This window comes from Bufo gargarizans, chromosome 4 (assembly GCF_014858855.1).
Source record: "Bufo gargarizans isolate SCDJY-AF-19 chromosome 4, ASM1485885v1, whole genome shotgun sequence".
Taxonomy (NCBI): domain Eukaryota; kingdom Metazoa; phylum Chordata; class Amphibia; order Anura; family Bufonidae; genus Bufo; species Bufo gargarizans.
The window spans coordinates 338,691,868-338,763,956 of record NC_058083.1 but is presented as its reverse complement, the minus strand read 5'-3'; the positions used below and the strand labels follow the sequence as shown (position 1 = coordinate 338,763,956).

Here is a 72,089-nt window from a genome sequence, read left to right as displayed (position 1 = left end):
GATAGGAAATTTGAGTTTTCATGAGCTGTATGCCAAAATCATCAATATTAAAACAATAAAAGGCTTGAACTACTTCAGTTGGTGTGTAATGAATATAAAATATATGAAAGTCTAATGTTTATCAGTACATTACAGAAAATAATGAACTTTATCACAATATGCTAATTTTTTGAGAAGGACCTGTATATATATATATATATATATATATATATAAAATAAACATATAAATAAACATAAGACATATTTGGTATCGTTGCATTCATAACAACCTGCTCTATAAAGATAACTCATGAGCTATCCTGTCAGGTGAACGCTGTAAAAAAGCAAAAAATATAAATGGTGCAAGAAAAGCCATTGTTTTGTTACCTTGCCTCATAAAAAGCGTAATATTGAGCGATCAAAAATCATATGTACCCTAATATAGTACCAAAAAAACTGTCACCTTATCCCGTAGTTTCCAAAATGGGGTTACTTTTTGGGAGTTTCTATTGTAGGGGTGCATCAAGTGGGCTGTTCCCGATGATTTTAATGCCAGTGTAAAACAAGTAATGGGCTCTGACTGGGAAAGGCAGTAAAGCTAGAGTGAAACTAACCTAAGTCTGTAAATCTTTGTACTTTAAAATAAGAAATATTTTCTGTAAGAAAGTTATGTGGCATGGTTAGGTAATCATCTTACCTTCCCTGTGCCTCACTGCCTCACTGCAAATTGACAGAGGGGGTCAAGTCGGCTCCCTGCTGAGGAGAGCTTTATAAATCATATTTGATTGCTTAAAGCTAACAACAGCTGGAATATCCTTCACTCCTAGGCCCCCTAAAGAGAATCCTTTGACAGCAGGTATTTACAGCACAAATCTGTAGCAGTTTTACTATGTAGTTAAGACTTTATTTGAAACAAAAAATTGAATCTGTGAAAGAAAATTGTCAACGATTTAGTTTAACAATTAAATATTACATTCCCCTTTTAGTTTTAGATCAGACAGTTTTTCGGTTTGGGTCATTTAAATGACACTCCTGTGTTTGGCACTGCTGTAGCATACTTGTTATGGCACTTCTTGGCGCTCTTTTGATTCCCTCTCAGAATATCCATGTAAATGTGCATGCTGAATGTAGTTCCTGGATGTGCGGTATTATGAATGGAGCCTTAATGGTATAAAAAGTATTGTAGCAGAACAATAAACCATTGCAGCATAACTCTATATCAATATACATTGAAGGACTAGTTCTTAAATGAAGAGGCATGTATTTTTTCCTACAGAACTGGCCTTAAAGTAGTTGTCCGTTTTGTTTAAAAAATGGCTACATAAACTTATCTTCAAAAGTTAGTAGAGTTTTAATTCTATTATATAGGCTCTATTTTAATGCTGGCACATTCCCAACTATGCACCACTATGTAATGTACTGTTAGGGCTCATGCACACGACCTTGCTGTTTTTTTGCGGTCCACAAATTGCGGATCCGCAAAAAAACGGATGCCATCCATGTGCCTTCCGCAATTTGCGGAACGGAACAGGAGGCCCATTATAGAAATGCCTATTCTTGTCCGCAAAACGGACAAGAATAGAACATGCCTCATAATTTTTGTGGGGCCACGGAACGGAGCACACAGAGTGCTGTCCGCATCTTTTGCGGACCCATTGAAATGAATGGTTCCGTATACGGACCGTATATGGAATCCAAATACGGCCCGTGTACAGAACGCAAAAAACATTTGTGTGCATGAGCCCTTAGAAGCACACACAGTGGGGAGCAAGACATTTAGGTAACTCTGGGTTGAGGGTCAGGAATGCAGCATGTTTCCTGAAACTGCAGATCCTGCCAACTGAATACTCCTGTTGGAGATAAACATCTGAGACATTCAGGACTAAATATTACATGAAAAGGTTCAGGCTCTATTACACCAGCCGACTCTGCAGACGTTTGTCGGGAAGGAAGCTTTCGGCTGCTCTTTAGGGGAGGAAACCTTCCTTCGCAGCATGGGGGGAGTGATTGCTATGCCATTGCCCGTCCCTATGCTGTCTAGTTATCTGCCGCCAGGAAATCGTGAACCTTCAGCAACTTTGGGCGGCAGTATTAGACCAGTGCAATACAGGCTTTCAGAAGTTATATACCAGCATTGTGAAGCACAACCCATTTCATTCCATGAAACAGGTGCCAGGACTTTTGGAAATTCATTGAGTATGGCCATTCCCTTTTAAAAGTCAATACTCACAACCATATGTTCTTGCAAAAGGCATAAAAAATATTTTTTTCTTAGTTTATGCATAAAGATTTTAAATCCATATTTCCTAAATTCTTTGTCCACCTTTGTCTATCTTTGGAATAACCTTTTGCATAGATTTGTGAAGTGCAGGGGCGCCACCATATAATTTTGTCCAGGGCAGCAAATGAAGTGGCTGCCAGCAATACAATTGTATCAGTTGAATTGCAGAGGCTGGACACAGAAGTCAATGGCTTTCTGCCCTGCCATTCAATCTCACATGCCACAGGCCAATAGGCCTGAGGTTTGTGAGACAGTAGAATGGCGCAGGCGGTTGCATAGAAATGACATCATCGCTACCACCTGTGCCGGGTCTCAGGCAATCTGTTGTCTTTATTACGACTGCCTGAGCTGAGCAACCGGCAACTCAGGCTGCAGGAGGGAAGACCCCTGTGGCTTGCATCGCCGACTGAAGCGGGGAGTACACAATACTAATGGGGACACTACAGGGGGCCATTACAACTACTGGAACACTATAGGGGGCATTATACTTATTTGGGCAATATATATATAGTAGGTATAATACAACTTTAATCTAGAATAATCCCCATTTCTCAATTCTATTGTTTGCATGTAAAATGTTGTGCAGCCATTTTTTTATCCACCATGTTTGCTTGATGGATATGCACCTGTGATCATGAATGTGCTAGTCTAAATTTTCTTGTAGTACTGTGGCAATATATTTTGCTGGGAGCACTACAGGGAGGATTCTACCTACTGAGGGCCCTATATGGGGCATTATACTTACTGAGGGCACTACATGGGGAATTGAAACTACTGAGGGTAGTAGAAGGGGCATTATTACTACTGGGGCACTATAGAGGGAATTATAACTACTGGGGCACTATAGAGGGGGCCTTTATACTTACTTACTATAAGAGCCATTATACCTACTGGGGGTACTAGAGGGGGGCCTTATAACTACCAGGGCCACTATAGGGGGCATTATAATTACAGGGGGTTCCACAAGGGAGCCTTATGGAGGAGCTTTATCAATACTGGGAGCACTATGGGACATTATTACTACTGGACATTTTTTGGGGGCATAATTATTATTGGGCACAATATGAAGGGCACTACTAATACCCGGGCATTCTTAGGGAGCATTATCACTGCAGAGGACACTATTACTAATGTGGGCACTCTGGGAGAGAATTATTATATTGCTGGGACCTTTGAGAGCACTTTGGGGAATATCTGTATAGCACTGTTATTTGTTAAAGTATAGTGACACACAACAATAGGCCAAGTGTGCAATAATTTACTTCGCCAATTCCTCCCAAAATTCACGTTCCTTGGTTTAGCTGTTGGGGCGCGGCGCCGTTTTGCACCGTGTTCGGGTCATGCGTTCCACTGTTCACGTGTCTCGCATTACACTGCACCACATGACGGAAGTGGGCGGCCCTGGATTACTGGCGTGCTGACCTTTAAAATGCGCTTGCAGGTAGATACTCCTTACTGATAGCGCTGGTTTTTTTTTACTCATATTTTGGGCCTCACACAGACCAACAATTATTCTACACCTGCTTCACCCACTGGTGTGCTGCTGTACAGGTCCCATTGTGATTTTTTGGGTTGCCTTGGTCCCATTGGCCTGGCTTCCCCGTGGAGCTATTCTTTGTATTTGAAAGCTCCAGCCACTGCCACTTTTTTGTTTACATTTACCACCTTTAGGCTCCATTCACACGTCCGCAATGTGTTATATGGATACACAGAGCCGCAGAGCCGCAAAACACGGAAAGCGACAATGTGCATTCCACATTTTGCGGACCGCACATTGCCGGCACTAATAGAATATGCCTGTTCTTGTCCGCAATTGCGGACAAGAATAGGACATGTTCTATTTTTTTGCGGAACGGAAGTGCGGACCCGCAATTCCGTGTCCGGGCAGCACATCGTGCTGCCCCATAGGATTAATGGGTCTGCAATTCTGTTCCGCAAAATGCAGAACGTAATTGCGGACGTGTGAATGGAGCCTTAATGCAATCTTCTCTTGTTTGCCACCCTAATTGTACATCTCCCCTGATGAGTTCATGTGGAACGAAACGTGACACGTCGGGAGTTCATCTTTAGTAGGGTGTATTAGGGACACCGCCCGGTATCAGGGAAAGGTATCTGGACGGGGTCATCCCTTGCGGGGCAAGTACTTCGTATAGATAGGTGGGGGAACACTAGTCGCTGCCCCTCATGCAGGGTGAACTAGGGACTTTGACTCCTGACTCCTATCAACTCTCAAGTTGCATGTTTGGCACTTCCTCTGAATGGTACTCAAATCTACTTGATCCTCCAATCTACATCAATTTGGGGAACCTACTGCCTGGAAGCCCATTTGACTGGGAGAGTTTATCAACATCCACAGCAATTGATGGGTGAGAGTGTTGCTTATTTTATGGTGTTATATACTGGTATCATTCAGTGGTTGTTTGTTTTGGCCCGAGCAGGGCTTTTGTATTGTTATTGTTTGATTTTGAGGGTACTTATCCGTGGCTAGCGCTTGTATTTTAAGCATATCTATTAAATGTTAAGTTTTTTCTCCCTTTGTCACTTTGCTGGGGGATCAGTTTTTTTTTGCGTTAAAGTATAGTATTTGTAGGCATTGGTGAACATAGCGGGCACAGTATTGGAAGTAGCAGCAGGATTAGGCCACATGCACACGACCGTTGTGCGGCTGTTCCGTGCAGCGGGCCGGACCTATTCAACTTGAATGGGTCCGTGGTCTGTCCGCACCGCCAAAAAATATGACATGTCATATTCTTTTGCAGTGCGGAACAACGGAAAGAAACACCACGGAAGCACTCCGTAGTGCTTCCGGTGTTCCGTGACTCTGTTCCGCATCTCCGGAATTGTGGACCCATTCAAGTAAATGGGTCTGCATCCGTGATGCATAGTGCAATATTGGCCGTGTGCATGAGGCCTTATACTGTTGGGGCACCAGGAGGAGAAAGATGATATAAAATTGAGGAACCTAAGATGTCTGTGTAGCAAACTGTGCAAAGATGAGACTTGGCTGAAAGTAAAGTAATCATGTGTTGTCTGGGCCGAATGGAGAAGATAAAGAAAGAGAAAGTCTACATGTATTCTCCTGCATGTGTAAAAGTGCTAAATGTAATGTTCATCTAATATGCCTTTTCGAAAATTTAACACATATGCATTGGGGCTTGGACCCCAAATCTTTTGAGGACCTAGCAACTCTCCTGGTGCTGTGTGATATCCTAATAAATTATTTATAGCCATTTCAATTTATACATAGAGAAAATGTTTTATTCTCCTGTATCGACGGGTTAACTGAAGTCTGAGTAATGTCAATCCAATAACAAAAATATCTGGCCATATGACATCAGTCTTGTCAACAAGGACCTAGTTTACTAGAATTTTACTGATATGCTATTAGAAAGTCCTGTGCATCATATAATATTGTATGTTACAATAGACTATTAAGCATTTCAACTGTTCTCCCTACAGAAAGAAGTTAAAGTTTGTTGAATGAACACCAACCTAGCTTTTCTGCTTGCGATGCTCAAGCTGAAGACTAATCCACTTTCTTCTTGCCAATGCAGTAAAACTACACCGCTTTCAAGTCATACTGTGGCCCGGATTTTCTACTCCGATTGTAAATACGGCACAGAGATAGACACTATACCAGTCATAGGTTGGCTTACTGTGAGACAAATATTACACCAGAATTGTGGTACAATTTTGGAATCTCTTTACTGTAAAACCCTGCCCCTTCCCACTAAGCACCACCATTTTGTGCGCAAGTTAGGAAAAATGTAGAAACTCTAGTTGTGCCAAATTGCACCAACAGCAGCAGATAATAGATGAAGCAAAATCTCAGGGACCTAAGCTACTTTTAGAAATGTCCAGCAAGGTCTTGCTTCCCTCTTTCCATTAAAACAAACAAGTATAAAATGTATGGACATTGGAGATAGCTGTTGGTCAAACCATAGTTCATCCAGAAGCTACCTGATTTGTATAGCCAGCAGAAATATGGTATGTTATGTATGCTGTAAGATAATTTATCAGATTCATAATAGGTATGTTAACCAGTTCCCGACCGCACATTCAGGGTTGCCAACCAGAATTTTTCTTTTTTCTGTACAACGTATCCCAAAAAAAAAAAAAAAAAAAAAAACAGTCACCTCAACTCTCAAAAAGTATTGTATCAATTGATCAAAAAGTCATATGTACCCCAAAATGGTACAAGTGAAAATGTCAGCTCATCCCACAAAAACAAGTCTTCACACAAAAGCATCGATAAAAAAATAAAAAATATGGCTCTAAGAAAATAGCAACACAACAGCATGATTTTTTTTTTCTAAAATGCTCTTAATGTGTAAAACTGAAAAAAGTTAAATAAAAAATAGACAAATTTGGTATCACCCAGTCCATAATGATCGGCTCTATAAAAATATCACATGATATACCCCATCTGGTGAACGCTATAAAATTAAAAACAGTCAAAAAAATGTCAAAACAGCTATTTTTAGTCACCTCACCTCCCAAAAACCAAATCAAACAATCAAAAAGTCATATTTACCCACAATGGTACCAGTAATGACGTCACCTCATCATGCAAAAAATTAGCTCTCACCCAAGACCATCTCCAGAAAAATTAAAAAAAATGGGTCTACAAAATTAGTGACACAAAAGCATGATTTTTTACTGTGTAAAACTGAAAAAATAAATTAAAAAAATAGACATATTTGGTATTGCCGCATCCGTAACAACCAGCTCTATAAAATATCACATGGTTTACCTTATTAGGTCAATGCCATAAAAAACAGCTATTTTTTAGTCACCTCACAAAAAACATAATATCAATATCATAAAGTCATATGCACCCCCAAATAGTACCGATAAAAAATACAGTCTGTCCTGCAAAAGGAAAGCCCTCAAACATCTATGTTGGCAGAAAACTAAAAATGTTATGGATATTAGTATATGGTGATTCAAAATATAACAGATTTTCTTTATAAAAAGTGATTTTATTATGCAAAAGTAGAAAACATGAAAAAAACTATTTAAATTTGGTATCGCCATAATCGTATCAACCTGAAGAATAAAGTTATCATATCACACTTAGTGGACCTCATAAAAAATAAAAATACTACATTTTTGCCTACTTTACCTCCCCAAAAATTAGAAAAAAAGCGATCAGAAAGCCAAATGTACCCCAGAATTGTGGCAATAAAAATACAGCTTGTTTTGCAAAAAATAAGGCCACACACAGCTCAGTCAACAAAAAAATGAAAAAGTTATGGCTCTTAAAACAATTTCAGCAAATTTCATGTTAGAAAATCCAGGTGCCGCTTCTGGCGTATCCTCAAACAGTAGTTTACTACCACAAATGGGGTGTTACTGTATTCGGGAGAAAATGAGTAGCAAATTGTAAGGGTGATATTGTCCTGTTCTCCCTTGTGAAAAAGATAGTTTTGGCCTAAAGCAACATTTTCTTGTAGAAAAAAAGGATAATTTTTCATTTTCTCAGCTAAGTGTTATAAATTCTATTGAAACTCCTGTGGGGTCAAAGTGCTCACTAAACCTCTTAAAAATGTCTAGGGTGGTGTAGTTTCCAAAATGTGGTCTCATGGCGCTCAAAGACCATTCCAGCAAAATCTGCCCTACAAAAACCATATGGCGCTCCTTGCCTTCTGAGCACTGCCGTGTGTCTATACAGTAGTTTACAACCACATACGGAGTATTTCTGTAAACTGCAGATTCAGGGTAATAAATATTGAGGTTTATTTTTTTCTGTTAAACATTTTAGCATGCTACAAATCCAATGTTAACCAACCGCTTGGGGATCCGAAACTTGGAAGCTTGGTGCAATAAAGATCTCCATAAGCCATCAATTCACCTAGCGCTGATACAAGAGGAGGAGGGGGTAAGTGTATAAAACAAAAGCCCTTACTCTCAGGACTGATGAGCTGCACTCCAAGTAAGTGATTGATATTGTAAACAATACTAACGATATTTATCAACAAAGTTAGCAATACATTCTCATCATTATTACGCAGTGACTGCAACAGGATATCTACTCAATGTGTTAATAACAATGAATTTATCTTCTGCTCAATAAATCAAGCAAGGCACGTGTGTCTAGTTTGTCAACTGGTTCATCCTTATCTATTTCAACCAGTCAGTGACTATATAATGAGTGTACCAGGACATTTAAATTCAATGTGCTGGTAATGATGAACTTACATCTTGCTCTACAAATCAGGTGAGACACGTGTGCTGGACTTAGTCAATTGATTTAGCGCTATTTATTTCGAACAGTCAGCACTTTTATGGAATAATGTGGAATGTTTTTATAAGTGTCAGCAAATATCCCAGAGTATTTGATCTGCAGTATTTATCTATATTTTCTATAGCCATAGTGACCATCCATATGATATGCAACTTTTACCATGAATTTATATTAAATATCACTGGATATTGAGGGCAGGGCCGCCATCAGGGGGGTACAGCCAATACCCCAGTACAGCCAATACCCCAGGCCCCCCCCCAGGACCCTGGGGGGGGCCTGGCCAGTTCCAATTAAAAAAAATAATAATAATTTCCCCCCCCCCCTCCCATTTGTCAGTGACTTGAGTTGAACTTTATTGCATCGCTAGAGGGGGGCAATTGATTATTCCTTTAGTGATGTCTGGTTCATGAACGAATCATTCATTTGAATCGATTCAGTTGACTGAACCAGAGGAGTCGATTCCTCTGACTGAGCTGATCCGAGTGAAACAGCTCAATCTGACCTAGCACACAATAGCAGAGACGCTGGCAGCAGGGAGGGGAGGGGCTCGGGAGGAGTGTAATCTGATCCTAGAGTGGAAGCTGCTTCTGCCAGACCCTCCCCTCCCTGCCCACCAACCAATCAGAGCTGAGTCAGTGAGTCACAGCACACAATAGCAGAGCCGCTGGCAGCAGGGAGGAGGAGGGACTCGGGAGGAGTGTAATCTGATCCTAGAGTGGAAGCTGCTTCTGCCAGCCCCTCCCCTCCCCGCCCACCAACCAATCAGAGCTGAGGCAATGCAAGCACTAGCAGCTCTGAGTCTGAGTCACTGACACAAGTACGGGGAGTCTAAGAAAGAATTGAATGAGTCACAGGTTAAAAGAATCTAAAGATACGACTTAGAGACTCATTCGATTCTTTGAGTTAAAAGAACCGTGAGTCACTAGAACACTGAGGCTGTCGGCTGATGCTTTTGCAGCAGTGATAAGATTAAGGGACAGGAGCAGAGAGATAAGAGAAGTGATAGATGACTGTGAAGACCACGCAATCTGTTGCTCAGAAGCCATGAGATTGTAAGGCTACTTTCACACTAGCGGCAGGACGGATCCGACAGGCTGTTCACCCTGTCGGATCCGTCCTGCCGTTATTTCACCGGACCGCCGCTCCGTCTCCATTGACTATAATGGGGACGGGGGCAGAGCTCCGGCGCAGCACGGCAGTGCATGGCGAAAGGCCGCCGGACTAAAAAGTACTGCATGTCCAACTTTTTAGTCCGGCGGCCTCTCACCGCGAACTGCCATACTGCGCCGGAGCTCCACCCCCGTCCCCATTATAGTCAAAGGGGACGGAGCGGCAGCAGGACGGATCCGACAGGGTGACAATCTCTCTTCAGGTTTATTAGAAAATCGTGCACAAATTGCACACTAGTTATTTTCCTGAGTGATATCTGTGTGGACTGTGGGGACTATTTTATTATCAGCTTATTACATACAGTTTTCCCTGTGCATTCACTTCACTTGGTTGTACTGCTGTCAGACTGCTGTCACTGTGGGTAACAATGCATTGCATGCACAACAGACAACAATGCACACCATACAGCTCCTGAGTCCTCCTGTCCGCTTCCCTTCATTCCTGACTCACTCAGTCAGAGCTCAGACAATGTACCAAGAGCCGACTCAGCGAGTCAGCAAGTGAATCGAAGCATCCGCGCATGCGCACCACCTAAGCTCTTCAGTCAGTAGACTCAGCAAATGAACCGAAGATCCGATTCATGAATCAGTTCATTTGAATGAGCTGATTCAAATGAACCGATTGATCTTCCTATCTCTATCCCTTGCACAACCCCCCGCTCCGCTGATTCCCGTATTATACCTGGTATACCGGCTCCGGCTGCATTCCCCTTTAAAAGGCTCTGAGCCGCTGCGCAGAGGAATGTAGCTGCGCAGCGGCAGGTGACGTCAGACGCTGTCGCTGTCCGCTGCCTGCTGCCGCCTCATGCCGTGACGCCGCCTTCAGATTAGCGCGCCGCAGCTTGCCTGCCTGCTGCAAGCAGCGTTCTGGTGTCCGCGTCCATAGCAGAATGGAGGCGGAACAGAGCCAAACGGATGCATTCTGAACGGATCCTTATCCATTCTGAATGCATTGGGGCAAAATTGGTCTGTTTGGGGCCGCTTGTGAGATCCCTGAAACAGATCTCACAGGTGGACCCAGAAATGGCAGTGTGAGAGTAGCCTATGCCGCATACTGAGCTGAGCTATTTCAAAGGCTCCAAATTATTTATTTTCATATTGATCCTTATGTTGTCTACTTGGCTAGGCAGCTCTATGTTGTGTGGTCTTTGCTCGGGGGTAAAATGCAAAGCTGTTTTCTGGAATATTCCACAGGGCCAGGATCCTCCATCATTGTTATTAACCCCTCCCTTGCCAGCCCACTCAGCCCTATTTAGCTTTGTGTTCTGCTTTGAAAAAAATGTTTAGGCCATGAAGGGGTCAATTAAGTGTTGGAGGGGGTGGGGGGCGTTATCGTGCATATTGTGTTTGGGATCCATTTAACAAGTTTGACCAGTTGGGTTTGAGAGTGGTTGAGTGTCATCCACAGATCCCCCATAAAAGTGTCATCCACAGATCCCCCATAAAAGTGTCATCCACAGATCCCCCATAACAGTGTGTCATCCACAGATCCCCCATAACAGTGTTCGTCATCCACAGATCCCTCATAACAGTGTTCGTCATCCACAGATCCCCCATAACAGTGTTCATCATCCACAGATCCCCCATAACAGTGTGTCATCCACAGATCCCCATAACAGTGTTAGTCATCCACAGATCCCCCATAACAGTGTGTCATCCACAGATTCCCCCATAACAGTGTGTCATCCACAGATCCCCCATAACAGTAAGTCATCCACAGATTCCCCCCATAACAGTAAGTCATCCACAGATTCCCCCCATAACAGTAAGTCATCCACAGATTCCCCCCATAACAGTAAGTCCTCCACAGATCCCCCCATAACACTGTAACAGTAAACCTTGTGCTTTTAAGGTGTTTTTTCTTAAATGTGCCAGGGGAAGATTGCTAGGGCAGATTAGAACAGGTAGTGTAGTTAGTGTTAGTGTAGGATCCTGCTTAAAAGAGTCTACCTTGTCGTGGTAGCAGGCTTCATATTATTTGGTAAAAAAATAATTCCTTACTGAAATCGCTGATTATAATTTTTTACTGTCTTTGTAGTTGTAAAAAAATAATGAAATTGGGTGTAGGTCCTTGGGGGTGGAGGGGAGGTGGAGTCAGGATGGATTCTAAAGGGGCGGGGTAGGAGGGGGGGCCCAGGCCTTGAGCTGTGTAAGGGGCCCCAAAATTTCTGATGGCAGCCCTGATTGAGGGTCAGTATTGCTACAGCTTTATTCGACATGCTAAATGTATCTATCTCTTGTGAGAATTGAAGACTGACACACATATTTATATACAGACGTGGACAAAATTGTTGGTACCCTTTGGTCAATGAAAGAAAAAGTCACAATGGTCACAGAAATAACTTTAATCTGACAAAAGTAATAATAAATTAAAATTCTATAAATGTTAACCAATGAAAGTCAGACATTGTTTTTCAACCATGCTTCAACAGAATTATGTAAAAAAATAAACTCATGAAACAGGCATGGACAAAAATGATGGTACCCCTAGAAAACACAGAACATAATGTGACCAAAGGGACATGTTAATTCAAGGTGTGTCCACTAATTAGCATCACAGGTGTCTACAACCTTGTAATCAGCCATTGGGCCTATATATATGGCTCCAGGTAATCACTGTGTTGTTTGGTGATATGGTGTGTACCACACTCGACATGGACCAGAGGAAGCAAAGGAAAGAGCTGTCTCAAGAGATCAGAAAGAAAATTATAGACAAGCATGTTAAAGGTAAAGGCTATAAGACCATCTCCAAGCAACTAGATGTTCCTGTGAGTACAGTTGCACATATTATTCATAAGTTTAAGATCCATGGGACTGTAGCCAACCTCCCTGGACGTGGCCGCAGGAGGAAAATTGATGACAAATCTAAGAGACGGATAATCCGAATGGTAACAAAAGAGCCTAGAAAGACTTCTAAAGAGATTCAAGGTGAACTTCATGCTCAAGGAACATCAGTGTCAGATCGCACCATCCGTCGTTGTTTGAGCCAAAGTGGACTACATGGGAGACGACCAAGGAGGACACCATTGTTGAAAACGAATCATAAAAAAGCAAGACTGGAATATGCCAAACTACATGTTGACAAGCCACAAAGCTTCTGGGAGAATGTCCTGTGGACAGATGAGACAAAAATCGAAGTTTTTGCCAAGGCACATCAGCTGTATGTTCACAGACGAAAAAATGAAGCATATCAAGAAAAGAACACTGTCCCTACTGTGAAACATGGAGGAGGCTCTGTTATGTTCTGGGGCTGCTTTGCTGCGTCTGGCACAGGGTGTCTTGAATCTGTGCAGGGTACAATGAAATCTCAAGACTATCAAGGAATTCTAGAGAGAAATGTACTAGCCAGTGTCAGAAAGCTTGGTCTCAGTCGCAGGTCATGGGTCTTGCAACAGGACAATGACCCAAAACACACCGCTAAAAACACCCAAGAATGGCTAAGAGGAAAAAATTGGACTATTCTAAAGTGGCCTTCTATGAGCCCTGACCTCAATCCTATTGAGCATCTTTGGAAGGAGCTGAAACATGCAGTCTGGAAAAGGCACCCTTCAAACCGGACACAACTGGAGCAGTTTGCTCATGAGGAGTGGGCCAAAATACCTGCTGAGAGGTGCAGATGTCTCATTGACAGTTACAGGAAGCGTTTGATTGCAGTGATTGCCTCAAAAGGTTGCGCAACAAAATATTAAGTTAGGGGTACCATCATTTTTGTCCATGCCTGTTTCATGAGTTTATTTTTTTACATAATTCTGTTGAAGCATGGTTGAAAAACAATGTCTGACTTTCATTGGTTAACATTTATAGAATTTTAATTTATTATTACTTTTGTCAGATTAAAGTTATTTCTGTGACCATTGTGACTTTTTCTTTCATTGACCAAAGGGTACCAACAATTTTGTCCACGTCTGTATATATTTACTTTTTTATTTTTTTATTTTTTTAATAGATTTCTCTCCTGCAATCATGTATTGGAATTAGCATATATTCATCTATGTATTTACAGCATCATGTATTTTTCTGTTTCTATACTTTTATTAACTAGATCATCCTATATGCAAAACTAGAAACAGGAGTGCACACCTTGTTTTTCCTTTATTTTTATTCGCTATTTCTACTGGGATTGGGTGACCCAGTTAGGTGGTGAATCCATTGTATTCGGGTGTGAGCCCCTTTTTCATCTTTTCTAAATTTAGAAAATAGTGAATGTTTCTACATTTTTGGTAAGTTTTAGATTTTTTTAAAAATAAAAGTAAAACATATCAATGCAAATTTACCACTAACATGAAGTACAATGTGTCACTAGAAAATAATTTTGGAATGGCTTAGATAAGTAAAAGCCTTCCAAAGTTATTACCACATAAAGGGACACACAGATTCACAAAATTAGGCTTGGTCAGGAAGGGGGGCAAATGGCCTAGTCTGGAAGTGGTTAATACTCATGTAGCGTATAGATTTTCCAGTTATAAAATAATTTTTAAGGTTTGTGGGTAGAGTTGCGAGGATAACAGTGTGATCTAATATGTCTCAAATTTCTATTCATCATTCAGGAATGTTGGCAAGTATGTTACTGTGCTGACAGATGGATGGCTTATATGCTTATTAACACTCTAGAAATCTAATTTCTCATCACCTTTATGACTGCACGTTGCAAGTGACTATTGGTGCTTCATTCATTACTTTTAACACTTTTAGACTTGTTAGGCTTGTTTTTCTGTTATAGGCTCGGTGCAAATGCATGAAGAATAGTGCCAATTGAAGAGTGCCAGTGGTTTTGACCCTGCTTCACAACCCTTCCCCTCTGCCCTGACCAGTTTCCTGGTCCTCTGCTCTGAGCAGTATTGTGATTGGAGGGACCACTTGCTGGGCACTCACGGGAGCACCACCCAGCAAAATGTAACTTCTGTTTCTCAATCTGGCTGATCAGGGACGGTATCAGCATCCCAGTATATGTGGGCAAGTGCCGCGGCCCATTGCTTCTGGGAGGGCTCACTGCATCTCCTCATCCCACGGGCATCACCAGATCAAAACATTCGGGTCTTGAGCCCCAGATGTTTTGACCAGGGCCCTGAATGTTATAGCCGCTTGCCAGGGCCGCCATCAGGGTCATATTGGCATTACTGCCATCAGGGGGTGACTGGCTGGGATGAGGGCTATGTTCATATCTAGGTTCACTGGTAATGGGGCACAAAACTGTGATTGTACTTCATGCGTCAGAGCGCTCATCAAAGTAGCATCACATGGGGTCAGTCCAGCATCTATCACGCTCCAGCTCTGCCCTACTTGTACTCTCTAATAACCAATGAAGTGGGTGGGCGGAGTCTGACTAACCCATGCCATTAGTGAATACTAATGCTGGGGGCTGCTAGATATCGGAATCAGTCGAATGAGCTGTGGTGAGCGATGTGAGGGGGGCCCGGCCTGAAGTACAATGACAGTTCTAGCCCCATTACCAGTGAGTGCAGATGGGGGGGAATCACTGTCGGCACTATAAGGAAATTACTAGGGGAAGTGAGGGGGTGAACATTACTAGTCTTTGGGGATGTACCAATGGAGGGCCTAACTAATGTGGTCCTCTGGTCCCGCTTCATTGATGACATCTTTGTCATCTTAAGTGGGACAGAATCGGAGTTTGACAGATTTGTCACATAATTGAATATTAATTCTGTGAATCTGAGGTTTACATCAGCAATAGCAAGAGAATGTTTACCTTTTCTTGATCTCTTGATCCAAAAAACACCCAGGGACACCTAGAAACCATATATCGTAAACCTACCTCTACAAATTCCCTGTTGAGATGGGAGAGTAATGATCCAGTACCTCTGAAACGTGGGATACCTACTGGACAATATTTGAGTCTGAGACGGAACTGCTCTGAATGGTCAGAATTTATCCATCAAGGAAATTACCTCAGAGCAAGATTCCGTGAGCAGGGATATCCTGATAGGGTCCTTCTCACCTCTTACCAAAGGACATTGCAGCAGGAGCACACTACCCTATTACATCCCACCAACATATCTGGCCAGACCACGCAGGGTCTGATCAGAATGATAGGGACGTTTGATGCAGCATCAGTACAAGTTAGAAAAATCATTCATTCCCAATTACTTACTTATGTACCCATACTTAAATGATGTGGTCAGCCCCCAACCAACGATTACATACAGAAGTGGGAGGAGCCTGAGGGACCATCTTGTACACAGTCACTTCACACCCTTGGAGAAGCTTAAAACATGTCTCAATAATCTAATAAAGGGATGTTTCTAGTGTGGAAACTGTAGTTTCTGTGATCATATGCAACCAGGCAAATCTTTCACAGGGAGAGGAACAGAGCATGCCTACTTTATACGTGACTTAATTAATTGTCACACTAAAGGAGTCATATATCTGATCACCTGTGAGTGTGACTATAATATGTATTTAGGTAAGACACGCAGGGAACTCCCCCACCGCATGGATGAGCACCTTAAAGGGGTTCTCTGGGAATTAAGAAAATAAAAACACTTAAATATTACTTTAGTATAAATATATTCCCAAATACATTTCTGTAGCTGTAATGGTTCATTTTGTCTAGGGAGCAATCATTAGGAGAAATAAAATGGCTGCGGTCCTATTAGTCCACACAAAACCTGTCCTAATCACACAGCAGGACAAGTTACTTTACAACACTGAGATAAAGAGCTGCCTCATCCTTTTCTCTGCTCTGCTTGTCAGGGATTATGGTCCTGAATACAGATTATAAGAACTTTAACTGAATCTCTGTGGGAATGAAGTTCATGAGGAGACATGAAGTACAGAGAGGGCGGACAGAACAGGCAATGTGGGACTGTGCTAATGGAGACTGCATACAAGTGCTGCTGCTCATTATATACATCCCCACCTCTTTTCTGTACTTCATGTCTCCTAATGAACTCCATTCCTACAGAGATTCATCTGAAGATCATAATAAACTGTATTCAGGATCATAATCCCTGACAACTAAGAGAGAAAGATGGTGCAGCTCTTTAACTTGTCCTCCTGTGTAATTAGGACAGGTTTTGTGTGGACTAGTAGGATGGCGGACATTTTATTTATCCTAATGATTGCTCCCCAGACAAAACGAGCCATTATAACTAATGAAAGGTATTTGGGAATATATTTATAATGAAGTAATATTTAAGTATTTTCATTTTCTTAATTCCCAGAGAACCCGTTTAATCATGTGCAAAACAATATAGAGACCCCAGGGCTCTCTCACCTTACAGCCCTGTGCATGGAACGAGCCAAGCCGATCGCTCTTGTAGAATATAAGAAGAAAAGATGGTTCCAGCACTTGTAATAACTCAGTTGCCTTTATTTATTTCTTGTAGCAAGAAATAAATTCTGTTTCTGGCTAATCCTTTAAGGGATCTCCACAAGATTTTTGAGGCAATAGAGGAATTTGGGAAATATTCAGGTTTTAAGGACAACACAGGAAAATGTGAATTATTATATGTTAGAACAGGAAATAAGGGGAGACAGTCTTTATTACAGAACTGTCCAATCTTGATAGCCAAAAATTCCATCACTTACCTTGGTATCAAAATAGGAAGGTCTCCTCATTCTTTGTACACCCTTAATTAAGTCCCTCTGATAACTGGGATTATGCAAGAGCTGCTTAGGTGGCGGAAGCTGGCGCTTTCTTTGTTAGGTAGATGTCATCTGATAAAGATGATTAGTTTCCCTAAACTGCTTTATCCAATCCAGACTATACCTGTGTTAATCCGACACAAGTATATACAATCATTAAACGAGGCATTCTCGGGATTTGTATGGGCAGGTAGAAAACCGAGAATAGCTATGAAAACGCTGTGGTCTCCATCGGATAAAGGTGGGGTTAAATTTCCAGATCTGAGGAGATATAATCTAGCAAGCCTCTTTCGACATTGTAGAGATTGGTTACATCAGACCTCTCATTATTCAAATACTTTATTGGAAAAGGAACTGGCCGCAGGGCGGGACTTGGGAGCTATACGCAGCAGTTTAGGCTCACTCACAGAGCAATATTTGTGTTTAATCTACCTGCCTCAGATGTGGCTCCCGAAAGAAGAACAGCATGTCCAAAATGTAACCAATCAAGGGCAGATTTGGATCATTGTATATGGTCCTGCATAATGATACAAACCTACTGGAGTTGGATATTAGCTTGGATCAAACAGACTTGGCAGATAGAACTACCATGTGAGACACTCGTGGTTTTGTTTCATAGTTTTCCTGAAGGGAAAAAGATACCGAGACTGATAGATGGGGATTTATTAGTAGCTTTGAGATGCCTATTAAACAAATGGCTAAACGCCACATACACCATCTGACAGGGAGTTCCAGGGTCAAATTCGATACTTTTTATTAATGGACCAATTGGAAGCAGAAAAAAATAAAAACCATATTTTAACTATCTTCTTAAACATATGGCAGACCTTTATTGGCAAACATTTGACGAACGTAGAAAGACAAAATCTCATGCGTAATTTTCAACACACAGAATGGTACCTGACAAAGGATATCAAAGGACAGTTGGGACATCTTAAGGTTCTATAGATACTTTATCACATTGTATTCGACTGAGACTTAGTAGTAGAGAGGAGGCTCATCCAGACGGGTGGGGTTGAGTTGAAATAAGGTTTGGAAATAACTTTAGTGGGGTAAGAATGGTAAATTATTATACAATATTTTGTGTTGCCAATTGGCTATATGGATGCCATGTTAACACTGTAATACTTTTAATAGTGTTCATTCCTGATAAGAATGTACTGTGATACACATTTTGTTTTATACCAAAATAAATAAAATGTTTAATAAAAAAATAAAAAACCTATTCCAACTTGCTCACTTCACTGGCGGTTGCCATCTTCAAACGATTGCAGTTTAAAAATTATAAATCCTACAGCGAAGAGCTTTATATTGTGAGAATCACAAGACCCAGACCTACATTTTGCATATTATGTCTATGAAATATTAAAAATGAAGGCACAGTCACAGTTAAAAAATTGCCCTTAAAATTTGAGGTGGCTAGAGTGGAGTTTCATTGAATGTCAATGGGCGGCGTGAGTTGCAAACAAATGGTCATATTGTGAAAACTATCAGGATGGTTTAGCCGTGGACATCTTTAGTGGCAGCAGAGATCCTGGACTGCATCATTCAGTTGGACATATCTACAGAGAGCTATTGGGCTGACGGCTATCGTGCCATTTATCCATTTGATCATCTACATCTTTATATTTTTTATATCCCCTGATGAATCCGGTAATATATGTATCGGAGGAAACGCGTTGGGATTATATAACAACTTTATTTTGGCTGTACTGACACTGGGAGATACATATATATTTTTTCAGGGACAGGATAACAGGGACAGCCGTCGATAAGTGGGGTCGCTCCCTCTGGGGGTGATTCTCCCGCATATAGGCGGGAGACCTCTCCGCTTTTAGGCAGGGCCTCACCAGTCGGATAGGGATTTAATCTTCCCAGCTATCCACCTGTCCTGTATAAGAAGAGCCGGTGACTACAATACCCCTTTATCAGTTTTTGTGGACCTTCCCACTATCTTGCTGCGGTACGATTCATCTCCGTAAACAGAACAATCACCAAACCGTGAGTGGGACTATTTGGTCTAAATTCGTGCTCTTTATTTTGTACTTTTACCCTGTGCCTCATTGTGCATAAGTCCACTGTATCTGATATATGCAGCTATCGAAATTTTTCTGTGGGACCTATTTTAATTAATAATGACTAAAAGTTAAGTTTTAAGTAGGATAACTATTCAGTGATATGGCAGCAGAGATAGCTGAACGTTTTGATATAAGATTTTTGTAGGTGGGCTTGAAAATAAGTGGTGGCAGTTTTGAAATGTCCTGATTTTTTCAGCTCATGCTTTAACTTTTGCCAGCTCCCACTCTAGTTTTAAACATTCCGCCATTCATTCCTATGGGACCAATTTCGCCACAAAATGCTGATATTTCATGAACCATTTGGCAAAACGTTCCACAAAGTAATAGCACACCAATCGGGAACAAGCCACACTTTTCGGTATATTACTGTCTATGTAGTGTAAAAACTGTGGGAGGAGTTAGGGTGGTAAATTTGGCTATAAAAATAAGAATATACAGTGGATATAAAAAGTCTACACACCCCTGTTAAAATGTCAGGTTTCTGTGCTGTAAAAAAATGAGACAAAGATAAATCATTTCAGAACTTTCCCCACCTGTAATGTGACCTATGAACTGTACCACTCAATTGAAAAACAAACTGAAATCTTTGAGGTGGAGGAGAAATAATAATAATTATGTGGTTGCATAAGTGTGCACACTTATAACTGGGGATGTAGTTGTGTTCAGAATTAAGCAATCACATTCAAAATCATGTTAAATAGGAGTCAATATACATCTGCCATCATTTAAAGTGCCTCTGATTACCCCAAATAAAGTTCAGATGCTCAGATGCTCTAGTTGGTCTTTCCTGAAATTTTCTTAGTTGCATCCCACAGCATAAGCCATGGTCCACAGAGAGCTTCCAAAGCATTAGAGGGATCTCATTGTTAAACGGTATCAGTCAGGAGAAGGGTACAAAAGAAATTCCAAGGCATTATATATACCATGGAACACAGTGAAGACAGTCATCATCAAGTGGAGATTACCAAGAACTGGACGTCCCTCTAAAATTGATGAAAAGAAAACTGGTCTGGGAGGCCTACAAGAGGCCTCAAGAGTCCTACAGCAACAATAAAGGAGCTGCAGGAATATCTGGCAAGTACTGGCTGTGTGGTACATGTGACAACAATTTCCCGTATTCTTGATATGTCTGGGCTATGGGGTAGAGTGGCAAGACGAAAGCCTTTTCTTACGAAGAAAAACATCCAAGCCAGGCTACATTTTTCAAAAACACATCTGAAGTATCCCAAAAGCATGTGAGAAAATGTGTTATGGTCTGATGAAACCAAGGTTGAACTTTTTGGCTATAATTCCAGAAAGATATGTTTGGTGCAAAAACAACACTGCACATCACCAAAAGAACACCATACCCACAGTGAAGCATGGTGGTGGCAGCATTATGCTTTGGGGCTGTTTTTCTTCAGCTGGAACTGGGGCCTTAGTTAGGCTAGAGGGAATTATGAACAGTTCCAAATACCAGTCAATATTGGAACAAAACCTTCAGGCTTCTGCTAGAAAGCTGAACATGAAGAGGAACTTCATCTTTCAGTATGACAACGACCCAAAGCATACATCCGAATAAACAAAGGAATGGCTACAGCAGAAGAAGATTAACGTTTTGGAATAGCCCAGCCAGAGCCCGGAACTTCATCTTTCAGTATGACAACGACCCAAAGCATACATCCGAATAAACAAAGGAATGGCTTCACCAGAAGAAGATTAACGTTTTGGAATGGCCCAGCCAGAACCCAGACCTGAATCCGATTGAAAATCCGTGGAGTGATCTGAAGAGGGCTGTGCACAGGAGATGCCCTCGCAATCTGACAGATTTGGAGTGATTTTGCAAAAAAGAGTGGGAAATCTTGCCAAGTCAAAATGTGCCATGCTGAAAGACTCATACCCAAAGACTGAGTGCTGTAATAAAATCAAAAGGTGCTTCAACAAAGTATTAGTTTAAGGGTGTGCACACTTATGCAACCATATTATTTTATTTTTATATATTTTTTTCCCCTCTACCTAAAAGATTTCAGTTTGTTTTTCAATCAAGTGGTACAGTTTATAGGTCACATTAAAGGTGGAAAAAGTTCTGAAATGATTTATCTTTGTCTCATTTTTTTACATCACAGAACCTGACACCAGGGGTGTGTAGACTTTTTATATCCACTGTATATGCGAGATAACAGTAAGTGGTCTTGCCATGCAAGAACACTTAATCATAAAAGCATCTCAGGGCATCTGAGTTGCAAAAAAGAATTAAGCCACTCCCCTAATCTTTCTGTTAGTGAACCTATACCAGAGACTATAGGACACAGGAGTGGTGGATTTTTACCTTTGAGTACTTTTGGTAAAGCATGGATGATGGGTGCAACTGGAGTTTCCACATTCCAAAAAACAAACTGTTTATGTGTAATGAATCCCATATTTCTGCCCTTGAAGAGTACTCGGATGAAATCCTTTTGATATTTATTCAAAGGGTTATTATCCAATTTTTGATATGTGGAAACATCCGATAATATACCCATCATCTGTTGATAATAAATATCTTTATCCATTAACACAACCAAGCCCCCTTTGTCTGCCATTTTAATTACTAATTACTGAGGGCAGCTAATTCCTTTGAAGATAATTTCTGTTTATATGTTAGATTATCATGAATATCTGCCTGTGAATAACCACTTTGTAATAAGCTCTTTCTCTATGGTTTCCTTAAATACATCCATACTATGAGTTCAGGATTCTAAAGGATAAAAATGAGGATTCAGTGCTTTATATGACTCACTTGAGCTGTCGTATGGTACTGAGTCCTCATTTTCCTGCTGCAAACTCTCCAGACACACCGGGCAAAGTTGTTCCTTAAAGGAGAATCCCGTATAATTATTCTCAGTCAACCTGCGTGTCTGTGAGTATTCAGCGGGCTTGCCCGCTTAAAAAAAATGCCTGTTCACAGTTAAGTTCCTAACAAATTTATTTATATCACAAATAGTAGAAAAAAATGTCAAAATTCGCCATAGGTGCATAATTCAGTCCCAAAGCTAACACGTCCTCTTGTTCTTCTGTTAGGAAGTGTTTAGACAAATTTAACACATCCTGTATTTTATGTCCATCTAAATCCACACTCACTTTTTCTGTAGGCATGTGGCCATGGGATGCTTTTTTTTTATGTTTACGTCCTGCACGTTTTCTTCGTTTTTTGGAGTACTGGTAAGTCCAGACCTATTTTTAGTTTATTTTTTTTCGTAGTAAGAAATACTCTGGTGTGAACTGGTACGCTGTGTGCTCTTGGAAGAATCCTCTTGAATGAAATCCTGTTAATCGCCTGTTGTTTCAGCTGCCCTTTGTTCTGATGAATTGACGCTGACTCAGTGTGATTTATTCAGTTTCTTGGTTTTCAGAATAGATCAGGGGTATATATGTTCCAGACCCCAGTGGACTGACATGTGAATGAGGTGCATGATGGAAAGACAACTGCCATCAGGTTCAAATGAATTGAACGCGTGTTTAGTTTGCCCAGACTGGGACAAGCGTATTTTGCAGAGGGAAAATTGGTGGATTTTTAAATTAAACACACCAAGTACCCATGGCCTGAATAAACAATAAAACTTTGGTTGCTTTCTGTCATTCATTATCTCTTGGCTATGTTCAGCGCCTCTTTTATATTTATTTTTACTTTTGATTTATATCTGCAGCCATTAAATTAGCCAGAAATGTACATTATATATAACCAAAACTATAGTGGCCAATATGGGGGAACCGCCCAAGCCCCAAACACTGTAGCGTGTTTCTCATTGGGCGAGCAGTCCCATCACATATGGACCACAGAGATACAGTGGCAAGTATAGGGGAGCTGCTCAAACCCCAAACACTGTAGCATGTTTCTCATTGGGGGAGCAGTCCCACCGCATGTGGACTGCAGCAAACGACCATCCCGAGCAAATAATGCATACAAAGGAGGACGCCAGCGCGGTCCACATGCACCACAGAAGCATCCTACACAGACTGGAGCATTGTGCGGATGAAAATACAATTATATAAATCACTGAAAAAAATGCACCAAACAGATATGTCACTGACTATACTAGCTGGTCATACAAGCAGATATTAAAAGCTGAGACTTTTGCCAATATATTCCTGTCAGGAAGATATCGGAGTCCATCATGCACCACGTCACGGTCACTCAGCATGGCAAGGGGTCCTACCACTGCGCTAACTCTGGTGCACTAACTATGGTGTGAACACGGTCTGAAGGTGATGAAATCCAGCTCACAGCCAAGCTTCCACACAACCGCATAGCAGGACAACTAATGCAATGTGAACAAAGCAAGACTGTGCGCCACTTGCCATGCTGAGTGACCGTGACGTGGTGCATGATGGGCTCCGATATCTTCCTGACAGGAATATATTGGCAAAAGTCTCAGTTTTTAATATCTGCTTGTATGACCAGCTAGTATAGTTAGTGACATATCTGTTTGGTGCATTTTTTTCAGTGATTTATAGAAATGTACATTATATTCCCAGCATATGTGTTTGAAAATAGACACTTACAGATTTTATATATACCTTGATAGGGGATATGGTTGCGATTATATAGCAAGCTCTATGTTGAGTCACACACTGTTATTAGGCTCCTTCCCCTGTACCTGACATGATGACGTTTTATGTTGCTATGGTAGCGACTCTGTTTATTGTGCTCCTCAACCACGGCCCTTTCTAACCTCCCCTCCTCTCTCTGCGCATGCTCCGTTGTGGCATTGGCGTAATGACCACGCTAGTCGCTAAATGCCAGCTGCCATATGCAGGGTTTAGAAGCCGAGACACTGTGAATGAGGCAGCATCCCTATTGCTGTTAGGCTGGTGGGTATTGCCATATGCTCCCCACCACCATATTTAGGAGAGCCATGTCTATCAGACCCTCCCTGCTGAATTGCAACTTTTGATGGGTTTTCCACTAGTACAAGATGGGGGTTCCATACAGATATAGGGACACCCCCGCTTATGCGCCTATGATGAATTAATCACAAAAACATATGATGCATTATTGCCCCTTGTCCCCTGATGATTCTGGGGCATTAAATATTTGATGAAACACGTTAGAACCTTTTTTTCCCCTTCTTGGGAGCTTAGTTGCTCCTGGAGGTAGGACTGTACAGGGCCTCCTTAATAGGGACAGGTTTGGGACAAGGCCGCTCTTGTCAGGGCGATGACTCCGTATTAGGAGGTCATTAGGGTACACTAGTCTTGACAGGGCATATCAGAGTCAGTTTTTTACTGCTTTGGCCCCTGCATCCTGCTAGGTGAGAACAACATCGAGCAACGTCCAACTTTCCTCGAATGACTTCTACCTTAAAGAGGACCTTTCGCAGATTATGACACTGTGAACTAAGAATACAGACATGGAGAGGGGCGGCGCCCGGGGATCTCACTGCACTTACTATTATCCCTAGGCGCCTCTCCGTTCTCCCGCTATTCCCTCCGGTATCTCCGGCCACTAAGTTATAGTAGGCAGAGATTTCAGTCACTAAGTTATGGTAGGCGGAGTCTGCCCTTGTTCTGCTCTAGTGCTGGCCAATCGCAGCGCAGAGCTCACAGCCTGGGAGGTTATTTTCTCCCAGGCTGTGAGCTCCGCAATGCGATTGGCCAGCGCTACAGAAGAACAAGGGCAGACTCCGCCTACCATAACTTTGTGACCGGAGATACCGGAGGGCATAGCAGGAGAACGCCGCGGCGCCCAGGGATAATAGTAAGTGCAGTTCACAGTGTCATAATCGGTGAAAGGTCCTCTTTAAGCAGACTCTTTTCACCGGTAAGATCTACCCATATTTTTACCGGCATCTGAAACTGGGGTTATCATATTTTGTTTGATTTATTTTTTGTTTGGGGTTTTGATTTAGATGTGTGCACACTATCATCATTACTGTGTGGTGTCACTTTATTTTTTTTATTTTTTTCCATATAGCATTAAAAGTTTTATAATAGCTACAACTCCCTCATTATTTATAGATGAAAATTACTAGGGGCAGTTGGGGGATATTACTATGGGCACTATAGGGACATTACTGGAGCAGTGGGGGGACATTACTATGGGCACTATAGGGACATTCCTGTGGGCACTATAGGGACTATTTAATCTAAGGTTCACATCTGCGTTTTGTTGTTCTGTTCTAATATAGGAGCAGAACAACGAAAATACTGGAATTCCCACAATGGGACCCACATGAACCTGGAGCCAGCCCTGCTGCTAATAATGCTGTCATAAAGAGAGATTATCCCCCTTGCCTCAAAACCTGTCTAGCTGTTTTTCACGGTGAAAACTGCTGACAGACACCCTTTAAGAAAGACGCATGAGCCAGCACTTTTGTCCCAGTAGAAAATGCATTGTGCACAGGCTCGGACTGCCCCATAGGGGTATATGTGAATCCCCCGGTGGGCCCCTGAGCAAGGTGGGCCTCTAGTCTCCCACCAACTGCACAAGTGGCACATAATACAGTAGACTTACTGCACTGCATACATATATTCAATGTACAGCACCTCAACCAGCCTATGTTCATATAAAAACTTGATAGATTATTGAAGAAACTCCCCAGTTTATTATTATAGACACGATCAGATATTTGAGATGACTTCTAGGTATAGAGGAAAGCTAGCCAGTATCCTCTTTTACCCAGGACCTACCTTCTCAAAGTTGCTGCAGGGACCCTCATATTCAATCATCTGGTAGCATCTTGCTGCTGTGTGAGCAGGTAATATTTCAATGTATCTGTACGGTGGGCCCCCAAAATAAATTTTACTGGTGGGCCTTAGGCAGCCCAGTCCAACACTGCTTGTGCAAGTGCTTGTGCAGTGTGTGTGAGTGAGAGAGGAGAGGGGCTGTGACCGTTTGCTGGGTCTGTGAGACTGGGTAACAGCCCGCCATTCATTTTTTATTCTTATATGCAAATTTATAAAAAATGACAAATCAGATTGACTGCAAAAATACATATCACACGTCTCTTCACCAAGAGCTTTGAAATGCCATTTCACAATCTGTACGTCAAAGGGTTCGGGCTGTAGAATTCTGCCATTTGTTTCCATGTATTTATATATTTTTTTAAACATTAATTTATAAAAAAATGTCAAATCCCATTGACTTCAAAAGTTCATAACACAACTCTTATCCCGGAGAGCTTTGAAACACAGTTTGAACATAAACTGTATGTCAAGCAGTTCAGGCAGAATAATCGCAGAATTCAGACTTTTTTATATTTTTAAACATAAATGTATTAAAAACTAGAATCTAAACACTAGAACCTCTCACACAGTTTGAAAGGAGTCTGTACGTTAAGCAGTTTGGGTTGTATTAATCGTCTATTCATTTCTAAGGGGGAGTTTGGGTTGTATTAATCTGCTATTCATTTCTAAGGGGGATTTTTAATTTTTAAATGTAGATTTAATAAAAATGACAAATCTATTCGACTTTAAAAATTGTCTTGACTTATTGTTTCATGCTGTAAGTCCTCCCCCTCCTCTCTGACAGCTCAAGGCAGTTTCGCAAGAAGAGGACTGTGGAGGATGCATTGCATACACTGTAAGTAATGCTATGTATACACCACTCTTTTGACTGATTGTTTGCCAGACTGGGGCCCCCAAACAAATTTGTGGGCCCAAAAGTATCCGCTATGGCTGCTATGCCCCCCCCCTCCAGAGCAGATCCCGCACAGTCTTCGTAGCAAACAAGTATTATCAGATCAAAGATCAATCAGGATAATAGAACATAGGAACAAATGTCCATATACAGGCAACAGGACATTCATGCAATAATTTCTCCAGAGAGCATAATACACACCGGACCTATCTAAACTCCCTGGAATCTTGAAAATGTAGCTTTGGCACTCCCGATCAGCTTTCCATTCTAACCTGTGAGAAGCAGCCTATCCCTTAATAAGGATAATATCACTGTAGTTAGGAACACTATGGGAATTAGATAAAACTATATGCAAAAAATAGAGGAAAGGAAACCTACTAACTATATAAAAATCAAAGTGACCAGAATGTACCCACAATTCCTGAGGCGGATCGAGGTAGCACAACAAGGACCACGATCAGCGGTACCACTCCAGTGTGGAGACGGTCACTAAGAAATCCACTTCAGGTGCACTATGGTTGATTGCATAACCATGCCAGCGGCTATGGTGATCTATGCACAACCAAAATTGTGCACCGTGTATCCCTTAGCCATCTCCTGACCGCCTAAGCGACGCTAAGCTGAGAATATGATCTGCAGCCTGCCAGCAGCGATCATTCGCTGGCAGGCTGTAGATGAGATTTTTAACCCCAAAAAGGTATATTAGACACTGTTTTGTTAACAGTGTCTAATATACCTGCTACCTGGTCCTCTGGTGGTCCCTTTTGCTTGGATCGACCACCAGAGGACACAGGCAGCTCTGTAAGTAGCACCAATCAGCACACTACACTACACTACACCCCCCTGTCACTTATTAACCCCTGATCACCCCCTGTCATTGATCACCCCCCTGTAAGGCTCCATTCAGACGTCTGTATGTGTTTTGCGGATCCGCAAAACACGTACACCGGCAATGTGCTTTCCGCATTTTGCGGATCCGCACATTGCCAGAACTATATAGAAAATGCCTTTTCTTGTCCGCAATTGCGGACAAGAATAGGACATGTTCTATAGGCTCTACAAAAAACGCAGTGTTCGCCCAATCAGGCATGATCTTGTGCGCACACTTGCTTGCAGTCCGCCCCACTGCAGTGACAGAATTTTTTTTTTCTGATCACTGCAAAAACACTGTAAAATTGCTGCAGCGCTATAAACATCACTTTTGAGGGGCATGGCGAGTTCATAGAATTTTTTTTTTTTTCTTGCACAAGTTAGTGGAAATTTTTTTTTTTTTTTTTTTTTTGTTTTTTCTTACAAAGTCTCATATTCCACTAACGTGTAACAAAAAATAAAATCTTACATGAACTCACCATACCCCTCACGGAATCCAAATGCGTAAAAATGCCCTGTGAAATCCTAAAGGTACTCATTGGAATTTGGGCCCCTTTGCGCATCTTGGCTGTAAAAACGTGTCACACATGTGGTATCGCCGTACTCAGGAGAAGTAGAGCAATGTGTTTTGGGGTGTATTTTTACATATACCCATGCTGGGTGAGAAAAGAATATCTCTGTAAATTGACAACTTTGTATAATTTTTTTTTTAAAGTTGTCATTTACAGAGATAGTTCTCACACACAGTATGGGTATATGTAAAAATACACCACAAAACACATTGCCCTACTTCTCCTGAGTACGGCGATACCACATGTGTGACACTTTTTTGCAGCCTAGGTGCGCAAAGGGGCTCAAATTCCAATCAGTACCTTTACGATTTCACAGGGTATTTTTTACGCATTTGGATTCCAAACTACTTCTCACGCTTTAGGACCCCTAAAATGCCAGGGCAGTATAAATACCCCACATGTGACCCCATTTTAGAAAGAAGACACCCCAAGGTATTCCGTGAGGGGCATGGCGAGTTCATGTAAAATTAGTTAGTGGAATATGAGACTTTGTAAGAAAAAAAAAGAAAAAAAATCAATTTCCGCTAACTTGTGACAAAAAATAAAAACTTCCATGAACTCACTATGCCCATCAGCGATTACCTTAGGGTGTCTACTTTCCGAAATGGGGTCATTTGTGGGGTGTTTCTACTGTCTGGGCATTGTAGAACCTCAGGAAACATGACTGGTGCTCAGAAAGTCAAAGTGCGTAAATGAATTTTTTTGCACCATAGTTTTAAAACGCTAAAACCAAACAAATAAATATACACTTATTGCATTTTTTTATCAAAGACATTTAGAACAATACATTTAGAGAAAAATAAATTGAGAAATGTAGTTTTATTTGAAAAATTTTACAACAGAAAGTGAAAAATTTCATTTTTTTGCAAAAATTTTGGTCATTTTCGATCAATATAAAAAAAGTAAAAATGTCAGCAGCAATGAAATACCACCAAATGAAAGCTCTATTAGTGAGAAGAAAAGGAGGTAAAATTAATTTGGGTGGTAAGTTGTATGACCGAGCAATAAACCGTGAAAAGTAGTGTAGTGCAGAATTGTAAAAAGTGGTCTGGTCATTAAGGGGGTTTAAGCTAGGGGGGCTATGGTGGTTAATAAGGACTCGTCCACATTTCCGTTTTTCACGGACAGCACACCCATTGATTTGAATAAGTCTGTTCACATTTTAGTATTTTTTACTGATTGTGGGTACTGACTGCATCCATGATGCGGACCAATCATGCCCATTGAAGTCTATGGGTCCGTGAAAATCACTGACACACATCTGTGTTGTGTCCGTGTTGCGTCTGTTTTTTACTGACGACTAATAAGAGATTCTTTGGAAATTAATTTTCAGCTGAGCAACGTCAGTGAAATACGGATGACACACGGATGGTAAAAACAGACACATGGACCAACCACGGATCCTTCACGGACAGCTTCACTGATGAAACACGTACGCTATTTTTCACGGATGTGTCACTGACACGGAAATGTGGACAGGGCCTAATACATTAGATGGTAACCCTGGAAAATCCAACCATAATCCCCAAATGTTATTGAATTTTCACAGACCATGTCACTTTTTATATATTCCTTTTTCTTGACTGATGATTCCATTTAACCAGGCAATTAATTCACGTGGGGGAGGCAGGGTTAATCTAATGTAGTAATTAATGTAATTCATTTTGGCGCATGAAACTGCATACAGGAGATTCCCAATACTATCATTGTGATTGCCTGCTCCTTCTCTATAAGGTCCAGAACACAGAGTTTCAATTGAAGCTTGTAACCCTTATTCACCAGGCCAAAATCTCATTCCAATATGGGTCTGACGACACACATTCCCCAATCATGTTCATAAGATGTGCATCATGCATTCCAAACCGTGGGAAAGCTGTATCAGACTGAACACCTAATTTATGTAACATACGGTACTAGGCGGCAAATTTATTAAGATCATTTATTTTAGACGCCGGTCTTAATAAAGGTCCATAGCTGGCGAGCTGTCTTACATTTAGACCTTTTTCTACAAAAAAATCAAGGAAAAGAGATACAAAACATCCTGCACGATATGATAGTAAATATCCGGATGTGCATGGCTACATTTATAAAGTCACAGAAAATAATGCACTGTAGCAATGTATGCAAACACAAAATTTGGACTAAGCCCTCACTCTCATGATAAAATCTGAGACTCTTAGCCAATTTATTTTGATCAAAACACATCTGTGCCCACCTACCAGTGCCAAGGTGGTCTCAGGTTAAGGCAGGTCCTACACTAAACCTAACTATGCAATTGTGCATCTATGTTCAGGAGAGCAGATGCTGCACATATAGTGTGCTGCTCCTAGTTATCTGTGTGCATCAGCAACCAATGAGAGGAGGAGCACACACAGCTATAAGTACCACCTTAATCAAGGTCGCCTATTAGATAGGTGGGGCAAAAGTGCACATGAATGCTACGCCTAAAACAGGCATAGAAAAAGGTAAATCAGACAGACCTGCTGGCCCGACCTTCCCTGCCTATGCTATGCCCACTTATCTACACCAGGCATGAGGGGGAGAAGTTGCAGATAGCGCCACAACTAACCATTGCGCCACAATCCGCGCCTGAAATACGCCTAATTTAGGCGTATTTCAGATTACAAAATGCCCCCCTGGGTGTTTTATATCTTCTATATAAATGAATAGTTGCAACATTTTTTGCACCTCCAATAGGAATAATTTTGGAGTGAGCTCCAAAAAACTATTTCATTGCTCATCCATCAATGCATCTCCATCTTCTTCCCACCATCATCCAGCACATATGGGATAGTTTTTGAAGTGTGCTGACAGCAGATGTTTGTAAGTGATAGATGTTAGGCCCTCAGTAGTCCCTGAACTAGTAATTGTATTGACAACAAGGTTTATGTGACAATATGTAGTTTTTATTGACTCCATCTTGGAGTGTGTAAGGGGATTTCCAAGACTTAACTACTGATGACCAATCCTCAGGATAGGTCATCAGTATCTGAACGGTATGGGTCTGACACTGGAGACGGAATGCAGGAGGCAAACTGATGCATTCTGAGCGGATCCTTTGCCATTCAGAATGCATTAGGGCAAAACTGATCCGTTTTAGACCGCTTGTGAGAGCCCTGAATGTATCTGACAAACGGAAAGCCAAAACGCCAGTGTGAAAGTGGCCTTACAGATGCATAGTTTTAACCTCCTTGGTCTGTGTGTAAAATCTGATCAGGGCTGTCTTTAATATTGATTGGACCCTGGGAAAGAATTTACTTGGGCCCCCTGGATACCGCCTTCCCACACCCTAGCATGCAATCACACCCTCCACCACAACACACAGACACAAAAAAAATATCTAAACACCTCGTAGAAAAGTAAACTTTAATAATGATGAGTGGCCACTAGAGGTGTTTTTTGGCAGTAATGTAAATACTGCCTTTTTTTCTGAAAAGGCAGTGTTTACATTAAAAAGCTTGCAGAGACATGCTATAGACACCAGAACTACTACATTTAGCTGTTGTGGTTCTGGTTCGTAGTGTCCCTTAATATAGAGGGGGGGGGGAGCACAACTTTTGACACAAAAATATAGTATTTTTTATTTTATTTTTACAATGTGCAGATAGTACTGTACTACTAACCCCTCCATAAAACCCTACATACAGGGTAATACAGCACCACATACCTCTTACATCCAGTGATGTCTCTTTTGATGTAGATGTTCTCTTTCCTCATCTTCTCCTTTCAGACCTTCGGACCAGACCACCATTTTTCAGCCATTTCTCATCTCTGCAGTTTGACAAACAAAATCTTAGTTTACTACTTTTCCATCATCCTCCCGTCTTATGGAGAAATCATCCTACCACCCCCAATACTGTGCCACTGTGCTCCCAAATACTATACTGCAGAAACAGATAAACCCCCTGATAATAGTAGTACCATGCAGATAGTGCCCTTCAATAATTATTGGCACACAGTGCCCTAAAATAACTGCACCCAGCAAATAGTGCCAAGACACTAATAGTGTAAACATTACGTCCCCCAAAAATAATTGTGGTAAGCTGATACACTGCCAAGGTGCCCCCACAGTAATAGTGTTCCCAAAAGTCCTACCAATAGGAATAATTCTCTGCTAGAACACACATGGTAGTAATAGTGCTCCTACAGTGCCCCCAACATGTCTCCACTGTGCCCCAGAAATAATAATGCTCCCATAGTGCCCATACTAGTAATTATGTTCCCCATAGACCTCTAGTAGTAATAAAGCCCATCATAATGCCCCCAGTAGTAATAATTCTCCTTATAATGTTCCAGTGCAACAGAATACCCCCTTTTAATGCCCCCAGTTGAGCTAATGTCCCCATAGTGCGCCAGTATAAATTGCCCCATATATAGTGCCCCAGTAGATGCCCTCAGTGTCCCCCATAATTTGCAAGTATAAAATACCCCTTCTTAGTGTCCCCATAGATGAGCTTATAGTATTCCTCTCTCCCCTTCCCAATAGTACCCACCATAACGTGCCCCAGTATAAAATACCACTATACAGAGCTCCCCATATAAAATACCCCTTCTTTGTGGCCGCAGTAGAAGTCCTCATAGTGTTCCTCTCCCCTCCTTCCCCCATATAAAATACCCCTTCTTTGTGGCCTCAGTAGATGCCCCCATAGTGCCCCCAATAATGTGCCAGTAAGAAGTGCCCCCATAGTGCAACCCAATAATGTGCCAGTAGGAAGTACCCCCATAGATGCCCCAACAATGGCCCCCCAATAATGTGCCAGTAACAATTGCCCCCACATATGCCCCCAATCATGTGCCAGTAACAAGTGCCCCCATAGATGCCCCCTATTCATTTGCCAGTAACAAGTGCCCCATAGATGCCCCCAATTATGTGCCAGTAACAAGTACCCCCATAGATACCCACCAATAATGTGCCAGTAACAATTGCCCCCACAGATGCCCTCAATCATGTGCCAGTAACAAGAGCCCCCATAGATGCCCCCTATTCATTTGCCAGTAACTAGTGCCCCATAGATGCCCCCAATTATGTGCCAGTAACAAGTACCCCCATAGATACCCACCAATAATGTGCCAATAACATGTGCCCCCATAGATGCCCCCAATCATGTGCCAGTAACAAGTGCCCCATAGATGCCCCCCAATCGTGTGCCAGTAACAAGTGCCCCTATAGATGCCCCCTAATAATGTGCCAGTAAGAAGTGCCCCCATAGATGCCCCCAATCATGTGCCAGTAATAGGTACCCCCATAGATGCCCCTCAATTATGTGCCAGTAACAATCGCCCCCATAGATGCCTCCTAATCATGTGCCAGTAACAAATGCCCCCATAGATGCCTGCCAATCGTGTGCCAGTAAGAAGTGTCCCATAGATGCCCCAATCATGTGCCAGTAATAAATGTAGTGTCCCACTAGGTAAAGGTGGGCACTGCACAGGTTAATGTGCTGCATTGCATTAAATGTCATGTGCTTGTTTTCCCTGTATTATCTGGGTGTCAGGCCTGTCAGGGTGTAGTTTAGCCTCCCAGACGTTAGAGGGAGCTGGAGAGCCCTAGTTATATATAGGAAGGCTCAGACAGGGAAGAGGTAGTTCATTCCAGGGGACTAGAGGAGTCACTTTGTCCACCTGAAGCTCCTGAGGCTAGGATTAGCTCTGAAGATACCCCAGTTGCAGGATCCAACCTCCTGGGAGAAACCCACAGTTATCCATCTTACAAGAGAAGGCGATCCAGGGTAAGCTAAGTAACCCTGATGGGCAGAGGAAATTAGAAAGTGCAGCAAGAATCTAATACCTGAGGAAGACAGTAACCAAGGATTTAAGCCACCCTTTAGGCATCCGGGCCTTGGGATATAAAGCCAGAGCAGGAGTTCTAGAAAGGACAGTGTACATTGATTCTGAGGAAAGGTACAACCTGCTGCTGAGTGCTTGTGAATTTACCCTCTGCGTATCTTGCATGACTATTACCTGCCAATTTGTGAATAAGCCTACTTGTGGAACTGTGATTGAAGGACTGTACTACTACCTGCTGTACAAAGTTGGATTGTTCAGTAAAGTTACGTTTGGTTCACCATATACTTGTGTACCTCCATCATTACAACTACCAACCCGCGTGCCACCGTCCAAAGGCACTGGCGTCACGAATACAACAGGGACCTTGCCCCAGGCACTCAAAATACCCGTAACATCCAGGGCACCTCATCCACCATCAGGCCTGGTCCCTATATACAGAGTGTGCCCCAGAGGAACCGTGTCTACCTCTCCTTCACTGCCACGCGCCTGCCCAGGGTTCTCCAATATAGTGAGTAACCCTCGATTGCACATAACCGTGACCTCACTTCGTCATACCCTGTAGGTCTGGCGTGCTGCATAAATACCCCCCATAGATGCCCCTCAATCATGTGCCAGTAACAAGTGCCCCATAGATGCCCCCCAATCATGTGCCAGTAACAAGTGCCCCCATAGATGCCCCCCAATCATGTGCCAGTAACATGTGCCCTCATAGATGTCCCCCAATCATGTGTCAGTAACAGGTGCCCCCATAGATGCCCCCCAATCATGTGCCAGTAACAGGTGCCCCTATAGATGCCCCCCAATCATGTGCCAGTAGTAGTATCATACAAAAAAAATAAACAGGGCTGTTTCCCACGAGCAGATGCCGTGCGTGACATCCGCTCCGTGAATGACAGCCAAGACCCGCTGCGGACAGCAGAAGCACGGAGCAGTAACATGACTGATAATGCTCCGTACCCCTCTGTGATCTCTTTACTACGAAATCACAGTGAGATAAAGTTCTCACTGTGATTTTGTAGTAAAGAGATCACAGAGAGGCACGGAGCATTATCAGTCATGTTAATGCTCCGTGCCTCTGCAGTCCAGTGCAGGACTTGGCTGTCATTCACGGAGAGGATGTCACGCACGGCATCCGCTCGTGTGAAACAGCCCTTATACTTAACTCCATCAGGCTAGCAGCGATGCGATGCAGGCCTCTTCCGGCCTGTGTCGCGCACTGTACGGCTCAGTGCCTGCAGTCTATCAGAGGAATGGGGAAGGGAGACGCCTCTCCCTCACCTGCCCCGCCGCAGCACTTCCATCTGTATCGCTGTCCTGAGGACTGCGATACAGATGACTATGGAGATGAGCACTTCCACAATGGAAGCGCTCATCTCCCTGTGCCCTGCCGGCGCCCCCTATATCACCAGTGGCCAGCAGGGCTCAAGAGGCAGCTGCCTTGGGCCTCACTAGGAGAAACTGGGCTCCTTTTGCCCTGCGTTAAAGACGGCCCTGAATCTGGTCCAAGGTTATTCACATTGTCATGTTTCGTTACAGTACTGCTGTCCTCCTTGGCCCAAATATGAGCTATATATCCCCTATGCTATTTAACAAATTCTGGAAAATCTCCTTGTATGTTGCAATAATATTTGGATGTCCCGGACTGCTTTTTTCAGTACAATATACATGTGAGAGTACCTGCAATTGTGTAGGCGATGCAGTAGACCAATCTTGATGAAGAGGACTGAGGATAATGTCAGATTTGTAGGATGTCTAGGACTTTGAGATGACATCCTGGGTTACATGGAACTGATTGAATATAACTATTGAGCTACAGTACAGCTGCAGTCCAAATGAATACATAGAGTCAGGCCTATCGCTTTTCTTTTGTGGATTAACCACTTGGGGACAGGAACTGCATGAATGTACAGTTCTGAGCTTTGTGTAGGGTCAGCATAAAGAGGAGGAGAGGAAAAATAGTAGAAGATCTAATAGTTAAAAGGGTTTTCCAGGATTTTTTATTTTGATGACCTATCCTCAGGATAGGTCATCAGTATCTGATCAGTGGGGGGTCCAATACCTGGGACCCCCCTCCTATCAGCTATTTGAGAAGGCACCACTGCTCCTGTGAGCCTTGCTGCCTTCTTGCAGTTTACCAAGCACAGTGCTTTACGTTGTATGACTGTGCTTGGTATTACATTCTGCCCCATTCATGTGAATACGGCTGAGCTGCTTCTAGGCCACATGACACATGAACATGTCGTCACTGGCCTAGGGAAAGCTGGAGAAGGCTGCAGGGTTACTGCAAGCGTGGCTGATCAGCGGGGATCCCGGGTGTCAGGCCCCCACAGATCAGATACTGATGTCCTATCCAGAGAACAGTTCATCAGTATGAAAATCTCAGAAAACCTCTTTAACTTTATCAATATTTTGAGAGTTAACTATTAAATGTTTTATCTTAGTGAGAGGATGAAGTACAAAGAGGAGGTGGGGATGTGGATAATGAGCAGCAGCACTTGTATGCAGTCTCCATTACCACAGACTGTCATGTCCATCCTCTCTGTACTTCATGTCTCCTCATGAACTCCATTCCAGTGATGGCCAGTTCGCAGTGTTCGCTGAAACACATGCAGTCACCGGGAGCAGGCAGTTCTGAGAACAGCCCGATGAAGGCTGTACCTCTGCATCGCCGGACTTGGAAATAAAGATGGCAGATCGCATGTGTTCGTCGGCGAACACTGCAAACTGGCCATCCCTGCTCCATTTCTACAGAGATTCAGCTGAAGATCTTATCTGTATTCAGGATCATAATCTCTGACAAGTAGAGCAGAGACGATGATTAGGACAGGCTTTGTGTGCACTAATAGGGCGGCGACGCTTTTACTTCTCCTATTGATTGCTTCCAAGACAAGATGAACCATTATAGCCAATGAAAAGTATTTGGGAAAATATTTATACTAAAGTAATATTTAAGTATTTTCATTTTCTTAATTCACAGAGAACCCCTTTTAAGGATGAACGTGATCTTACGTGCCCTATAAAGAGGCCAGAGTAACGTAGTCTCTTCGAAAAGCGTACTCCTGAGAGTTGGACCTCCGCCAATCTTATATTGATGACCTATCCTGAGGATAGGACATCAATATATAAGTTCTGGAAAACATCTTTAACCCCTTAAATGCTGTGGTCAAGAGCAACTGCAGCATCTAGATGGTTAAACAAAGGGAGGGAACTACTTCTGTAACCTCACCAGCACGTTGTGATACAATCGTTGGATAACGATGAGTTGCAATGACAGCTGGGAGCCTAACAAAGGTCCCGGGTCTGCGTTGGCTACATGCCTATTAAGCCATGCCAATGATATTATGAATCACATATGTATATTGTATAAGCCTATTTTATACATGCTGTTATAAATCACAGCAATGCCAAAAGATGATATCATAAATATATTTAAACACTAACCATAATCAGTGAAATGCAAGGGAAGGGGATGCCGTTTGCCTTATCTGTCTAGGGCACCAAAATACCTTGTCCTGGCCCTGAACCCTACTATTTATTTATGCAAAGTTTGTTAAATTAACAGTAACGATCAAGTGTTGTGTGTCACCTAATATGACCTGCAACCGTCAAGTTTAAAGTACCACTCTATGGGGGAGATTTATCAGCATTAGGCCGTGTCCGTTGTGCCGTTTTCCGTGATTTTCTGCGGACCCATTGACTTTCACCGTTGTTCATCCGCGGCTGCGATCCGTGTTTCCTGTACGTAAAAAAAAATGACCTGTCCTATTTTTTTGACGGACAACGCGGATGCACACAAGATTGACATCCGCGTCCGTGATCCGTGGCCGTAGGCTACTTTCATACAGACGGATCCGAAGATCCGTCTGCATAAAAGCTTTTTCAGAGATGAGTTTTCACTTCGTGAAAACTCAGTTCTGACAGTATATTCTAACACAGAGGCGTTCCCATAGTGATGGGGACGCTTCAAGTTAGAATATACTACGAAGTGTGGACATGATGTGCCGCACCTGAGGGGTTAATTGTGCGTATCATAGCCCCCTGTAAGAGATCAGGGGCTGCCAGGCAGCAGGGGGCAGACCCCCTCCCTCCGCGGTTTGAATTTCATTGGTGGCCAGCCCCCCCCCGGCCCCAACTCCCTCCCTCTATTGTATTATTTTCATTGGTGGCCAGTGTGCTCCTGTAAATTACCAACATTTTTGGTAATTTACTGTATAAATCCCAGAATTTTTTTTTAGGTCCAGAAAGAAGACATGTCCTGGAAAAAGAGGACATATGGTCACCTTACTAGAACCAGCCCTGTACCTCACATGCATACAGAGGTCTCACCATTCATTGCTTCAATTTCACTGGCAGCTCAGGGAATATGTTATGTCTGCTTCAGTTCTTTCCCTGTAATTGTTACATCTTCTAAAAGAAGATCCTGGTTGGAGCTGATGGCAGTGAGCATGTGTACCCTGCTCAGTAGGTAGGTGTGCATATTACTATACAGATTAAACACCAGGGGACGCCATTATAATGAAGTAAAAAAATATCTCACAACAGGAGCATTTTTTTCTTGGTGAATTATATTAAAATAACATGTAATGTTGGCACAACCCCTTTAAAGAAGCTCCGTCACCAGGATCAACCTTATTAAACCAGGCATATAGTCTGGTAGGGTGGAATCAGCTGAGTAAAACAATACTTGTCCTTTTTGTAGGTGCAGGCATTTTGGAGAAATGTATACTTTTATTTTTATGCAAGAGGCATTGGAGCACCAGGAGCAGGGGCGTAGCGTGGGGGGAGGACGGGGGGGGGGGGGGTGTTGCCCAGGGCCGGGGCACTGTCCGCTGGCACAAGTTAAATCGCCGACGCTGTGTTTTTTTTTGTTTTGTTTTTCACACAGCGACCGGCTGCAGAGCAGAGTAAGGAGGCGAGAGGGGGCGGGGCATGCATGGCAGTTCCCGATAGGCTCTGCCCACCTTCCAGGCGGGAAAGACAGTGCAGAGCCAGAAGCCGGAGCAAGAAGAAGCAGAAGATGGCTGCCACACTGTCGCTGAATCAGTAGTAGACTGTAGTCCAGCCTAAAGACAGTGATTCAAGCGACCCTGAGACAGAGTGAATTACAGTCAGTGTCACTGTCCCAGAGTCCCAAAGTCCCACCCTGAGTATGTAATCAGGTCAGTAGTGACTAGTGTACTGTGTTGGCATGGGCTGAGGGCAGGCGGGCTTTAGGGGTAATATATGATAATATAAGTGAAGTGCCACTGAGCCAGACAGTGCCATGAGAGCCAGGCCAAGGCTGCCAAGCAGATGGCACCATGGCACTGCACTGCAGTCAGGGTGCTGGTGAAGGATGACCAGGGAAACTGAGACAGTACTGCCTCTCTGGGATGCCATCTGCCCATCTCTGCTGTCCATATACCAGGCCTACCCTGGTATATGGACAGCAGAGATAGGCAGATGGCATCCTCTGGGCAGTACTGTCTCTCTGGTCATCCTTCCCCAGCACCCTGACTGCCACTTGCTTGGCCTGGCTGTCATGGCACTTCACTGCCTGGTGCTTGGCTATCAGCACTGAGTGACAGTCAGTGTCGCAGTGTGATTGAGTCACTCAGTGCTGATAGCCGAGCACCAGGCAGTGAAGTGCCATGAGAGCCAGGCCAAGCAAGTGGCAGTCAGGGTGCTGGGAAAGGATGACCAGAGAGACAGTACTGCCCAGAAGATGCAATATGCTTATCTCTGCTTTCCATATACTAGGTCTACCAGCATTAGCCCCTTGATATACCACCTGCCCGTCTGGTCACCCCACCTAACACTCAGGGAGACAAGTGACTCAGACTGTTAGGTGTGGGGTGACCAGGCGGTATATGAAGGGGTAATACTGGTAGGCCTGGTATAGGGACAGCAGAGATGGGCAGATGGCATCCTCTGGGGGTTGGATCTTACATGGGACTATATGCTGCAGGAGCTGAAGGGAGAGTGATGTATTTTAGATGGGACTGTATGTTGGAGGGGCTGAAGGCAGGGATGTGATGTATCTTACATGGGACTGTTTGCAAGAAGGACTGAAGGCAGGGGAAGGTTGTATCTTACACGGGACTGTATGCTGGAGGAGCTGAAGGGGGCCATAATTATTACTATAATACCACAGAGGTGGTCATTATAATAATAATAATAATAATAATACAGAGGGGGCCATTATATATTATAATTATACAGAGAGCATTATACTTATGGGAACTACGGGGGAAGGGGAGGTCTGTTATCTGAGGATGATTGTAAAGTGAGGAATCTAAAACATTTTCTGCGAAACTTTGCAGAGACGAGAAGCAGCTGAAAGAAGGTGTCATGATGGTCCTATCTCCAAATGAAGACGTTGAGGAAAGTCTATATCACAGGAGATGTCACTGGATGTAACAGGTATAGTGCGGTATTCTACTGTATATTTGATAGCAATGTATGTTATGTCCATCCAAATATCAGTTTTACAGTAGGGTAGGGGGGAGGGGGTATATAGAATTTGGCCCACACTGCCTCAGCCTGGCCCCAGACTTGAGGTCACACTGTGTGTGTTCTGAATTCTGGGGCCTCACACCCATCTACTACATTATCTGTACTCAGAGAGTTATCACTGTGTTATCTGTGGTGTTACATAGGACTGCAGGTGACAATACTTGGCTCGCCCCGGGTGCTGGCTACCCACGCTACGCCACTGACCAGGAGGGTTGGCTATGCGGTTTGAGAACCATTCCAGCGAACACCCCCCATCCCCTTAAATTGACAGTACTAGATGTCACGTCAAGTGCTGAGTTCTCATGCTTGCGCAGTGGTTCACTAGCACAGAGTGTTTGCACCACGTCCTCTGCTGCTTCCCGAGCAGAGAAAATGATTAGTACACACGCGCTGTTGACTTCACTGAACCCAGAAATGAAGGCACCATTGGCTTAATCTGCAACCTCCACTTCTGGGACCTGTGACGTCAATGACGCATGCGCACTAATCATCTTCGTTACTCGGCAAGCAGCAGACGACGTGGTGTTCTCCAAAAAGTCTGCACCTAGGCAAGTATCTTTTACTCAGCTAGATCAACACTACCAGGCTATATTCCTGGTTTAATAGGTTGATCCTGATGAGAGGGCCACTTTAAGTACAAGCTGGCAGCCCCATAGATGTACTGCACATTGCGCCAAACATTGCAACTAAACATTGCATTTTGGGCCCAGACTGTGGCTGCATAGACTGTTAAATTATGAAAAAACATACAAATAATTCCAATTATAAATTAGTAAACAAATGTGTAAACCAGGACTGCATCATTATATTGTACGTTGTCTCAGTTGTTTAGTATGTTATGCAATTTCTACACTAGCGAAAGCAATGACATTGTAGTATAGCACCCCCTACTGGTGCAAAGAAAGCAAACTGCAACAAGTTTCCAGAAAAATACATAAAAATTGCACTTATATGGATGGTTTGAGATTTTCTCGACTCCATTGCTTTTATATTTCAAAGATTAGCACTGAATATTGTAATAATATTTTTAACTGCATCGTCACACTGTGATTTAAGCTGCAGTACCTAATCATATGAAACAGCCATTTACAGTCATCTGTCATTTTTAACAAATATGGACATAACTGAACAACAAAAACATGCTGACTATGCAAACTTGCTACACCAAAAATATCATATCTTCTATACCTAGTATTGCTGCCTTTAGCTGAAACAACCTTTAGGCTACCTGCACATGATGTGCATTATGTGCAGCTTTTCTCTGCAGAAAAAAACGCATTGTAAGGCTAGGGCTATACAACCACATGTGTCGCGCTACAATAAATCATGAGACACATAGGGCACAACTACGCTGCAAATCGATGTCGCACCAATGTCATGCGACAATTTTTATAATGATAGTCTATAGTGTCGCACTACAACATGCTGCAACTGCGATGCGACAGTCGCAAAAAAATGTTAGATGTTTAATAGGTAAAGTAAGGTCTATAGGCTTGGAAAGTATAGTTTGTAATTGGATTGAAAACTGGTTGAAGGACCGTGTCCAGAGAGTTGTGGTCAATGAATACTATTCAGAATGGTCCCAGGTTATAACTGGTGTACCACAAGGTTCAGTGGTGGGCCCTCTATTATTTAATTTTAATTTTAATTTTTTATATCAAGGACGGGATTAATAGCACCATTTCTATTTTTGCAGATTACACAAAACTATGTAGTACTGTGCAGTCTATGGAAGATGTCCATAAAATACAAGCTGACATGAACACTCTGAGTGATTGGGCATCAACTTGGCAAATGAGGTTCACTGTGGATAAATGTAAAGTTATGCATCTTGGTAGTAATAATCTCTGTGCATCATATGTCCTAGGTGATGTAGCACTGGGAGAGTCACTTATAGAGAATGATTTGGGTGTCCTTGCAGATGGTAGATTAAATAACAGCATACAATGTCAATCAGCTGCTTCTAAGGCCACCAGGATATTGTCATGCATTAAACTAGACATGGACTTGCGGGGTAGGGATGTAATACTACCACTTTACAAAGTGCTGGTGCAGCCTCATCTGGGCACCTTCAGTTCTGGGCACCAGTCCATAGAAAGGATGCACTGGAAAAAATACAGAGGAGAGCGACTAAACTGATAAGGGGAATGGAGGGTCTTAGTTATAAAGAAAAAGAAAGATTAAAATAATTGAATGTATTTAGTCTTGAGAAGTGATGTCTAAGGGGGGACATAATTAACCTATACAAATATATAAATGGGCTATACAAAAAATACGGTGAAAAACTGTTCCATGTAAAATGCCCTCAAAAGACAAGGGGGCACTGCCTCCGACTGAAGAAGAAAAAGTCTACTCTCCAGAAGAGTCAAAGCTTCTTTACTGTAAGAACTGTGAATCTGAGGAATATACTTCCTTAGGACATGGTCACAGCAGGAACAGTGGACAGTTTTAACTCTTTAAGGACACAGCCTTATTTCACTGTCATGGTCTTACCTTCTTGCTGTTCTCCTTCGTTTGACATGTGCTGGCGGCCATCTTGGTTTCTGGGTTTCTTGTAGCCTCCCACCCTGCGGCTTCTCCTTCCCACTGGGAGGAGCTAGATGCCTAGCTCATATATATAGGAGGTCTGTGGCTTCAGTTCCTTGCTTGGTCCTCCTGTGTTCACATGCTTCTAAGACTGCTGCTGCTTCTGGTTCCTGATCCTGGCTTCATCTGACTACCCTGCTGGTTCCTGATCCAAGCTTCGTCTGACTACCCTTCTGGTTCCTGACCTCTGGCTTCGCAAGACCCTGCTTCGGTTTAGCCATCCGTTTGGACTTTTGCCTGACAGCTTGATTTTCAATAAAGCCTTCTTATTTCCACTTATCTCTTGTTGTACGTCTGGTTCATGGTTCCATGACATTAGGACCAAGCCATGAATTCTGACGGTACAGGGCCATCCTCGCTACCTACGCTTGTTGCCAGACTTGATCAGCAGGATCACCTGTTGGGTCGGTTCGCTGTGGCGTTGCAAACCCTGCTTGAACGCACGGCTCATTTAGCTTCCGTTGCCGATGGGTCGGTTGTCGCTCCTGGGCCCGCTCCTACTGCCGCTCCGGTTGTTGCGCCAGAGTCTACCCCGACACCTGTTGCTGCGCCTGCGGTGTTTCGGGGTATGACCGGTTCTGCCCCCCTTCCACAGCGCTTTGGGGGAGAGCCAACTCAGTGCCGAGGTTTCCTTAACCAGGTGGGCATTTATTTCGAGTTGCTGCCACATGCCTTTCCTACTGAGAGATCAAAGGTGGGCTTCTTGATCTCGCTGCTCTCGGACAAGGCCTTGGCCTGGGCCAGCCCTTTATGGGAGAACAACAATCCGGTGGTTGCCGAGTTTTCCGGTTTTGTTGCTTCTCTTCGGAAGGTATTCGATGTGCCGGCTCGTGCTGCCTCTGATGCGAAGCTCCTTATGTCCATCAGACAGGGTTCACGATCCGTAGCTGAATACGCCATTGAGTTTCGTACCCTGGCAGCAGAGGTGGGCTGGAATAATGAGGCTCTGGTCGCTGCTTTCTCTCATGGTCTCTCGGATGCCTTGAAGGATGAGGTTGCAGCTAAGGACCTACCAGTGGAGCTCGAGTCTCTTATTTCTTTCCTGATTTTGATTGACACCAGACTCAGGGAGAGACCTTCCTTTAAGGAGAGCCTGCGGAGGTCTTCTAACAGATTGGCGCCTACGTTTGCTGTCCCACCCGTGCCTCCCTCTCCTCCCACGCCTCCTGGGGATGACTTGTCTGGGGGTGAACCCATGCAGCTGGGGTTTGCTCGCCTGTCCGAGGGGGAGAGGGTACTCCGGAGACGCGAGGGCCGATGCATGTACTGTGGTCTCGGTGGGCATTTTCGGTTGGCATGTCCGAACCGTCCGGGAAACGATCGCACCTGAGATCCTGTCGGGGGCAGATCTTGGGTGGAGTCTCCTCGTCCCCGGTTTCCCGTGTTGACAAACCACTGATTACTGTTGTCCTCTCCTGGGTCGGGGGCTCGGTGACGACCCAGGTGTTGGTGGACTCTGGTTCTGGTGGTTTGTTCATTGATAGTGTGTTCGCTGCCGTCAATTCCATTCCTCTGCAGCCTCGAGGTTCCCCACTGGCTCTTGAGGCGATAGACGGCAGACCCCTTCTGCCGCCACACGTGACTCATGAGACCCTTCCAGTGGGGATGGCCATTGGTGCCGTTCACAGAGAGTCGGTCTGTCTCCAGGTTATTTCGTCTCCACACTACTCGGTGGTCTTGGGGTACCCCTGGCTCCAGAAGCATAATCCGACTTTCGATTGGAGATCGGCCGAGATCCTCTCGTGGTCACCGCAGTGTGGGGCTAGTTGCATCCATGGGTCTGTCAAGTTGCTGTGTACTTCCTCGGACTCTCTGTTGCCTCCTGAATACGAGGAGTACCGGGATGTATTCGATAAGGTGCGTGCGGTTGCCCTACCTCCGCACCGCCCATACGATTGTGCCATAGAGTTACAATCTGGTGCCGTTCCTCCTCGTGGCAAGGTCTATCCACTGTTGGTAGCGGAGAATGAGGCCATGGAGGAGTACGTGAGGGAGGCGCTTTCACGTGGACACATTTGCAAATCCTCGTCCCCGGCAGGGGCTGGATTTTTCTTTGTGAAAAAGAAGGGCGGTGAGTTGAGGCCTTGCATCGATTACAGGGGTCTCAATCGCATCACGATCAAGAACGCTTACCCGATACCCTTGATTTCCGAGCTGTTCGATCGCCTCAAAGGGGCCACGGTCTTTACCAAACTCGACCTGAGGGCGGCATATAACCTGGTAAGGATCAAGGCGGGCGATGAGTGGAAGACCGCGTTTAACACCAGGACCGGTCATTATGAATCCTTGGTTATGCCCTTTGGGTTGTGCAATGCGCCCGCAGTCTTCCAGGAATTCATCAACGATGTTTTCCGTGACCTGTTGCAGCAGTGTGTGGTGGTCTATTTGGATGACATCTTGGTATATTCTGAATCCATGGAGGCCCACATTCTGGATGTCAGACGAGTGTTGCAACGGTTACGAGAGAACAAGCTGTTCGGTAAGCTTGAGAAATGCGAATTTCACCGTCCCAGGTAACCTTCTTAGGTTACATCATTTCCGCTGAGGGGTTCTCCATGGATCCTGAGAAGGTTTCGGCTGTCTTACAGTGGCCCCAGCCCAGTGGTCTTCGTGCCCTGCAGCGCTTTTTGGGCTTCGCCAATTATTATCGGAAGTTCATCAGGGACTTTTCCATGCTAGCCAAGCCTCTCACGGATCTGACCAGGAAGGGCAGTAATCCCCAGGTCTGGCCGCTCGAGGCCATCCGAGCTTTTGAGGCTCTAAAGTCCGCCTTTGTGTCGGCTCCGATTCTGTCGCATCCCAACCCTGGGTTGCCTTTTGTCCTCGAGGTGGACGCGTCTGAGACGGGAGTAGGCGCCCTTCTGTCTCAGCGTAGAACACCAGAGGGTCCTCTGCTTCCTTGTGGGTTTTACTCCCGGAAACTGTCTTCCGCGGAGTGCAACTATCAGATTGGTGACAGGGAGTTATTGGCCATCGTGCAGGCCCTTAAAGAATGGAGGCACTTGCTCGAGGGCTCGGTGGTTCCGGTTCTCATCCTGACGGACCACAAGAATCTGACCTACCTCTCTGAGGCCAAGAGATTGGCACCACGTCAGGCCAGATGGGCTCTGTTCTTGTCACGTTTTAATTACGTGGTCTCCTACCTACCCGGTTCCAAGAACATCAGAGCGGATGCCTTATCACGGCAGTACTCCGAGCTGTCCGGGGAGGAGTCGATTCCGACTTCGGTCATACCTCCGAATCAGATCCTGGCCGCCATTCGCACCAGCCTGACCTCTCCCCTGGGTGAGCAGATTTTGGCGGCTCAATCTGGTGCTCCCTCTGGGAGACCCAACGGCAGATGTTTTGTGCCTGAGGAGTTGCGCACTCGGTTGTTGCGAACCTACCATAACTCCAAGGCCGCGGGGCATCCTGGAAAGAATCAGCTGTCCTGGGCTGTTTCACGTCTGTTCTGGTGGCCTTCTCTACGTTCCGACATCGCCGCATATGTAGCGGCATGCTCCGTTTGTGCCCAGAGTAAGTCGCCTCGGCACCTTCCGTTGGGTCTTTTGCAACCCATAGCCACCGGGGAGCGTCCATGGTCACACCTGGGGATGGATTTCATTGTGGACCTCCCTGCATCCCGAGGCCATACGGTCATTCTCATGATTGTGGATCGGTTTTCCAAAATGTGCCACTGTGTTCCTCTCAAGAAGTTACCCTCTGCACAAGAGTTGGCCACGATTTTTGCCAGGGAGGTCTTCCGGTTGCACAGTTTGCCCAAGGAGATTGTGTCGGATCGGGGGAGTCAGTTTGTGTCCAGGTTCTGGCGCGCCTTTTGCTCCCAGTTGGGGATTCATCTCTCTTTCTCCTCGGCCTACCACCCTCAGTCCAATGGGGCCGCAGAACGATCCAATCAGGCCTTGGAGCAATTCCTTCGTTGCTATGTATCCGATCACCAAGACAATTGGGTTGACCTCCTGCCTTGGGCTGAGTTTGCCAGGAACACGGCGGTGAACTCTTCCTCTGGGACGTCTCCCTTCATGGCCAATTATGGGTTCCAACCTGCCATGTTACCGGAGGTATTCTCTCCCCAGGATATTCCGGCTGTGGAGGATCACCTTTCCGTCCTACGTGCTTCTTGGGTACAGATCCAGAGGTCCCTTGAGGTCTCTGCGCGGCGCCAGAGACTCCAGGCTGATCGCAGACGAGCGCCCGCTCCTTCCTACCAGGTCGGAGACCGCGTATGGTTGTCCACCCGCAACCTCAACCTTCGAGTGCCCACTCCCAAGCTGGCGCCTCGCTTTGTTGGTCCCTTCCGAGTGCTTCGCAGGGTAAACCCGGTAGCCTATGCCCTTGCGCTTCCTCCTGGCATGCGGATCTCCAACGTGTTTCATGTCTCCCTGTTGAAGCCACTGGTGTGTAATCGTTTCACTTCCTCGGTTCCTCGGCCTCGTCCGGTCCAAGTGGGCAATCGTGAGGAGTATGAGGTGAGCAATATCCTGGACTCACGCCTGGTCCGCGGTCGGGTGCAGTTTTTGGTCCATTGGCGTGGTTATGGTCCAGAGGAGCGTTCCTGGGTTCCCTCCGCAGATGTCCATGCTCCTGCCTTGCTCCGAGCCTTCCACGCACGCTTCCCTCAGAAACCGTTCTTTACTCCGCGGAGGAGGGGCCCTTGAGGGGGAGGTACTGTCATGGTCTTACCTTCTTGCTGTTCTCCTTCGTTTGACATGTGCTGGCGGCCATCTTGGTTTCTGGGTTTCTTGTAGCCTCCCACCCTGCGGCTTCTCCTTCCCACTGGGAGGAGCTGGATGCCTAGCTCATATATATAGGAGGTCTGTGGCTTCAGTTCCTTGCTTGGTCCTCCTGTGTTCACATGCTTCTAAGACTGCTGCTGCTTCTGGTTCCTGATCCTGGCTTCGTCTGACTACCCTGCTGGTTCCTGATCCAAGCTTCGTCTGACTACCCTTCTGGTTCCTGACCTCTGGCTTCGCAAGACCCTGCTTCGGTTTAGCCATCCGTTTGGACTTTTGCCTGACAGCTTGATTTTCAATAAAGCCTTCTTATTTCCACTTATCTCTTGTTGTACGTCTGGTTCATGGTTCCATGACATTCACCTTAAGGACCAGGCCATTTTTTGCAAATCTGACCGGTGTCACTTAAGTGGTGATAACTTTAAAACGCTTTGACTTATCCAGGCCATCGTCACATATTGTACTTCATGACACAGGTAAAATGGAGTAAAAAAATAAATCATTTTATTTATAAAAAAAAAATAATTTGCCAAGTTTCAATTTCTCTACTTCTATAATACATAGTAATACCTACAAATATAGTTATTACTTTACATTCCCAATATATGTCTACTTCATGTAAGGATCATTTTGGTAATGGTTTTTTTTTTTTTGGAGGATGTTACAAGGCTTAGAAGTTTAGAAGTAAATCTTGAAATTTCCCAGAAATTTTAAAAAAACTACTTTTTAAGGACCAGTTCAGGTCTGAAGTCACTTTGTGAGGCTTACGTAATAGAAACCACCCAAAAATGACCCCATTGTAGAATCTACACCCCTAAAGGTATTCAAAACTGATTTTACAAACATCATTAACCCTTTAGGTGTTCCACAAGAATTAATGGAAAATAGAGATACAATTTCAAAATTTCACTCTTTTGGCAGATTTTCCATTTTAATATTTTATTTCCAGTTACAAAGCAAGGGTTAATAGCTAAACAAAACTCAATATTTATGGCCCGGATTCTGTAGTTTACAGAAACACCCCATATGTGGTCGTAAACTGCTGTACGGGCACACGGCAGGGCGCAGAAGGAAAGGAATGCCATACGGTTTTTGGAAGGCAGATTTTGCTAGACAGTTTTTTTTTTTTTTACACCATGTCCCATTTGAAGCCCCCTGATGCACCCCTAGAGTACAAACTCTATAAAAGTAACCCCATCTAAGAAACTACACCCCTCAAGGTATTCTAAACTGATTTTGCAAACCTTTAGGTGTTTCACGAGAGTTATTGGCAAATGGAGATGAAATTTCAGAATTTAATTTTTTTTTCAAATTTTCAGTTTTAATCAATTTTTTTCCAGTTACAAAGCAAGCCCCCCTGATGCACCCCTAGAGTAGAAACTCCAAAAAAGTGACCCCATTTTAGAAACTACGGGATAGGGTGGAAGTTTGTTTGTACTGGTTTAGGGTACATATGATTTTTGGTTGCTTTGCTCTATATTACACTTTTTGTGAGGCAAGGTAACAAGAAATAGCTGTTTTGGCACCGTTTTTTGTTGTTGTTATTTACAACATTTATCTGACAGGTTAGATCATGTGGTATTTTTATAGAGCAGATTGTCACGGACGTGGCGATACCTAATATGTATAGAATTTTTTTTATTTATGTAAGTTTTACACAATGATTTCATTTTTGAAACAAAAAAAAAATCAATGTTTAGTGTCTCCATAGTCTCAGAGCCATAGTTTTTTTCTATTTTTGGGTGATTATCTTAGGTAGGGTCTCATTTTTTGTGGGATGAGATGACGGTTTGATTGGCACTATCTTGGGGTGCATATGACTTTTTGATCGCTTGCTATTACACTTTTTGTGATGTAAGATGACAAAAAATGGCTTTTTTTTACACAGTTTTTATTTTTATTATTTTACAGTGTTCACCTGAGGGGTTAGGTCATGTGATACTTTTATAGAGCTGGTCGATACAAACGCGGCGATACCTAATATGTATACTTTTCTATTATTTATGTAAGTTTTACACAATGATTTCATTTTTGAAACCAAAAAAAATCATGTTTTAGTGTCTCCATAGTCTGAGAGCCATAGTTTTTTCAGTTTTTGGGCGATTATCTTGGATAGGGTTTCATTTTTAGCAGGATGAGATGATGGTTTTATTGGCACTATTTTGGGGTGCATATGACTTTTTGATCGCTTGCTATTACACTTTTTGTGATGTAAGAAGACAAAACATTGCTTTTTTTACGGTGTTCACCTTAGGGGTTAGGTCATGTGATATTTTTATAGAGCCGGTCGATACGGACGCGGAGATACCTAATATGTATACTTTTTTTTATTTATGTAAGTTTTACACAATAATTTCATTTTTGAAACCAAAAAAATCATGTTTTAGTGTCTCCATAGTCTGAGAGCCATAGTTTTTTCAGTTTTTGGGGGCTGGATCTGACAGTCTCGTCACTGGAAGGCATCGTGCCTTCCATGCCATCGGGTCCAACCTACAGCCCCATGGGGACCCGATGGCACCGCCGCCAGCCGTTGCAACATTGAAAAGCCGCAAACCGCAGGTCTGAATTGACCTGCGGTTTGGGTTAGGGTTAGGGTCACAGGACCCCCCCCCCCCCCAGCGTAATTAGCCAAGATGCCTGCTCAAGATGCCTGCTCAACGATTTGAGCAGGCACCGGGTTCCGATGACCGCCCGCCAAGTGGCGGTGATCGGAAATACACATGGCGTACCGGTATGTCATGTGTCCTTAAATACCGGGACAACATGCCGTCATAGGCGTGCGCAGCCTATTGCATTAGGGTGTGCACCCTAAAGCACAAAAACACACGCCCCGCGCACGTGTGTATTTGTGTATTTATGTATGTATATATATATGTGTGTGTGTGTATGTATATGTATATATATATATATATATATATATATATACACACACACTGGATATATATAATAATATACACACACACATATACACACAAGCTGGGCCTCACCCTAGCATTGCCGTGACTCCGCCTCTGCGCCTAGGAACAATATATAGGGGGGGGGAGGGCACATAATATACCACAGTCAAAAATGGGGGCGGGGGGCACTAATAATTTCCACCATATAATCATACTACTGAAAAAAACAAAATAAGTATATATAAATAAGATTACAAAATAGGAGAGTATTGCGGTATGCAGGGGTACCTTTTTATTGTACTATCCTAATACTTAAAAGACAAGCTTTCAAGAGTTTTCCTTTCTTCCTCGGTATTGCTTCATACCTGAGAAAGAGAGAAACACTCTCCAAAACTTTTCTTTAGAGTTTAAAGCAGTTTCAGCACTATAATAAAATAATTTACTTACAAAAGAAGCCATTCAGTCGTCTGCTGTGCCGTCCTCTGCTTGCTTCCGCGGATCTTCCCCTCCTTTCAGTCTCTCCATAGTGCGCAGGTGCCCTGTTATGGGGGATATGTGGATGACACAGTGTTATGGGGGATCTGTGTATGACACACTTATGGGGGATCTGTGGATGACACATTGTTTTGGGGGATCTGTGGATGACACTTTTATGGGGGATCTGTGAATGACACATTTTTATGGGGGATCTGTGAATGACACACTGTTATGGGGGACCTATGGATGACACACTGTTATGGGGGACCTGTGGATGACACACTGTTATGGGGGACCTGTGGATGACACACTGTTATGGGGGACCTGTGGATGACACACTGTTATGGGGGATCTGTGGATGACATATGACTGAGGAGGGCTATCAGGGGACTTTATACAGGGGTAATATAACTGAGGGGTATCAGGGTAAATTATACAGGGGGTAATATAACTAAGGGGTATCAGGGTACACTATACAGGGGTAATATAACTGAGGAGGGCTATCAAGGACATTATACAGGGGTAATATAAGTTATATTTCCTCTGTATAATGTCCCCTGATAGCCCTCCTAAGTTATATTACCCCTGTATAATAATGTCCCCTGATACCCCTTAGTTATATTACCCCCTGTATAATAATGTACACTGCTACCCCTTAGTTATATTACCCCGCCCTGTATAATTTAACCTGATACCCCTCAGTTATATTATATAACTGAGGGGTATCAGGGTACATTATACAGGGGGTAATATAACTAAGGGGTATCTATCAGGGTACATTATACAGGGGTAATACAAGTGAGCAGGGCTATCAGGGACATAATACAGGGGTGAGGGGTAAGATAAGTTATATTACCCCTGTATAATGTCTGATAGTAGCCTAGCCCTCCTCGGTTATATTTCCCCTCATGTACCCTGATACCCCTAGTTATATTATCCCCTGTATGATTTACCCTGATACCCCTCAGATATATTATATAACTGAGGGGTATCAGGATAATACAGGCGACAACAGAGGATTCGTAGCACTGTGGGACGGGGGGTACATACTACTTTTTTTATATGCCCAGCCCTCACCTCACCAGCTAGCAGACGGCCAGGCGCGCAGGCAGGGTACTACTATTCAGATGCAGCGTGACGTGACGTCAACGTCAACTCAGCCTGCGCCACACAGCACGCACTCCCTCTCTGCCTCTGCCGGGTCCGGGACTCCGCCCCCTATTTGAATACTAGCCACCGCCCGCCGGCAGCCCACAGCCAGATATTGTAAATGAATTGACAGCGCGGCGGGCGGCGGCAGCCAGCAAAACAGACAGGGAAATAGGCTGGGGGGCAGTGCGCATGGAGGTGACGAACCTATTAGAGTGTGCCCAGGCACACCCGGCACACCCCGTGCGCACGCCTATGCATGCCGTACTGGTATGTCAGGTGTCCGGAAGAGGTTAAAAAGGGTTTAGATGAATTCTTAAAAGTAAACAACATTAATGCTTATGAAAATGTGTAGAAATCGGGGTTTCACTTTCTTCTGGGATTCGCATACCCACCTATCCTTGGTTGAACTTGATGGACTTATGTCTCTTTTCAACAGTATCAACTATGTAACTATCATTATAAAAATTGGCGCGGGACACATGTCATCGTGTAGCCCTAGCCTAATACAGTGTCAGTGTGTGATATTAGACAAATTTAATGTACACTTAACTTTTTTCTTAGGTGCGGAAATTGACCTGCCATGCAGATTTTGAAATCTGCAGCAGCTCAATTGTTGTTGCATTTTTGTTGTGCGCATTTCGCCCTTTCCAGTGAGAGCTGTAGAAAATCTGCATTAGAAACGTGATAAATAGATTTATTTTATTTTTTTGCTTTTCGTGTGGATTTTCTGAACATAAATATGCATTGTGTACAGCCACCCTTAGGTGCTTCCACATGGCGCGGTCGTGGTCTGGTCGTGTTGTGCCCAGCTGCAGTCAAGAACTTTTTTTTCCTATAGAGGTTTATGGGAATACACCTGAAAAAATGCCAGATCCAGAGGATGCTGCAACTTAAAAAAAAAAAAAAGACAAGGGACAAAAAAATGCTTAGGAATTTATCCTAAAGGGACACTACAAAAATGTGTTTTTAATGCGTATTTTTAATGCATTTGTATTCGGCCCCCTGAGTCAATACTTTGTAGGACCACTTTTTGCTGCAATTACAGCTGCAAGTCTTTTAGGGTATGTCTCTACCAGCTTTGCACATCTAAAGGATGATATTTTTGTTCATTCTTCTTTGCAAAGTAGCTCAAGTTCAGTCACATTGGATGGATAGCGTCTGGGAACAGTAGATTTTAAGTCTTATCACAGATTCTCAATGGGATTTAGGTCTGGACTTTGACTGGACCATTCTAACACATGCATGTGCTTTGATCAAAACCATTCCATTTTGTAGCTCTGGCTGTATGTTTAGGGCCATTGTCCTGCTGGAAGATGAACCTCCCCCTAATCCCAAGTCTTTTGCAGCATCTACCAGTTTTTTTTCTAGGATTGCCTTGTATTCAGCTCAATCAATCTTCCCATCAGTTCTGACCAGCTTCCCTGTACCTACTAAAGAAAAGCATCCCCACGGTATGATGTTGCCACCATTATGTTTCACAGTAGGGATGGTGGGTTTATAGTGATGTGCAGTGTTAGTTTTCCGCCACATATAGCGTTTTGCATTTAGGTCAAAAAGTTCAACTTTGGTCTCCTTGTGACCAAAGCACCTTCTTCACATGTTTGCCGTGTCCCCTACATGGCTTGTGCAAACTGCAAACGAGACTTCTCATGGTTTGCTTTCAAAAATAGCTTTCTTCTTGCCACTCTTCCATAAAGGCCAGATTTGTGCAGTACACAACTAACAGGCCTCATGCACACCGCCGTTGTGTGCATCCGCGGCCTTTGTTCCGTTTGTGACGTGATTTTCTGCGGTCCCATTGACTTTCAATGGGTCCATTGAAAACTCGGCTTCTGCACCGTTTTGTCACCCGCACCTGTTACCCGTGTTTCCTGCCCGTGAAAAAAATATAACCTGTCCTATTTTTTTCACGGCTAACGGTTCGCGGCCCCATTCAAGTCAATGGGGCCGTGAAAAACGCGGTTGCACACCCATTTGACATCCGCGCCCGCGTCCGCGCCCGTTTTATTTCTTGCTTTTGCCATGGGAAATCTGTCTGGCAAAACTTGTGCCAATAAAATTTTAAAAAAAATATGTACATTAAATTTAAGGTCACAGGTTATGCTCATTTCTAGCCACCTGTGCCTGTAAACTTCTCTGTGTGGTGAGGCAGCCATTACATTTCTTTTCCTGGCACCATGCCTCGCTGGAATGTTGAGAAGCTGATCACCCTGGTACAGGTGAGGCCAGAGATCTGGGATACCAGAACCAATGCTTATTTGGACCATACAAAAAAGGATGCTGCGTGGGAGCAAGTGGCCCGGAGCCTGCGCAAAAATGAATGGGCCAAAGCTGATAGCCGAGGCCGGGCCGAATTAGGTAAGTGAGAGCAATGTAGTTGTGCTGTCCTTGCCCTCTGTGTGCCAAAAATATGTAGTTTTAAATTCCCCGAGGTCACAATAGTGTTTTTTTGGTGGTCCAGCTTCATTTAGCATAAAGGCCTGTACATGGTGACGTCTATTAAATACCATACCACACCATTTCTATCTTTAAATGGCTGTCCCTCCCTTTGCTTCAGCATACAGTACTCATGTATATTCACATGTCTGTGCCATTTTTTTGGCCTGACACATGTGTCCTTGTAATTGAGCATCTTACAGTTGTCACCTTCACATATTGTAAAGTATTTTAGTCCAAATGGCTTCCACGACTAGTCTCCTCCATCTTGTTCTTCTTCATTAGTATCCACACACCTGCTGGAGTGTACCATGTGCTGTTTAATCTGTCCATTTTTGTGTTTTTATTGCTTTTTTTAAATAAAATTTTACTATTTGTAAGTTTTATCGGAATTATTTTTTTTGTGCAAAATTGATTTTTATGTCATTTTTTTACAGTAAAACAAACTAAAACCCGCTGGGCCAGTTGCTGGGACCAATTCCAGCGGGAGGTCTCAAATAAAGGCCGTAGTGGAAAGAGTACCTCAAGGAAGCGGCCCTACATACACACTGCACAGTTGCAGTTTTTAAGACCTGTAATGGATTTGAGGCCGTAAGTTTTTTAATGTTTGTATTTGCATTTCAAATTTTGCATACACTTACGTTTGTATCTTGGTGAGCTAAAGTGTACACGAAAGTAATGGGTTCAGTTGTGTAGTACTATTGAAGATATATCATTTCAGTAGGCCTGCCATTTCATAACTGACTCCATCCAGCTCTTTTAAAAGTTAAACGCCAAGCATGCCAGAATAGCTGTAAGCTAACCAGTCCTGCTTGGAGTTGTAGTTGTGCATCAGATGGTGGGCAACAGTTTGTACATGCCTGGTGTTGGTTGTGTCCTTCATTTCTGTGGGGGAGTCACACCAGGCACCACCGCTGATGAGCTGTATGATGAGACGACACGTGCAGTGCGCAGATAGCGCCTCCCCTCTCTGTTTTGTTCCTGATGAATCAATTTATTGACGGTCCTGGAACATAGATGTTTTCAATCTGAACAAGAATTGAGATGTGAGATACCACATGCGCGCTGCATGCATTATCTCCTCATACAGATGTTCAGCGTGTTTGTCGGCTGTTGGTCACACACCAATATATTCTTTCGTATATATCCTCTGGATAGGGCTGTTTTGAAAAAAATTGTGCTAATGTCTCCCGTTATTATGGGAGTCCAGAATAGTGTATCATTTTTGGTTTTATAGGGTGACGTAATATTTTTCCTTCTGAACTGTTCTAGTCCCTCCTTCCATTCCTCCCCCAGTCTCACTACCTTGCCCCCGGTCTCTATCTGCACTATCTTCCCATTCTATAACATAATTACCCTCCCCCTCAGTCCCTAGTTTAAACACTCCTCCAACCTTCTAGCCATCTTCTTCCCCAACACAGCTGCCCCTTCCCCATTGAGGTGCAGCCCGTCCCTACGATAGAGCCTGTAGCCAACAGAGAAGTCGGCCCAGTTCTCCAGGAACCCAAACCCCTCCTTCCTACACCAGTTTTTGAGCCACTTGTTAATTTCCCTAATCTCCCGCTGCCTCTCTTGTGTGGCCCGTGGTACAGGTAGTATTTCGGAAAATACTACCTTTGAGGTCCTTGCCCTCAGCTTTTGACCTAAATCCCTGAAATCATTTTTAAGGACTCTCCACCTACCCCTAACTTTGTCATTGGTTCCGATATGGACCATGACCGCTGGATCTTCTCCAGCCCCTCCCAGTAATCTGTCAACCCGATCCGCGATGTGTCGAACTCTAGCGCCAGGAAGACAGCACACTGTTCGGCGATCACGGTCTTTGTGACAGATTTCCCTATCTGTTCCCCTAATAATTGAGTCTTGTATATACAAGGCTGGTTACACCTAATATAAATGATGTACTTTTGAAATGTTGAAATCAAATGATCTAATTTTTATTTTTGTTTCTTTCAAATACAGTACTGTGGACAGTCTGGATCCTTCTGAAGAATCTGACTCGGCTGGGAGTGAAACCCCCTGCGATTTTTTTTCCCCAGCAACCAGTCCAGCACCTACGCCGGCAGAGGACCCGGAGGAATCAACACTGGCCCAGGACCCCCTACCACTGGCCAGTCCACCCCGTATAATTCAGCCCCAGCCCAGATGTCGCCGCCAAGTCCCTCCCTCTACCACCGGGCAAGAGAGTCGTGAGGTCATTGACGCACATGTCATAGATTTTCTTGCCCAGAGGCGGAGTGATGGTGTGGAGGAGAAGATGCTAAGGGGACTAGGGCCCCTAATGAAGCAAGTAAATGCAAACGAGCATCACAAGTGCGTGCCTTCATTAGCAGTCGTCCTAAAAATGTTCTCATTACCAAATCATGGCGACATTCTCGAAAAATTGAATTCTATGAAGATTGATTTAGAGAATGCCTGCCAGCCCCAAAGACCCGGACCCTTTCAATTTCAACCACAACCCACCCAAGTGCCTTCTTTCACCCAACACCCCCAGTACGGCCTACCCCATGGCCAAATGCAAGGTGCGGGTCAGCCCCTTTACCCGGGCAGTTTGCAAACTGGCCCACCACAGCAGGCCCAGGGAAGGCCACGGTCCTCTTTTCCAGCGGGGTCCTTTACTCAAGACCTTCTGGATTTGTGATTTATTTTTTAAAATAATTGTTTTATGTTCTTAAATTGTTTTGTGCATAATGTACAAACCATTGTCTTACCTTACCTATTGTTCAGCCCAATAGTTTTCATAAATTTGGTTGGGGCAAAAACTTGTTGTCTGTTATTTTTTGGGCACAATCCACAAATCATTTTCCTTTTAAAATTGTATAGTTTAAAAAACCAAAACGCACAGTAGCTCACAAAGCAACACTTTATTTAGATGAACCATACCTTTATTTTTGGGTCCTTTGATGATGAGGTATTAGAAAATGTTATGGACAATAGACTAGAAATATAAAGATGTTTGAGTCAATTTACATTTAGACAAAAGCATAATTTATATTTTGTTATATGCAGATTTAAATATGTGATGTCCAAAAAATCTCAGCCCGCAAGCCCACGTCAAGGGTCCTCATTATCTTGCGAGTCCCTACACTCAACTACCACAATAATTATTAGTAATCTACAAAATAAAAAAATACTAAAGAGCCCAGAAGATTTCAAAAACTGCCACGAATAGCGTCCCACTGCCATGGCAAGGACCCCTCTGGGCTGTAAAAGTAGTCTGCATAGAGTTGCCGAACTGCAATGCCTGCAGTTCCAGGTCGTCTATGCAGGGTCCTTTCCAAACCCAAATCTGAAGACGAAGGAAGATCTTCCAGGTCAACAGAAGAGGAAGCCTCGTGAATCCTGGTGAAGTTGTGCAGAACAACACAAGCTTTAATCACCAGGGTAGCATTCTCCGGATCCATCTGTATGGATGACAAAAACACCCTCCACTTGCTAGAGAGTATCCCGAAAGTGCACTCAACATACCGACGGGCACGAGTCAACATGTGGAGTCAATGCAAACCCTTCGTCCGCCACAATGACAAAAGGAGCCGGTGGACCTGCATATCCGGGCAGTCTTCTGGACTCGGGCAGGGCAAGCTGGTTGGCATGAAGCCGCTCACCCATTCTAGAAGCACTAAAGATGCGAGCATCCGCAGTGCTTCCATAGGCCCTGATATCAACCATTATAAACCGGTAATGACTGTCAGCAACAGCCATCAGCACTACCGAAAAATATTGTTTATAATTGAAGTAACGGCTCCCTGAGTGTGGCGGCTTCTTGACACGGATGTGCTTGCCATCCATTGCCCCGATGCAGTTTGGAAACTGCGCTGAAATTTGGAAGCCCTCAGCAATCCGAACCCAATCGTCCGCCTTGGGGTGCGGCATCACCGTCTCTCGGAGTTGCTGCCAGATGACATGGCAAGCGTGTCGTACAATTCGCGAGATCGTCGAGGTACCTAAAAGAAACTCAAAATGCAGTGATGCAAAAGAGTTCCCAGTGGCAAGGAATCTGTTGAGAAAAACAAAATTCAAAAAAATTCAGTCAACAGCAAATGTAAGGGAACAACAGATTCATGATTCTAGTATAATGTTGTATACACTACATGATTGTAAACCCCCTATGTCTAGTGGTGGGGAACCTATGGGACAGGTGCCAGAGGCGGCACTCAAGGCCCTCTCTGTGGGCAACCACACCCATTGAAAAGTCTAGGGTTTACAAATATACACCCTAGACTTTCCAAAGCATTCATCAGCACAGGGCACACTAAAAAAACGACAGGCAGCACGGAATTTAAACAGGCATTTGGTGCAAAATGCTAAAATGCAATAACGCTAAACTATATTGGACTACAGTTTTCATGCTAAATTGACGTGTGGGCATTTTGCATTAAACTGTACCAATCTGGGTTGATTATTCGCAACTCTGTCTGAAAATGGCTCGCCATCACTGCCCCATGATTAACCTTTTTTTTTTTAAACGTGAATAAGAGCAAAACAAAAACAGCAATTGGGGTGTGGGCAGTACTACCACAACTAAGTTACATCAACTGTGTTTAGCCCCTTTGAAATGCAGATAGTCATGTGCAAGTTAAAAAATATGTGAACAATAGGCATAACGAGGACGTTAGATGGAAATCTCAGGGGTTGGCAGCAGCACAATCCTACAAAATAGGGAACAGACTGGTGTATAGACTTCAAATAGGGTGGTGCACGCAGATAGAGATCCTGACAGAGGGACCCAATTCTTTCTGACACTACAAAAACCAACCGCGCACACCAGTAATTGACGAAAAAAAATTAATTATTCACTCAGACAGGCAGGTTACAGGTTCTATTATGTACGTGAGAATTGGAGTCCTCTCAATGCATTTTACTGCCGGTTTGTCGGAGCACAGCATTGGAATGTAAGTGAATATGAAGATGAAAATTACATAACATGACTCGGCCTGCTGTAACATGGCTGACTGACTGACTAAAACAACATTTTAAACAAACTACTGGCAAGTGCTGAGGATTCATGGAGTGTCTGGAGGCCGTTAGCTGAACACACGTTTAAAACTTGCACAAAAGAAAAAAAAACTTCAATAATGGAATCTTATGTGGCAGGGATTAAAGGGGTAAAACAGAAAACACCACAAAAAAAAAAAAAAAAAGGCCAAAGAAAGGTTACTTCAGCAAACAGTAGCACATGTCTCACAGCAGCCATTTTCTAGCACATGTTCCTCCTGACACAAGCACTGCACATTACTGGTGAAACTTAAAATGTTCAATATTGCTTACCTCAACGTGACGATGAGCCTTTCCTCAGGAGAAATGCTGCACCTCATATTGGTGTCCATGAAGGTAAGGACAGTACGTAGAGAAGACAGCAAGCGATCAAATGTACCCACTGACATCCGACAGAAGGAATAGAACTTCTCAGGATGCAGATGCAGATCTTTGTAGAGGGTATGGAAGTGTCCTTTCCGGTAGCGTTGCGAAACAATCGGATGGACCCAAAATCGTCGCCTTCTACTTGGTTCCTCATTCAACAAAGGAGTGCGCGGTCCCCATTGCCGAGAAACGAGCCAATGCAGTAAGACCTCTTCCTCTGAATCCGACATGGTGATACAGCAAAGAGAAGCAGCCAAAATAACCTCTGTACTTTGGAAAGACTGCAAAAAATGGCCACAAAACCAAACTCAGGTGCCCTTCATTTATACCAGTATCCAGGGTGGAGATATTAAAATTACATTTTTTTAACCATTCCATGATTTCTGACGGACCGCAAAAAAAACGGGAACACGGACACACGGAAGCACAACGGAAGACAAAACGGCCACGGATCACGGAACAACGGAACCACGTTTTGCGGGACGTTAAAAGATACTGTCGTGTGCATGAGGCCTAATCCTGTGGAAAGATTCTGCCACCTGAGCTGTGGATCTCTGCAGCTCCTCCAGAATGACCATGGGCCTCTTGGCTGCTTCCCTAATTAGTGCTCTGTTTGCTTGGGCTGTCGGTTTGCAGCTGTGCCATACTCCTTCCATTTTTGATTGATGGATTGAACAGTGCTCCATGAGATGTTCAGAGCTTGGGATATTTTTTATAACCTAACCCAACTTTACACTTCCCTGCAACTTTATCCCTGATCTGTCTGGTGTGTTCCTTGGTTTTCATGATGCTGTTTGATCACTAAAGTTCTCTAACCAACCACTGAGACCTTCACAGAACAGCTGTAGTTATACTGAGAATACATTACACACAGGTGGACTCTATTTACTAATTTGGTGACTTCTGAAGGAAATTGGTCACACTGGATTTTATTTGGGGGTATCAGGAGTACAGCAGGGTGAATACAAATGCACGCCAGACTTTTCAGATTTTTATTTATAAAACATTTTGAAAGCCATTTATCATTTTCTTTGCACTTCACACATACTTGCTACTTTGTGTTGGTCTGTCAAATAAAACCCCAATAAAATACATTTAAGTTTGTGGGTGTAACGTGAAAAGATGTGAAAAGGTTCAAAGGGCATGAATATTTTTTCAAGGCAGTGTATCATAACAGGATTTTTTCATTCAAAATACTTTTATTTCTCTAACATTTTGCACCCAATATGAAAGACAAAACAACAAATGGACATGTATGCAAACAGATCAATTACAATACTGCCAGATCCGATCCATTATAATCGGATCTGTTGGGTTTCTGGCACAACCGCTGTCACTGCACCAGGTGTGGACTTACCCTAAACAAAACAAAAACACATTTATGGGGTGATTTATCAAACTGGTGTAAAGTAGAACTGGCTTAGTTGCCCATAGCAAAAGATTTCACCTTTCATTTTCCAAAGGAGCTGTCAAAAATGAAAATTGGATTCTTATTGTGGTTGGCGTGAATGGAAAGGTGGTCAGGCAATCTGCATTCTAAAACTAGCTGGGCAGAATTGCTCAACTATTTTCGGAACTCCAATAAATGTGAATGGACAGAGCAGTGGATGTGCACCACAATGAATGCAAAGGGGTGAGTGCTAAAGGTGGGACCCGCACCTATTATACATTTATGGAATATGCTATGAATATGCCAGGAATGTCCAAGATGTGAATACTCCTTTAAATACAAACTTCTTTGCGGGGAGATTGAGTCATTGCTGATGAATAGGAGAACCTTACTTACCTTATTTTAGGCAGCGGCAAACTTGTTGCACTGTAAGATTCCACTGTTTCCAAGTATTTCAGCCTAAATTGCAGGCCGCTAAGTGGAACATTTTTTATTTGGAATAAGCCAAATAAAGACACAAAGACACACATGAATAGACTGACATTGTTTAGCATCTATTTATTGTTACAAATACACACTTACACAGTATATACAATAGAAATCTATCATATTCTTATAGCACCCCTGTTGGAATCAATGGTTAGAAGGGAGAAAGAGAAGTTATAAAATCTGGCATCTAGACTGCCCTGGAGCTGTGACTAGTTATGGTGCCCTGGCAGTAAGGATGTCCACACTGCCTTGATTGCCATCCTCTTGGTGTGTCGTCAGTGCTGGCAATGCAGAGTGGGACATCAAACAAGGCAGAGTGGTGTTGTAGAAAATATTAGTAGTTGTAATCAGCTTGCATCAAAGTTTGTGTAAGGAAAAAGGCAAATCCATTCTCCATCAGCTGCAGTCAGAGACAGACCTAAGTGCTACCATCTTGATTGAAATTCTGAGCAACTCCTTCCCCTCCTTGCCCAGTCTCTGTCCTTTATTGACTAACAAAAGGTGTAAAAGGGGCTGGCCCAACACAAGGATACAGGAAGTGATGACATACAGGAAGTGATGACATAGGAAGACAAGACACCATCATTTAGAATAACATAGCCAGCTAACAAACACATGTATACAATAATCTATCATTACCACTGAGAGACATGATGACAATCTATAAAACACACACACATCCTTAGATAAAATGTCCGCATAATAAAATTTCCACAACAGTGGGAATATAAAGGGAATCTGTCAGCTCCAAAACACCCCCCAAACTAAAGTAAGCAGTGTATAGTGTAAGTGACAATTAGTCCTGTTATCTCATGTTTATCTTCATATTCACTTGCATTGTAATAATGTGCTCCAACAAACCAGCACTAAAAGACATTGATAGGACTTCTCTTTGAGTCCACTCTATTATGTACATGAGAATTGGAGTCCTCTCAATGCATTTTACTGCCGGTTTGTCGGAGCACAGCATTGGAATGTAAGTGAATATGAAGATGAAAATTACATAACATGACTCGCCATTACTTACCCTCCAAACTAGAGTAGGCAGTGTATAGTGTGTTTTGAGCTGACAGATTCCCTTTGACAGCTAGGGCACCTACACCTCCCAAATGACTATAAGGGTCCCTTCCCACGTCCGCAGAATGGGTCCGCATCCGTTCCGCAAATTTATTCTCTATGGGGCAGAAATGGATGCGGACAGCACACAGTGTGCTGTCCACATCCGCATTTCCGGAGCTCACCCCCGAACTTTCGGTCCGTGGCTCTGCAATCGCGGACAAGAATAGGCAGTTCAATGTGGGTGCCATCCGGGTGTATTTAGCTACGGACGTGTGAATGGACCCTAAGAGAGTGGCATGCTGCGGTTTTATAGCTTCCCCTACCCTTTCCTAGAAAAGGATTTCAACAGGTGTATTTCTACCAAGGTATTTACTGATTAAGTGCTGTAACAGCTTGCCAAAAGTTTAATAACAAAAACTCTGCTGACAGATTCCCCTTAAGATTTCCCATTGTAACCATTACTACAGCCCGCAGGCACAACATAACATGGGACACTGAGCCAAAAATGAAGGGTTGTGCTGCCATCACAGTTCATATTTTAATCATAATAGTGTTCTTGTTAAACCTTTCACATTTATGTCTGTGAAGGTTCTCATTTATCCAGGTCATGGTATATATCTGTAAAGAATAAATCAAGGCAACTGGACGTACTGTAGATTTCTTGAAAACGTTGAGAACGAGTGAAACGTTTTCAAGAAATCTACAGTACGTCCAGTTGCCTTGATTTATTCTTTACAGATATACTTTCACATTTATGCAGACTGCCAACTTCTAAACTGAGAATAACCCCAACAAATCTATACCTTGCATACAGACATTTAAAAAAAAACTTTTTTTTATATAAAGGCGCAGTATTTTTTTTTTATTCTTGAATTCAGATGGCAACAAATGTATCTGGGCCTGTCCGTTACAAAGAATGGAATAATTATTTTTGACAGGGCAGAGTAGGTTAGGAGACAATGCTTTTCTGTCCAGTTAAGGGGGTTGTCTGGTTTTCCATATTGATGACCTAGCCTCAGGACAGGTCGTCAATATCAGATTGATGGGACGGAGCAGCTGTAGTTTCACTGCACAACCGCTGCAATATCGACATCATGCAGTTAAACAGTGAACGGAATGCAGCGCACTAATCTGATACCTATGACCTATACTGAGTATAGGTGTCACGAACCAGCAGGTGTTAAACCACTGAGCCACGTGTCCTACTTCCTCTAAGGGGGTAGTCTGAACCCCTCGATCTTCACAGTCCCCCTGATGGTAGGGATAGACTTTCCCGAGGGGAACACCAAGTAGCTACCTCTTGAGGGGGATAGGCACATAAGGCAGCTGGTCCAGGCCGACCAGGAGGTACCTGAGAAAGGTACCAGAGGTACAGGCGTTGTCAACAGGCTGAGTCGTTACCAGGAGCAGCAAAGCAGGACCGAAGGATGAGGCAGAGGCAAAGTCAGGGCTGGCGGCACAGGTTACAGGTCAGGCAATCCGGTTTGGCAACAGGAGAGTCAAGGGATAAAATGGGTAGCAGATTCCAGGAACACAAGTACGAGTCAGGAACACAAGCAGATATCAGGAACCTTAGCAGGACACAAGGACCTTGACACTGAGGCATCTGGGAAGGGGGCTGAGCCACTTATAGATGTGCGGGAAGGCTAGGATTGGTCAGCGAGGCCACATGACTTAACCCATAAAGCCGAGGAAGTGACGCACACTGGCCCTTAAAAAAAGTGCTGCAGGAAACAAGCAGCAAGCATGCTGTTGCCAGGGCTGAGAGAAAACTGTGGAGCGGATGCCAGAACAACAGTACCTACACAGACAGAGCCCAGGACTGCAGCAGTGAATGGGAAGCACTGGCCAAAAATCACAGCTGAATATAGTTCTTGAGTCCACGACTAAACAGAAACCTTTTTATCAAGTTCAGAGTATGAATGTTCTCTTCTGGTTCCCAAGACCTCTCCTCAGGACCAAAACCCTTCCAGTCCACAAGATAATAGGTCTTCTTGCCACGCTTCTTGATGTCCAGGATGTCTTTTACCTCAAATATCTCGTCAGAATCTTCAGATAGCGGAGTTGGAGTAGAAGAAGCCGTAGAGAAGCGATTAAGGACTAGTGGTTTTAGTAAGGACACTTGGAAGGCATTAGGAATACACAGAGAGAGTGGCAGACATAACTTACATGTCACTTTGTTGATCCTTCTCAATACTTCAAAGGGTCCAAGGAACCTAGGAGCAAACTTGAAACTGTGAACCCTTAAGCGGATGTTTTTAGAAGAGAACCATACCTTATCTCCAGACGAGAACTGAGGCGGTTTTCTTCTCTTGTCTGCATTCGTTTTAATGTGGTTCACCGCTTTGTTGATGCATTCCTTGGTGTCACTCCAAATCTTCAAAAAATCCCTATAAGAGGAATCCGCAGCTGGTACCTCAGAAGATGTAAGAACAGGGAGAGGAGTACGAAGTTGTTGTCCATAAACAACAAATAATGTAGATCCCCAGTAGACTCAGTAGAGTGGTTGTTATAGGGGAATTCATCCCAAGGTAGCAATTGTACCCAGTTGTCGTGTTGGGCTGAAACAAAATGCAGGAGAAAGTTATCTAATATTTGATTTACCCGCTATACTTGGCCCATTGGTCTGGGGATGATAACTGGAAGAGAAGTCCAACTCAATTTTGATCAGCCGGCAAAGAGCTCTCCAAAGCTTAGAGGTAAACGGGACTTCGCAATCGGAAATAATATGCCAAGGTAGACCATGCAATGGGAATGTGTGTCTCACAAACAGTTTAGCAAGTTCAGCAGCCGAGGGCAGTCCAGCCAAAGGAACGAAGTGTGCCATCTTGGAGAACCGGTCCCCGACCACCTAGATCAGGCATCCTCAAACTGTGGCCCTCCAGCTGTTGCAAAACTACAACTCCCAGCATGCCCGAACAGCCTCCAGGTATCAGCCTACAGCAGGGCATTGTGGGAGTTGTAGTTTTACAACAGCTGGAGGGCCGCAGTTTGAGGATGCCTGACCTAGATAGCTGTACAGCCAGCAGAAGAGGCAGGCAGACACATAATCGCGTACATCCTTAGACAGTGTGGGCCACCAGTAGTAACGAAAAAAAAGTTATTTGGTCTTGCAGATCCCTGGGTGACCAGCTAGTTTGGAGTTGGGCCCCCATGCTCGAATACATTTTCTTTTGGCAGATGGCACGAATGTTTACCAGAGAGGGATGACTTTTACCAGGACAGGCACCACTGTAATCAAGCGAGCAGGATCTACAGTGTACTGGGGCTCCTCCTGCTGGTCGGAGAAGTCAAAAGACCGTGACAGAGCATCTGCCTTGATGTTCTTCTCGGCCGGGCAAAAGTGAAGCCTAAAATCTAAACGGGAGAAGAAAAGTGCCCATCTGGCTTGGCGAGGGTTCAGACGCTGGGCCGTCTGCAGATATGCAAGGTTCTTGTGGTTGGTGAAGATTATCACTGGATGCTGGGCCCCCTCCAATAGATAACGCCACTCCTCCAAGTCAATTTTAATGGCCAGAAGCTCTCTATCTCCTATACAGTATTTTTTCTCAGCAGGGGAGAAGAGCTTGGAGAAAAATCCACATGTAAACATTTTGCCCTTGGAACATTTCTGTAGTAAAACAGCACTGACTCCTATGGAGGAGGCATCCACTTCTAAAAATAATTAGCAAAAGACATTGGGGTGACGCAGAACAGGTGCAGAAGCAAAGGACATGTTTAATTAAACGAAGGCGGCCTCAGCCTCAGGAGTCAAGACTCACCATTCACCCTTTTATTAGTAAGATCGGAGATGTAAGAGATGAAAAATTCAGGATGAACTGACGATAGAAATGAGCAAATCCAAGGAAGCACTGTATAGCATGAAGCCCCTTCGGGTGGGGCCAGTCCATTACTGCATTACATTTTTCAGGATCCATCTGCAACCTGGCATCTGAGATTATGTATCCGAGGAATGGTACGGTAGATTTTTCAAAGATGCATTTGTCGAGTTTGGCATAAAGTCAAATCTCTCTCAACCGCTGTAAAACTAAATGTACATGCTTCCGGTGAGTTGTCAAATGTGGAGATAAGATCAGTATATCTTCCAGGTACACTAAGGTTGTATAATAAGGTTGTATGCGCCACGCAGGTCGAATTTTGTGAAGACCTTAGCTCCCCAGATCCTGTCAAAGAGTTCAGAGATTAGCAGAAGAGGCTATCGATTCTTGACTGTGACCTTATTCAGACCTCGATAGTCGATACAGGGCCGTAAGGATACATCTTTTTTCTGCACAAATAAGAACCCGCACCATCTGGCGAAGTAGATTTCCAGATTAACCCCCTCCCGAGAGTCTCCTTGATGTAATCAGACACCACTTGGGTCTCAGGAAGTGAGAGTGGATAGATTTGAGGAGTAGCACCAGGCAGAAGGTCAATCGGACAATCATAAGGACGATGAGGAGGCAGGGTCTCGGACTCTTTCTTACTGAAGACATCCGCAAAACTGGCATACTGCTGCGGAAGTCCAGGCAGGTCTACAGGTACAGTAGGCGAGGAAGCAGGTCGGACCTCTGATAAGCAGGTGAACTAGCAAGATGATCCAGAATTCAGAATCTGACCAGAGTGCCAGTCCATAACTGGAGTGTGCTGATGCAGCCAAGGAAGACCAAGAATAACTGGATTCACAGATGCTGGCAGCACATAGAAGGAGATCATCTCTGAATGCAGAACCCCTATTTGCAACTTAAGGGGCACAGTAACAGAAAGCTCAGGTTCAGAAAGTGGCAGTCCATTTATGGAAGCCACAGACTGTCACAGGTAATGGGGAGGGGAAACGCCAAATAACACACAGAAGGAAATAGAACGAAGTCTAGGCCTTAAAGCTAAGGGAGAGGGATGGTGACTTCCTGGGAATCCCTAGACCTCTCTCTGACTCCTGCCAATATTAGAGTAGACCCTGAAGGTGGAAATACTCATACACCGGAACCTGAGCCCTGGAATCCCTGGAAATCCCTAAGAGTGGTGGCAGGAAATTAGACTACTGGTTCCTTCCCAGATGAAGGAACCAGAGTCTCCCTGAGGCCTAAAAAACAACAAACACAAGCGAACAACAAAATACAAACAAAATTGGTTTAAAGAAGAATAGGGGAGCAGGAGATCCAAAGGAACAACACACCAGCTTAACCAACTCCAGCAGGAAATATCAACCGCATGGTAAGCAGTGTGAGTCAGAACTACATAGAGCTACAAGCTACACATGACAAAAGGTACATTACAAAACAACAACACTGCAAGGAGAAAACTGAGAGACTGACAGATACCCTCATGTGCCGCCAGTCTCTCAGATCTTCTCACCTCTGTCATGGGAGGGACCGTGACAGTACTATCCCCCCTCTACGGGTGACCTCCGGACACCCAGGGCCGATTTTATCAGGATGTGCCCTGTGAAAGGCCTTCACAAGGCGACTGGCATTAACGTTGGTCGCAGGAACCCACATTCTTTCCTCTTGACCGTAACCTTTCCAGTGCATGAGATACTGAAGAGATCGACGTAGAATTCATGAGTTCACTATCCTGGCAATCTGAAATTCAAGATTACTGTCCACCAAGACAGGAGCAGGAGGTAAGGAGGACGGTTCAGCAGGTTCAACATATTTTTTCAGTAATCATTTGTGAAAAACATTATGGATTTTTAAAGCCTGCGGAAGTTCAAGACGAAAAGCAACCGGATTAATAATGGCAGAGATCTTATATTGCCCAATAAACCTTGGCCCCAACTTCCAAGAAGGTACCATCAACTTAATGATTCTTCTGGACAGGCACAGAGAATCACCCACTCTCATTTCCGGACCACTCATACGTCTCTTGGCAGCCATACGTTTATACTTTTTGCCCATTTTTTTAAAATTGTTTAGAATTTTCCGCCAAATAGATGACAACGAAGAGGAAAATATTTCCTCTTCCAGTATACCAGAAGTCTCAGTACCAGAAAATGTGCCAAACTGCAGATTGAACCCATATTCTCCGAAAAACGACGACTTATCAGTGGACTCCTGCCTACGGTTATTTATGGAAAACTCAGCCAGCGACAAAAATGAAGACCACTCCTCCTGATTCTCCAAGACAAAACATCTCAATTAAGTCTCCAGATTCTGGTTAGTGCGCTCAATCTGTCCGTTCGACTGAGGATGAAAAGTCAAAGAGAAGGACAATTGGACCCCCAGGCAAGTACAGAACGCCTTCCAGAATCTGGAAACAAACTGAGTCCCCTTATCAGACATAATTATCATAATTTCTTTCAGCAGTAGAGAGTTTTTTTTTTTTTACTTGTTTTATTGAAGCATAACAAGTAGGGCATGGCACAGGTACATACTGATCATCATCGTACTGAGTAGTATAACATGTACATAAAGTAAAATCCAATATACATTCCATATATAATATTATGCATAAGTATGTGTGACTTTGTCCCATAACTTCCACTCAATAAAGTTAACATTTTTTCTCAATGAAGTATTCTCCTCTCCATTTCGTGTCATGTATTATGCGTATACTGTCCTCATACACGTTAGCACGGTGATGTAATTGTCACATCTGTGACAGGTCTCAGAAGGTCTGAAAGATTATCTACGCATTAGTGATCTGACAGCCTCTTTTGGTTTCACTTTGACTGTATGTTGCTGGTATGTCCACACCTCCTGTTCAGGTGTGGATCATGTGACCTTTACCTCGCCCTATTTAGTTTGACTTTTCCCATCACTTCTTGCTTGGGATAGCTTCATTTGGTGTTGGAAGAGCTGGAGTGTGGTTCGTGTTGAAGTCCTGTTCATCCTTCATGCTCTGAAGTTAAGTGTTCCACTTGTCGTGTTTTGCATCCCCCCCCCCCTGGTTGTTTACTAGGCCTCGGTGAGACCAGGGAAGGAACGGGTGGTCTCTGCCCTGTCATTATCTTTAGGGCATCTAAGGGTCGCCAGGATTTTCTAGGTTCCCGTTTATGGGTATCTCTACCATCAAGAGGTGCCCATACGGATAGGAGTTAGGGCCAGGAGCAGGGTTTTATAGGTGGTGACCCTTTTCCTTCCCTAGCGGTGAGCCCTAGTGTCTTTCCCCTTCCTTCTTGATTGTCTTTTGGTGTTCTCCCCTACTACATCCATGACAGTAATCTGACATCTAGCAAAACCCCCTGTCTTCTTAAGAAAAAAGGCTGTGGAGCTTTAACCTTCTCTTTATTGCTTGTAGACTGTGACAGGAAAGGTGAAACTACAGAATAAAACAGTAGTATTTCAGAACAAAAATATTCATTGTACATGGCATGAATACAGAACATCTGCGATACATATAGTACAAGAGGTAATGCAATGACAATGAGCTATCAAATACAAGAAACATATAGTAAACTACAGTGTAATGTCACATGGATACTGTCCTTACCGACTATTCTTGTCACAGGCTGTAAAAACATGATGAGCAGGAAAACAAGTGAGAGAGTGGCTTCTCACACAGACATAAAATGGTGGTTGCTTCTAAACCAGCTCAAGACACAAAGAACCAGGAAGTACCCATAATGCACTTGGAACTGAGGCAAACGAAATACACAAACTAGCCAGTAGATGGTGCTTTTACCACACAATATAATGCAGATGAACTACAGCACAGGTAAATTGCAATGTCTAAACTGATAAACAAACAGAAATAATTGGATTTGCACATGAGGAAAGAACAATCCCCCGCTTGACATCAGCCGACGTCACTATTGTATTCGATGGGTGCAAACAGTAAAACGAGTTCCTCTACTGGTCTGAGGAACAATTTGGTCTCTCCCAGTTTCCGTATTTTCAATTCTATCTTGCGTATAATTCCGTCTTTACTTGGGAATGTCTTAGTAACAAGACCTAATGGCCACTCGTTTCTTCGTGACTGGCAGTCTTTCATTAGTACTACATCGCTGGCCTGGAGGTTAGGCTTGCTGGTTTGCCGCTTTCTCCTCGTTTGCAGAGTGGGAATGTATTGTTTTTTTCCACTTGTCACAGAACAAGTTTGAGAGACTCTGTACTTGTCTCCATCAATTCCTGTAAACATATTTGGGATTAAATTCTCCAGGTGGAGCACAAATTTGTTCAGTCTTTTGTGTAAGCAGTGTGGCGGGTGTGAGAACAGTTGGGTCATCAGGATCGCTAGAAATCGGAGTTAGCGGTCTGGCATTTATGATATCCGATACTTCCGCCATGAAGGTAGTCAAGCTTTCGTGGGTCAGGCAAGTGATGGCATGGATCTCCAAGTAAAAAACCTACTGAATCTATGGGATTTCAGGTGGTGGTCCAGAGTCTCCGTATGTAACACAGATACCTGAGGACGTATCTCAACATCAGCATGTGGGTCTACTAGTTAGAACATGGCAGTTTCTGCTGTGTTGGGCGTCAGCCTATACAAAAAAGTAGGGCCTGTAAACCAAATTGTATCGTAGGTACATATTTCCATTGTTCAGGAGAGGTAGACCTTCTGATCCTTAACACTCTGTTGTTGACGTAGACATAGAAGCGTCTAGCTTCATAACAGATATATCCTAGTACTATCTTGCTATTGGTATAAAACTCAGAGTCTTTAATCTCCAGGTCCATTTCTGTAGCGATGAGTTCGACTAGGGCCTAGTATAGTGTATTACTGTACAGCAGCAGCAGCATGAAGCGCACGGCGTCATAGCAACCAATGACGCCGTGCGCTCATGCTGTCAGCAGGAATCCCGGCCAGGTTTCCACAGTCCGCTCTCGGCCGCGGAACACGACCGTGTGCATGAGGCCTAACTCCACTACTAATACCGCAGCATATAGTTCCAGTCATGGTATTGTGTGT

General features: G+C 43.7%; 1 protein-coding gene across 1 annotated transcript; it reads left to right on the top strand.

The window, feature by feature from the left end:
• The first annotated feature begins 40,523 nt into the window (after positions 1-40,523).
• On the top strand, positions 40,524-57,678 carry LOC122936282. Its single transcript, XM_044292410.1, has 3 exons — positions 40,524-40,587; positions 55,399-55,552; positions 56,924-57,678. Exons 1-3 carry the CDS (start codon positions 40,569-40,571, stop codon positions 57,600-57,602), a joined length of 852 nt encoding a protein of 283 aa, XP_044148345.1. The 5' UTR covers positions 40,524-40,568; the 3' UTR covers positions 57,603-57,678.
• The last annotated feature ends 14,411 nt before the right edge of the window (positions 57,679-72,089 follow it).

What these genes read in the sequence shown, in the direction of transcription:
- LOC122936282 (XM_044292410.1), top strand. An exon ending in CCTGTAATGGATTTGAGGCC is followed by an intron (nt 55,553 to 56,923) that starts GTAAGTTTTTTA and finishes TTTCAAATACAG; the next exon opens with TACTGTGGACAGTCTGGATC.